Source organism: Polypterus senegalus, chromosome 14 (assembly GCF_016835505.1).
Source record: "Polypterus senegalus isolate Bchr_013 chromosome 14, ASM1683550v1, whole genome shotgun sequence".
NCBI lineage: Eukaryota > Metazoa > Chordata > Cladistia > Polypteriformes > Polypteridae > Polypterus > Polypterus senegalus.
In genome coordinates this window covers 144,800,150-144,854,263 of record NC_053167.1, presented here as the reverse complement: position 1 = coordinate 144,854,263, position 54,114 = coordinate 144,800,150, and the positions used below count along the sequence as shown (strand labels likewise).

The 54,114-nt window shown below is 40.7% G+C and overlaps 1 protein-coding gene across 1 annotated transcript; it reads right to left on the bottom strand.

The window, feature by feature from the left end:
- Nucleotides 1–9,166: 9,166 nt before the first annotated feature.
- LOC120514878 (interferon-induced protein 44-like) lies at nt 9,167–52,513 on the bottom strand. The gene is made up of 8 exons (XM_039735506.1): nt 52,407–52,513; nt 47,172–47,221; nt 43,402–43,429; nt 36,247–36,442; nt 24,252–24,404; nt 20,542–20,716; nt 12,778–12,878; nt 9,167–9,474 (listed from the first exon to the last, which is right to left on the bottom strand). Exons 2-8 carry the CDS (start codon nt 47,191–47,193, stop codon nt 9,292–9,294), a joined length of 858 nt encoding a protein of 285 aa, XP_039591440.1. The 5' UTR covers nt 47,194–47,221; nt 52,407–52,513; the 3' UTR covers nt 9,167–9,291.
- Between the last annotated feature and the right edge of the window lie 1,601 nt (nt 52,514–54,114).

Below are 54,114 nucleotides of genomic sequence, written 5' to 3'. Positions count from 1 at the left end.
GAACTCAAGGACACCGAACAAACAAACAATAAATAAATAAATAAAAAGACACATTATAAACAACTTATAACATCAGAAAATACAGAAGATATAAAAATTAAAACCAAACAAAGCCACTGTAATCATAAAGAGAAAGCCATTTTAAACAGATGGGTTTTAAGTTTACATTTGAAGGTTGAAAATGATTTGATATTTCTAAGCTCTGTAGGTAATGAGGTCCAGAGCTTGGGAGCAGAACAGCTGAATGCTCTCCTCCCCATGGAGGTTAGACGGGCGAGAGGGACAGTCAGATGGATGGAAGAAGAGGATCTAAGATTACGGGAGGGAATGGCAACATGAAGAAGGTTGGACAGATATGGAGGGGTGAGGTTACGAATGGCCTTAAATGTTAATAGAAGCATTTTAAAATCAATTCAAAACTTAATCGGGAGCCAATGAAGCTGCTGCAAGACCAGAGTAATATGATGAATAGATGAGGTTCGAGTAATGATGCGATATGCAGAATTCTGGACTAGCTGAAGCTTATGGAGGGATTTATTAGAGAGACCAAAGAGGAGTCCAGACGAGAAGTAACAAGACTGTGAACAAGAATGGCAGTGTTATGGCGAGTGAGGGAAGGGCAGATGCGATTAATATTACGTAGGTGGAAATAAGCAGACCGGGTGATGTTATTAATGTGAGATTGGAAAGATAGAGGACTGTCAAGGATGACACCCAGACTCTTGACCTGAGGTGATGGGGAAACAACGGAGTTATCAATCACAACAGAAAGATTATCGGCTTTGGATAATGATGATTTTGAGCCAATGAGGAGAACCTCAGTTTTGTCACCGTTTAATATAAAAAAGAAAGAACCAAGATTTAATTTCAGCAATGCAGTCAATAAGTGAAGATGGTGGAAAAGAAGAGGTGGGTTTACTAGCAAGGTAGAGCTGGGTGGCCTCAGCATAACAGTGAAAATTAATGTTATATTTACGAAAGATATTGCCAAGGGGAAGAAGGTAAATAATAAAAAGAAGAGGCCCAGGACAGAGCCCACCTGAAGTAACATTGGTGGGTTGGGATGTGAAAGTTTTAAGCTGAATGAACGGAGAGGTAGGATCTGAACCAATCTAGTGGAATGTGGGTAATGCCAATCAAAGTGGTGTGACAAATAATATCAAAGGCCGCACTCAGATCAAGGAGGATGAGAATAGGAATTAAACCAGAGTCAGCAGCCATAAAGAAGGTCATTGGTTATTTTAACAAGTGCCATTTCTGTACTGTGAAGGGGGCGAAAACCAGACTGGAACTGTTCATACAGATTATTATGAAATAAGTGGGAATGAAGTTGGATAGCCACTATTTTTTCAAGAATTTTGGAGATAAAAGGCAAATTAGAAATAGGGCGAAAATTATTGAAGTTAGTAGGACCAGCACCAGTTTTTTTTCAGTATTGGGGTTATTGCAGCAGATTTAAAAGATGAAGGAACATGACTAGTAGTGAGAGAAGAGTGAATTATGGCAGAAATGAGAAGGACCAGAGAGGGGAGTCAGACTTTAACCAGAACTGTAGGGAGAGGGTCCAGCTGACAAGTAGATGACTTAGATTTACAGATGAGATCTGAGATTTCTGAGAAGTGGGAAGCTGGAAAGAAGAAAATGAGTGAATAGGCACGTGTAGTTCAAAAGAAATACAGAGAGAATCTGGACTGAGGTGCTGATGTATCCTCTGGATTTTCTCATTAAAAAATGACATAAGAGAATTACAAAAAGCAGTCAAGTAAAGGTGAGAAGGTAAAGAGTCTGGAGGTTGTGTGACATTATTAAGTAATGAAAACAAAGACTTGGTGTTACCAGTATTACGAGTGTAATAGTTAGATTTGGTTTTGGCTATATAGTCCATGTAATAAAGTACATCATTTTTATGCATCTGTTTGTGGACAAACCGTCCAGTTTTTTTATATAACCGTTCAAGTTGCCTGCCCTTAGCTTTCAGAAACCAAAGTTCAGGCGTAAACCAGGGGAAGAAAAAGAAAAAGAAACAGATTGTAGATAAATGGGTAAGAAAGGTAGCAAGATCGTTTTAAAAAAAAAAATTGTTTGATTTAGAGGGCGGTAGACAGTTGCAATGATGGTAGGGTTAGGCCCAGACAATTGACACACAGTTGATTCAAATGAGCTAATAGCAGGAGCAGGCAACGGCAGGACTTTCCACTTCTCGCAATGAATTATCATGACACCTTCTCCACAGCCAGAGGCACGGGGTTGACAAATGTGGATTCATTAAGTTGAGAAAAGTCTTGAGGTTGCTGCCAATTCTTGGTTAGACAGAAAAAGTCAAACTTACGATCAGTGAGGAGATCTTGGATGAGATGCCCCTTGCTCGTGAGCGAGCGAATGTTCAGTAGACCGAAACTGACAAGGTTGCTGTTGCATTTGGCTTTGTTTCCTCTAGGGGTCACTAGCTCCCTAGTTGGAATAAGTTGGAATAAGTTCTTTTTAATTGCGGCATTTTAAGTAACCCGAAACTATATAGATATAATGTAATAAGGCGATATCCCTCCTATAGTGATACGGCGGTATAAATCACATAAGAGAAAATAACTTAGCTTTCTTTAATGACTATTTATGCGGCATAACAGACAAAAGGAAGCCATGACAACACTTTGTATATAATTTGTCATTTTTCGTCGCTGCGCTGAAAGGATTTTTACATTTTGACGTTATCACCCATCCGTCCATCGGCTTCAAAGTGTTTGGCTGCCGTTCAAGACTTTTATACTGGTTTCTCCACGTGCAGGCCCTTACTTAGGTTCCTAACAAGGGAAGGAGAAGATTCAATTTCATCTCTAACATACAGAAATAGTACAATGCCCATTTTGTAGTTGTACCTTTCTTTCTTCAAATGCTTGCCTAGCAGTTCTAAATGCTGAGAGCCCCTATGTGCTAACTTTGGCCTGGCCTGTACATGTGAGTGGATTTCTAAAATAATTTTTGTACAGAGCACAGTGACATTAAACTTTATATTCTTATTACAATTGTACAATGTGTCAACACTTTAATATAGGAAAAGGATTGCAGGTAGGCCCGACAGTAACACCTATGCCAGAAGGGCCCTTTGAACATCTGCAGATGGATTTTATTGAATTAACACCATCCCATTGGTATAAATATTGCTTAGTAATCGTCAATGTATTCTCTCGTTGGATCAAAGTTTTTCCTCGTAAATATGCAAATGCCAAGTCATTAGTCATAGAAATCATTCGACACTGGGGGATGCCCAGAAAGATACAGACTGATAATGGCTTTCATTTTGTGAATGCCTTGTTACATGACCAGGGGCCTCATGTATAAACGGTGCGTACGCACAGAAATGTTGTGTAAGAACTTTTCCACGTTCAAATCGCGATGTATAAAACCTACACTTGGCGTAAAGCCACGCACTTTTCCACGGTACCTCATACCTTGTCGTACACAAGTTCTCAAGTCAGTTTTGCAAACTGGCGGCACCCAGCGTCAAAGCAATGGTACTGTTCTTGTGTGATTACTCATTATTTTCATGACGCGGCTTTATAAATACACAGAAACTAACCGCATATTGTTTATTAGTGTAATGCATCTGATTGTAAGTAACAATATAATAGTCCAGGGAACAGCCATAGTATTCCAAATACCATAACTGCTTTAGCGTTGTTACTCTCACTTCTTCTTCTTCTTCTTTCAGCTCCTCCCGTTAGGAGTTGCCACAGCGGATCATCTTTTTCCATATTACTCTCACTGCAGCACTCGGAGTATTTATATCACTGTATCTGAGTGTGAATCACAGCAGCAGCTGATCGGAAAGAGAATTATCGGTATACAGCTTTAAGGACACGCTGTCTCTGCCACGGCAAAACGTTTTAAAGCCTTTCCTGTACGGACCTCGCGGTTCAGAAACAGTTTCATCCCAAGAACTATAAACGCACTCAATCAATTGCTCCTTGTAGAACGGTTTGTACTTATAAGTACAATCACCTCACTGTAAACTTGCACTACAGTTATAATATCGCACAACCTGAGCCGCTTTATAAAGCGCGTATTTACATATGATGACGATATCATTTTTAAGGTGAAATGCAGCAAAATATGTTTGTTAAATTATACAGATAAAACTTTAACTTCATTTAAATAATCTATATTCTTCACTGGGAGTGTCGTGAAGGATAGAATAATTAAACATGTACTACGAAGATATTTCAATGTTCTTGAACGTTTAGAAGAATCGCCGCTAAGCTTACAGATGGCTTAACTTCCATTACAGAGCTGATTGTGTGGCGATCGGTTACTTGGGGAAAGAAAAGCAAGGACTGCAGTGACGGCTACGCCAATATATATCTATCTATACTAATAAAAAGCAAAGCCCTCACTCACTGACTCATCACTAATTCTCCAACTTCCCGTGTGGGTGGAAGGCTGAAATTTGGCAGGTTCATTCCTTACAGCTTCCTTACAAAAGTTGGGCAGGTTTTATATCGAAATTCTACGCGTAATGGTCATAACTGGAAGCTGTTTTTCTCCATTTACTGTAATGGAGATGAGCTTGAACGCCGTGGGGGCGGAGTTTCGTGTGACATCATCACGCCTCCCACGTAATCACGCAGTACATAGAAAACCAGGAAGACCTCCAAAAAGCGCTGAAGAAAACATGCATTATATAATTGAGAAGGCAGCTAAACAATAAGAAGCGAAAGTGACATATACAACCATATTCATGAGTTCTGCTACTTGGAAACAAAGCACATGTAAACCTACACTTTAAATTAAGTTCATAGACAGGCTGCCGCTGGCGTTTGTAATTTAGTGCCTGCCCATATAAGGCCGTCCGTCCGCGGCAATCCAATAGCAAACTCCCACTAAATATTCACGGGTGAAGGACTGTGCTTATGGAGAGGAAGATGAGATGGTCAGGGTGGTGTTTGGTACAAACTCAGCAAAACTGCGAGAGAAAGTTTTAAGTGCCAGGACTAAGGTAACATTAAATACAGCCATGGACATAGCACGAGATGGCACCAGCACAGCTGGGAACCTTCGATGCATGTACACCGAGTGGCTCACGTGAACTGATGCAGTGCACAGATAAAAGCAACAGTTCCAAAGAGCTGAACAAAACCGAATTACACAATTGAAAAGGCAGCAAAAATATGAAGCGCCTGATACATACAAGCATATTCATAAATCCAGCTACTGCGGAAACAAAGCACACGTGGAAAAAGTCAATGTCCCGCTAAAGGAAGACAGTGTAAAAAACCGTGCATGCAGTGTGTCAGGTCTCAGATAAAGAAGAAGACGAGCTGTTTATTGATGCAGTAAGAAACGAATCGATGAATGAAACCTGTCATCTTTACAACGATTGACAAACACGGAATGTAACTTGAACACAACACATCCTACAAATACGAACCTGATTGAAAGAAATAATGATAATCAAATCCTTGATGACAGCAACACTCAGTAACACTCACAAAACAAATACTGTATATTGACAGTCATGTTACGTTATTTTTAAAATGTTCCCTTTTCTTTTCTAGCTTTTTAACACACTACTTCTCCTGCGATACGGGTATATATATATGTATATATATATATCCCGATCTACATACTCGAATAATGGATACTTTATTCGCCATCAATGATTGTTTTGGTAAAGCCATACTCAGTGTATTCATTAGATGAACGGTAAAAAGTAAGAGCGAGGGGAGGATGACTTATTGAGGCATGCAGGCTGTAGTGCGCGTCAACTCTATCTGAATTGCGCGATCACATTTGAAAAAATATATCTTTTCAAGTTCTATTTAGTCCATATGTGTCAAACTCAAGGGCACGGGCCACATCCGCCCGGCGTAATTATATCCGCCCGAGATCATTTTATATACTGTATTATTGTTATTAATGGCCCAGGTATATGAAGCGCTGGTAACACAATAAACTACAGATCCCATAATGCAGCGCTTCAGCTGCCTTGCCAACACTTACGCGTTAATCAAGTCTACCTTATGATGCTGCAAGTTATTGCGAAGCTAGCTCACACGATGCTGAAGAGAAAAGTTGATTCTGAAAATAGAGCCTTTAAAAACCGATGGGAGGCTGAGTATATGTTTACTGAACCCGTGTGTCTCATTTGTGGAGCTAATGTGGCTGTAATTACAGAATTTAATCTAAGACGGCACTATGAGACAAAACATCAGGGTAACCTGAAAGACCTGAATGCAATGCAGAAGATACAGAAAGCAGAAGAATTAAATAAGAATCTGACACTTCAGCGGACGTTTTACCGTGCACAATCACAAAGTGATTTCAAGTGAAGCTGCTTTTATGGGAGACACAAATGCACCAGTTCACCTTGCCCCACTTTCCCTGTTGCCAAGTAATGTTAAACCAAGTCGCACTACGGTGTTCCCAAATACGCACTTTGCTGATAAACTGAGCGCACTGAGTTTGCACGGCGCTTTGGTGACTTTGAAGAACAAAAAAAGTCCGTCTACATGCGGCTCGAACCTTGTGCATGTTTGGTAGCACATATCTGTGTGAGAAGCTCTTCTCAGTGATAAAGACTAACAAAACAGCACACAGGAGTCGCCTCACTGATGAGCACCTGCAATCCATCCTGAGAATCTCCACAACACAGAACCTCACAGCAAACAGAAACAAACCTGTGGCCAAAAAAAGATGCCAGGCGTCCAGCTCTAAAATGACATATGAGCAAAGACAACTGAATGATTTGATTTGTTATTGCTGAAAGGAACACATTTTATTTATATTTCCAGGTTTTGTTATGCAGCATGTTCATATTTGAATTTGTATAATAATACATAATAATATTATAAGTTGTTTAAGGTTTGAGTTGATTTATTCACAAATAATATTCCTGTCTGTTTTTACCATTCCTACCAAAGATATTTCTGTCGACTAAATAAAAATTCCTTCTATTTAAAATTTAAATAGAACTTGAACAAATACGATAGTTCATAATATCCACGCAGACTTGCACGTAAGAGCGGGAGTTATCCGTTTTAACAAGCAGCGTATTGCACTGATACGAAATAGCTGTGTGTGTATATATGTAGATATGTATGTATATGTATATATATGTTTATATATGTGTGTGTGTATGTATATATATATATATGTATTTGTGTGTATATATGTGTGTTTATGTATGTATGTGTGTATGTATATGTATGTGTATATATGTAGATATATATGTATGTATATATGTGTGTGTGTATATATATATATATATATATATATATATATATATATATATATATATATATATATGACAGCAACACATCACTCACAACAGTGACAAAACAATTACATTGACAATCATGTTACGTTATTTTCAAAATGTTTCCTTTTCTTTTTCATTGCTTCTTTAACACACTACTTCTCCGCTGCGAAGCGCGGGTATTTTGCTAGTTGAATATAAAACAGAAAGAGAAAATAACAACACAGCTAAAAACGCAGCGACAAATTTCACAAAAGATAAATGCTTGTCATGAGCACGAGGCTCATGAAACACATGTTTAATAATGTGCTTTAGCTCCTGTCATCATGAAAATGACATCACATATACATCTCAGTATTTGAGTTATTCAGAGAGCTGTAATATCACAAATGTAATGGACTCTGTGTCCAGTTGGAGGAAGAGAGCCAGTTTATGTAAGAAGCAAGTAGTGATTCACACACATTGATCACATACGAGTAGAAGATCAAATACAAAACAAAGCATTTAACGTGCTACTTTAATTACGATGTAATTTTGAGAAACTGGTTAATTAAACGATTTTAAGATGAAGTTTATAATGTTCTACTAAATGACAAAATAAACTACGTGATTAAAGTGGAAAATTCGAGATTGAAGTTGACATTTCGTGCTTTTTCCTCACTGTGTGCCTTTTTTCTCTGTACCCTAATAAACTTTCATATGACACTCAGACAGTGGGCTTACAACTCTTCTTTTCACGGCAACTTTGATATGTGACTTCTTTTTTATTTCCGGCACTGTGCGATTTTGTGAATGTGAGCTTTCAAGTTTCTCCAACACGCTACGTCACTCGATCAACTTCATTTTGTTAATTATTCCACGGTTTATTTGAACACATAGTATGTTTTTCCTTTGCCTCCACTTGGTATTCGCTGAAATTCTTATATTTTCCCCGTGCTTTTCCCATTGTCTTTTCACAGAAGGCTGCGCTTAAGGGCGATTTATATTGATTTGCATATTCAAAGAGGCGTAATTCTGGGAGGATTTGGGGCGTTACAAAATGCGCGCACGGCGTTAGTTTTCACGCTGATCGGGATTTATGTAACGGAAGAACGTGGAAGTTGGAGTACGCACAGATTCCTGCATCTGGATTTTTCTGTGCGTAAGCACATTTCGGCTTTTGTGCTTACGCCATGTTATAGTGCGAGTTCTACGCACGGCATTATACATGAGGCCCCTGGTCCAGTGGCTGCAGGTGGATGTCCATCATTATTATACATATCACCCACAAAGTGATGGAATGGTGGAAAGAGCAAATTCAACCTTAAAGCAAACATTGGCAAAGATCTGTGAGCAAACTGACTGATCCTGGCCTGAAGCATTTCCTTTGGCCCTGCCTTGCATGAGTGGGAAGAACCCATCGGCAGATAGAATTGTCGCCGTTCAAAATCCTGACCACCCAACCAATCCCGAAAAACCCTCAAACCTTAAAATTCAGCTAAATTTCATTACAAATTGGCCCATTCTGGGCAATAAAAAGAAAAGATAAAAAGTGCCAACAGTCAATGCAGATTTGTTCAGCACAAATGACATAGAAAATATTTTATAAATTATACAATTGTGTAAAATTGTTCATATTCAGTATTTTTTTTTATTATGCTTGTTTGATTCAGACAAAAACAAAACCAGATGTGGTGTAGTAAGCTTCCACAAACATTAAATTAATATTATATCCAAATCTGTTAAGTGAACAGTTCTGTCTAATTGTGACACAAAACTAAACTTCTTTGGAGCTCCAAGTCATAATTTCTGAAACTAAAACTGAAATAATAAAAATAAAAACTAAAAAAAAAAACTAAAAATACACAATGAAGGAAAACTAAAACTAAACTGAATTTCCAAGTAAGGTCAGAAAAAATACAAAAATAAAAACTAATATAAAAAGACAAAACTATAATAACCTTGTTTCTTCCCTACATTTCCCATACATTTTCCAAATTTACAATCACACAGTTATAGTATAGCTATAATCTGATGTTCTCCATTTACTGTACATAAGAGATTTAAGAGTTGATGCCTCTTTGCCTCATTTCGTCAAAGTATTCATCTGTCGCCCTCAGTATCTGTCGCAGAGCTGTCAGAATCAGGATGTCCTTGTCCAAAGCGAGCTCAAATTCAGAACTGTAGTTCTGAACAAGTAAGAATCGAGATTTGGCAAAGCCCAGAATCTGGGAGAGCTTATCCACCTGTAGAAAAGAAAATGGCAGAAAGATTGAGATAAAGAGAATAAAGAGAAAGATAGAAAGAGATGGACAAAAAAATGGCAATGTGTAAGGAACTGGCCAGTCAGGATAGATGGCTGTTTAGTGAACAAAGCTAAACTGAAAGTGAAGTTCTTAACTAATGAGCTCACAGCAGATACCTCTAGGCAGGAGTGTTCATGACCCACAACAGGTACACTCTGCTATTTCTGAATAGCCTGGAAAGGATAAGAGATGTAACTTGAAATGAACTACTTCCAAAACACGGGGCCAATCAATAATGGAGAAATATCTTATTTAATTAGAACATTATAACAGTCTAGACAGGAACAGGCCATACAGCCCAATAAAGCTCACTGGTCCTGTCCACTTAATTCTTCCAAAATAGCATTATGTCAAGTTTTGAAGGTTCCTATTTCCTTATTTATTTATGTTGAGAGGTTTACTTACCTTGGCAGTGACATTCACGTCTCTGGTGACTCTTCCTATGAAGTCAGTAGAGAGATTGGGAGAGCATGGAGGGGTCATGAGGTCGCTGGAAAGGAGTGTGTGGTGCTCCCAATATCTATGCAAAAGGATGAAGGTCCAAGTCTTTAAAGTCCTGGTGCTTCCTCTCTTGCTATATGGTTGTGAGACATGGACACTATCCAGTGACCTGAGACAAAGACTGGACTCCTTTGGTACTGTGTCTCTCTGGAAAATCCTTGGTACCGCTGGTTTGACTTTGTGTTGCTCATAAAGTCCTAAATGAGACACAGTACCTGCATTGTGAGGGAGCGTCATTTACAGCACTACGGCCATGTGGCACGTTTCCCCAAGGGTGATCCAGGTCGTAGGATCCTCATTGTTGGGGACCTGAGTGGCTGGACCAGGGCAAGGGGTCGCCCACAGAACACCTGGCTGCAGCAGATAGATTTCATTTCTGGAGGGTGGGACTGGAATGGTGTCTGTCTGGGGGGTTGCCAACCGGACTCCTGTTTCATTGTGTGGTGGGTGCGGCAACACACTGTACCAGTGCATGCTCCCCAACTTGACTTGACTTGACTTATTTCCTCCTGACTACCACATTACTTGGTCACTTATTCCATCTGTCTGTGACTCTCTGTGTGAAGAAAAACTTCCTAATGTTTATTTACCCTTAACAAGTTTATACCTATGTCCCTGTGTTCTTGATGAACTTATTTTAAAGTCACAGTCTTGATCCACTGGACTAATTCCTTTCATAATTTTAAAAACTTCAATCATGTCACCTCTTAACCATCTTAAACTGAACAGACTTAGCTCTTTTAATCTCTCATGATAACTGAAACCCTGTACCCCTGGAATCAGCCTAGCCACTGTTCTCTGGACTCTTCCCAGCGCATCTTTGTCCTTTTTGTAGCCTGGAGACCAGAACTACACAAAGAACTTCAGATGAGCTCAAAACAATTTCCCCCTGGTAAAGATGTGTCTGTCTGTCTGTCTGTCTATTTATCTATCTATCTTATAAAGCTTCAGCATGACCTCCTTGGATTTGTATCTTCCCATCTTAAACCACCTTGCAGTGCTTTACAACTGCAGTATGGTTTTTCCATATTTGAATCCAGACAGGACAAGTGTTTATATTTAGGGGAAACCACAAAGTCAACTGGAGAACTAAATCTGTACCCTGATACTTTAAAACTTAACATATTAATTTCTGGGACATTTGCTAGTGAGCTCCATAGCCGACTAAAGAAGAAGAAGATAACATTCTTTCCAAAGAATAAATATATAAGTGCACTACCTTCACCAATGAGCCAATCAGTCAGGGGAAACATATCTTAGTAAAAAAGACAACTTGTAGAGTTATGGGAAAACTCATTTTTCCCTAACTCAAGAAGATGTGATTATTTCTCTAGCACCTCAAGGTCACAAAATACCATTTTGTTGATGACTCCAGACCAGGCAGGAAAGTAGAAACTAATCTTCAGTTATGGATGCTGTCATTAGATAGATAGACAGAGGAGAGAGTTTAGGAGCATGCACTGATACCGTACATTACTGCACCCACCACATGACAAACCACCTCAGGATCACAGATTAGGACTCAATTTCAGCCATGCAATGCAATGATGGTGCGAGGAACCTCATCAGACTTGATGTTTTCTTGGAGGAAACAAGTGGATAGGACTGGCGAGCTTTGTTGGGCTGAATGGCCTGTTCTCGTCTAGATTGTTATAATTCTAATTCTAATCAGAATTGCCGGATGATAAGAGTGGTGACCAGCAGGGGACATTGCTGGGGCTGCTGCTGTTCTTAATATCTATAAATGATTTAGATAGGAATATAAGGAACAAGCTATTGAAGTCTGCAGATGATACCAAGATAGGTGGATTAGCAGATAATTTGGAATCCATTATATCATCACAGTAGGACTTGGACAGCAGACATGCTTGGGCAGATTTGTGGCAGATGAAATTTAATGTCAGTAAATGTAAAGAATTACACATAGGAAGTAATCGAGAGTCCACCTTATGAGAAGGATTTAGGAGTCATAGTGGACCCTAAGCTATCGACTTCCCGACAGTGTTCAGAAGTCATTAAGAAGGCTAACAGACTGTCAGGTTATATAGCGCCTTGATGTGTTGAGTACAAGTAACAGGAGGTTCTGCTCAACCTTTATAACACACTGGTGAGGCCTCATCTGGAGTACTGTGTGCAGTTTTGGGCTACAGGCTTCAAAAAGGACTAGAAAAGGTCCAGGAAGAGCGACTAGGCTGATTCCAGGGCTACAGGTTATGAGGAAAGATTAAAAGAGCTGAGCCTTTACAGTTTAAGCAAAAGAAGATTAAGAGGTGACCTGACTGAAGGGTTTAAAATGATGAAGGGAATTAGTACAGTGGATCGAGACGGTGACTTTAAAATGAGTTCATCAAGAACACAGTTGGAAACTTGTTAAAGATAAATCTCCTAGTTCACGATGCTCCTGATGCTAACAACGTGCATTTAAGAAGAACTTGAAGACTTTCTTATTCTGTGAATATCTGTCTAATTGATAATGGCTTTGATGAGAATTTATTAGTAGATAAGAAAAGAGTAACTAATCTTATGTTGTTCTGTTTGGTTTAAAGCTTTTCACTTCTGTGGGTCAGTTTTATAACATGGTCATGTAGCCCTTGTTTCAAAATAGTTACTTGGTTATGTCAACCACTTTTGTAAGTCACCTTGGATAAAAGGCTTCTGCTGAGTGAATTGATGTAAAAGTCCACATAAATTCAGGTCCTATGACAGAGACAAACAAAATGGCCAGTGAAAGGGGCAGGTTACCTGTTCTTCAATGTACTTGCTGTTGTATACTTTTTTCAAATTCCTCTTCACTGTCATAGAGGCCTCATCTATCTTGGTCATCAGAACGAGCAAGGGGACACCTGTGGGTGAAGAGGTGACACAGAGAGTCAGGAGAATATTTGCCCTCACTTATTTTGTTACTTTATCACATTTCTTTATATAAGGAATAGAGAAATCAGAAGATGAACAGATGATTGACAATGCTGTTAATATTTATTACAATATCAAAGAACAATTTTCATTTGCTCTGTACTCTTGGTGTTAGGATTTCTTAATTTGCTTTAAAGTGACTATAATTCAAGCTCAACCAAAAAAACTCAAACACAGCAATTTGTTCATAATTGTTTGCATATGTATGTAGGAAGGCAAATTTTTGTTTTAAAGGCAAACTTTGAAAAAAAAAATCACTAAATAAAAAAGTCACAAATTACATACAATTCAGTGGCTGAAACTCCAGCTCACACCTGTACACCCACAGTGGCATTCGGGTGTAATACAACAGACACACCCTGTATATTCACAAATTTAGAGAAAGTAATAAAAAGGTCACTAGTGGAACAGAAAGCATTAAAAAAACAAACAAAATCCATCATCTGCTTAACATGATTGGGTTACTTTTGTCCACCTAAAATCAATTCCCTCTCTCTACCTCTGTCCATATATGTCCTTCTAGCTGTTCAGCATCACAATATTAGATTTTAATATCCTATTTTTAATATTGCCAAAAAGATAAGCATTGAAATAACTGTGTGTATTGGGCAGTCTGTAACACACTCCTAAAATAAGGCCTCTTTCTCAAATGCTTTCCAGATGAAGCCACACGTCCTCACTAAGATGGGACTCATTATCAAACTGAAGAGGACTTGCATTTAAATTCTCTTTGACATAAACAGTATCCCTACCTCCTTTTCTATTCTCTCTATCCTTCCTAATAAATGTGTATCCCTCTATGTTATAGTCACCCCCATCTTTGTTATTTAGCCCGGTGTCTGTTATTGCTATAATATCATAATTATTCTCTGCTACATACAACTCCAACTCATTTATTTAATTTTTGATACTTCTAGCATTAAGGCAAGCTACTTTTAATGTGATACTCATTTTACATTTAAACGTTGGGTTAGAATTTACGTTACTATGCAATTTTATTTCTACACTGTTGTTTGTTTCTCCATGTATAGATCTAAACCTGGCCTGTCCTAAACTCCTTGCCCCCCCTCCCATTCCCTAGTTTAACAATCCTCAACTAGCCTACTCATACACCTTACCAATGCATAGAAACTCTCCCTGGTTTAATGAAAATACTCGCGCTCTTAAATTAGAGTGTCGAAAACTGGAGCACAGATGGAGAACAACAAAGCTACATGTCTTTCAAATTGCATGGACAGAGAGTGTTAAAAATATAAAAAAGCCCTCTTTAAAGCTCGCTCAGAATACTATTCTACATTAATAAATAGCAATAATAATAATCCTCGGGTACTGTTTAGAACAGTGGCTAAATTAACAAATGGCAATTCAGATCAACAGTGCAAAATACCATCAGATATTAGCAGTACAGACTTTATGAACTTCTTCAATGAGAAAATTAAAAATATAAGATCCAAGATCTCAGCATCACAGTACAAACCAAATACTAGCTTAGCAGACCCTGCCGCACATTGCATTCAGCACTTTAGTAATTTTAATCCTGTAACTCACCAGGAAGTCTTAACTTTAATTACTAAAATGAAGCCCACTACTTGTTCCCTAGATCCAGTGCCAACAAAACTAGTAAAAGTGCAATGGATGTTCTTGCAGCGCCTATTCTAACCATTATCAATAGTTCATTACTGCATGGCACCGTACCTGATGCACTAAAAGTGTCAGTCATTAAACCTTTACTTAAAAAGTCAGACCTAGACCCACACATACTTAATAATTATAGGCCTATTTCAAATTTACCATTTCTCTCTAAAATACTAGAAAAAGTAGTCGCCAGTCAGCTTCAGTCACACCTTACACATTACAATTTATTTGAGAAATTCCAGTCTGGCTTTCGCACTGGTCATAGTACAGAAACGGCACTAACACGGGTTGTAAATGACATTCTGATATCCTCTGATGAAGGAAACTCCACTGTAATTATGTTGTTGGACTTAAGTGCAGCATTTGACACCATTGACCATTCTATTTTACTGCACAGGCTAGAAAACGATGTTGGGCTTACAGGCCCCGTGCTCGCTTGGTTCAGTTCTTATTTATCAAATCAATTCCAGTATGTACAGAAATGTACTGACAGGACTCCATCATTATACACAGAAGTTCAATATGGTGTCCTGCAGGGCTCAGTACTGGGACCTTTACTGTTTTCACTTTACATGCTTCCACTGGGATCTCTCATTAGGAAACATAATGTTAATTTTCACTCGTATGCAGATGACACCCAGTTATACCTTTTATTTAAATCAAATGAAGTTTCTCCGATGTTGTCTTTAATTAGTTGTGTTAGTGAATTAAAGGAATGGATGAATGAGAACTACTTGTCTTTAAATACAGATAAAACAGAGATGTTAATTGTTGGAGGGAATGACGCTGATCACAGCAATATTTTGTCGTCATTTAACTCAGTTGGAATCCCAATTAATTTTACTGAATCAGCCCGCAATCTCAGAGTTATCTTTGATTCTAGCATGTCATTTAAAGCACATATTACAAAGTCGTCCAAAACATGTTTCTTCCATCTTAAAAATGTTAGGAAATTAAGGCACTTTCTAAATAAACAGGATTCTGAGAAATTAATTCATGCATTTATCTCTAGTAGGATTGACTACTGCAATGCGGTGTTCACTGGCTGTTCAAACTGTTCTTTATTCAGCCTCCAGTTAATCCAAAATGCGGCTGCAAGAATTATTACAAGAACAAGAAAATACAAACACATAACCCCAGTTCTTAAATCTTTACACTGGCTCCCAGTTAAGTTTAGGGCAGATTTCAAAATCCTCCTTTTAACATATAAAGCATTAAATGGCAGAGGTCCAGCTTACTTGTCTGAACTTATCATGACTTACAAACCTGAGCGCACATTAAGATCTCAAGATGCCGGTCTGCTTAGGATTCCAAGGATTAATAAAATAACAGTGGGAGGTCGAGCTTTTAGTTACAGGGCCCCTAAACTGTGGAATGGTCTGCCTGCTTCTATAAGAGATGCCCTTCAGTCTCAGCCTTTAAATCCCGGCTGAAGACTCACTACTTCAGTTTAGCATATCCTGACTAGAGCTGCTGATTAACTGTACATACTGCATCTCTGTTGTTAGTCATTAGCACTATAACATAAGTAACATGATAATTATATTTGAATACTAACCCTCACCTATTCTGTTTCTTTTCTCGGTACTCAAATGTGGCAATTGGTGCCACGGCCCACCTGCCAAGTTGTTTGCCTGCCTATGGTAAAGTCATCCCTGATGGAGGATCACAGGAATCATGGGAAAGAGGGGTCCTTTCATCGGAGCAACGTTTCAAACCTAATTATGTCATATCATCTACTGTTAAACCGTACTTCTAAAATTTTTATTATTATGCTGTATTAAGGAATTGTTCTGTTCTGTGTATTGTATTGTATTGACCCCCTACTTTTGACACCCACTGCACGCCCAACCTACCTGGAAAGGGGTCTCTCTTTGAACTGCCTTTCCCGAGGTTTCTTCCATTTTTCCCTACAAGGTTTTTATTGGGAATTTTTCCTTGTCTTCTCAGAGATTCAAGGCTGGGGGGCTGTCAAAAGGCAGGGCCTGTTAAAGCCCATTGCGGCACTTCCTGTGTGATTTTGGGCTATACAAAAATAAACTGTATTGTATTGGTGCCCCTCTGGTTCAGATGTAACCCGTCGTGGCGGAAGAGGTCCCATCTGTTCCAAAAGGAGTCCCAATTCCCCACAAACCTATACCCTTCTGCCCTTCACCCAGATCTGAGCCATGTGTTAAGTCTTCTAATCTTCTCAGTCTTACCTGGACTGGCGTGTAGCACGGGCAGAACTTCAGAGAAGACTACCTTGTCAGTTCTGCTCTTCAGCCTGGCACCTAACTGTTTGAATTTGGATTGCAATACTGACAGACTATCCTTATGTATGTCATTTGTACCCACATGGAAAATGACAACTGGATTTTCCCCCTCTCTGGCCAACAGCCTTTCCACCTTTCCCAGGAGGTCTCCCAACTGTGCACAGGGAAGGTAAAACATCATAAGAGACTATGTGTCTCTAGAGCAAATCTGCACTTCAATCCCTCTTAATGACTGAGTCCCCAGCTTTCACTAACTATTTCTGGGAACTGTTTTTGAGGTGGTCCATTGGGGCTCCTCATGCCTGCTTACCACCACAGAATCTGCAGAGATACCATTCAGCTCTGCAAGGACCAGACAATGGTTTGACACTTGCAATTCCTGAGTCTGAATCCCCATAGGCAGTGTGCCCCCTATGCCTTGTGCCTTGCAACTGACTGTGACTCACCTTCCTCTACCTCTGTGTTTTTGGGACTCCTTTGGCACCACATTAGGGGTGCACACTCTCTCTCTCTCAAAGGCACCTGGGCCAGATCCACCAATTCTCTGCTATAACACAGACCAGCCAACTCCTCCTTCAGTTCAGCTGGATCAGCTGGCATCTCCTGCAGATGTAGCCCTCATAGACAACTGGCTCCTCCAAGCCATCATCTAAAAAGTCCAACAGGACTTGCAGTGCACTCGCTTCATTATTACATTATGACAGTTTTACTAAAACTTTCTTAACGTTTTTTATTTTATTGAAATTAAATGATTTAACTTAAATGGTAAAATAAAAAAATAAGCCAAAGAAATTTGATTAAAGAGCTGCTATAGTTATTTTACACCCCTGTTATTTTTACGGGCCCCATAAGTTCCTCTAATCATCTCCCTCTCAACTGCCTATGGTTCTTCTATTAAGTTAACTTAACTCTTCTCTGTATGTTCTTTTATCTTTGCACCTCTCTTATTCTTTACTTAACAATAGAATTACTAGAGCCTATGAAAAAATGTGTAGATCCATCCCACCATAAAATGCTTCGCACCTCTTCGTCAGCATCTTTTGTCCTTTAAATGTGTTGATAAGCAGCAAACACCAAGCAATCTGCCATCACATCCCCCACCGGTGCACAGTTTTCTCACCTCAAGTCTGTTTACCTGCCTGTCAGTTGCTTAGAGTTGTATAGAATGAGAAGTCAAGTAAAATAACACCTTTTATAAATACTATATCATTATTTGGAACACATGCATTTCATGTGTGTTCCATGTCTACAATGATCTATGTAAACACATCATTAAAAAATAAACGTTTTTCTTGTTTTAGTAATAATTGACAAAATGTAGACATGAAGTGTATAACGTGTGAAGCCTGAATTCCAAATATCAAAGAAACACAGCAATGGTAAAAGTGCATTTTTGATCCGATGTAGAACCGTCATCATGATTTGAGTTTACCTCTGTTATAGCGCGTCTATGTGAAAACAGCAGTGTCAAATGTGGGGCACAAGTTGGGACCATGAATGTGGATGAGAGAATAAAACTAAATACAAATAAACAAAGCTAACCTTTACAAGTATCATAAATTACACTGGCTGTTACAGACTGGAATCAGATGTATGTTTTTATTCTAAAATAGTAAGAATACGAGAAGCTCACTTCTCAAAACGGACTTGTTCGGGAACCCGTAATGCTTTGATTACCAGTCAACAGTTGATACCGTTGCACCACCGAAGCAGTCGTAGCAAAGGCGTGTCGATGTTGTACCCTAACCCAGGTTGTTTTTCTGCAGTTATATTTTTGAATGGAAGCGCATTCATTCTGTTATATTTGTACCTTTTGTGAAAGTGTTTCTTTGATATTTGGAATTCAGGCTTCACACATTATAAACTTCATGTCTACATTTTGTCAATTATTACTAAACAATTTGTTTACATAGATCGTTGTAGACACGGAACACACATGAAATGCAAGTGTTACAAATAACAATATAGTATTTTTTAAAGGTGTCATTTTGCTTGACTTCTCATTCTATACAACTCTAAGCAACTGACATGCAAGTAAACAGACCTGAGCTGAGGAAACTGTGTGGGGTGTGGGATGTGATAGCAGGCTGCTTGCTGTTTGCTGTTTATCAACACGTTTAAAGGACAAAAGACGCTGATGGAGAGGTGCGAAGTGTTTTAAGGTGGGACGGATCTACAAGTTTTTTCGTAGGCTCTGGTAATTCTAGTGTTAAAAGCTCTCCACTCGCACTGTTTGTAGTTCTTCATATAAATGAACCCTTACACTGTCACTCTCTTAACTGCTCTGCTTTCCTGACAGCTAAGAACAGTACAATCTAGAAGAACATGCTTAGTGAATATTCTCTACCAGTTCCCTTCTTTCTGTCTTGTCTGCTCTTACATCTACTAGTGCCTGATCAGCGTCTTAATGCTAACCACCAGACTACGTAAGAGCTGATTCTTTCTCTATTCCTCTTTGAAGTCAACCGCTGCTTTTTTTTTTTTTTACCCCACTAAGGAATCGTTGTTTCTGTTATTTTTAATTATTAATTACTATGATGCCGGTTATGTACTTAAAGAGATGCCGCTGTCAGCTACTGCTACTTACTGCCGTCTCTCTTATTACCAGTTTGAGTACAAATAGTTTGAATACAAATAACAAGAACAAGTACAAATAACAAGTAACTTTTCCAAATGCTCTCCCAAGCACTCAGTTGCGTTTGCTCCTGTGTGGGTGAAAAAAAAAAGAAAAGAAACCCTTCTAAAGGGAAACAAAAGCTTTAAAAATTCCTCCTTAGCACCAACCAAAACACAAACGTACTTTTTAATTAACTCTCACACCTCAGGACACAAAACTGTCTCTTCTTCAACTCACAAGATGATATCAGCATGTCAGTATACCACAGTCTGCAGTCAGCCAACATAAGAACATTAAAATAATATGGACAAGAACAGGCCATTCAGAACAAAAAAAGCTCACCAGTCCTATCCACTTAATTCTTCGAAAATAACAGCAAGTTGTGTTTTGAAGGTCCATAAATTCCTATTGGTCACCATACCACTTGATCGCTTATTCCAAAAGTCTATGGCTCTCTGGGTGAAGAAAAGCTTTTTAATGTTTATGTGAAATTTACCCTTAACAACTTTTCGACTGTGTCCCCATGTTGTTGATGAACTCATTTTAAAGTCACCATCTCGGTAAACTGGGCTAATTCCCATTATAATTGGAAACACTTCAGTCATGTCTCCAATTAATCTTCTTTTGCTTAAACTGCAAAGGCAGTTTTAATCTTTCTTCATAACTTCTCCTTTGCAGTCCTGAAATCAGCCTAGTCGCTATTCTTTGAACTTTTTCTAGTGCTCCTATGTCCTTTTTGTAGTCTGGAGACCAAAACTGCAGACAGTACACCAGTGCATTATAAACCTTCACCATAGACTACTTAGACTTGTACTCCACACGTCAAGGTGCTATATAACCTGACATTCTTTAGGCCTTCTTAATGGCTTCTGAACATTGTCTGGCAGTTAACAGTGTCGAGTCCACTGAGATTCTCAAATCCTTCTCATAAGGCATACTTTCAAAATGATAGACATATAATAGAAAACGCAAATTAAACCTAAACAACTTCCAAAAGCTGTGAATAAGGTAAAGAATATCTGAATGCCCTTAAAACGTAAAATAGTTTCAGTTTCCCTGACAGACTATGGAGTCAGATTGGCTCACCTAGTTCAACGGCTTCTGGTCGGATGTCTTTTGTTATCTTCTTAACCACTTCCTCACTAAGGGAGGAGGCCTTTGCTGTATCTACCACAAAGACGATGCAGTGCACCTTCTCAGGCAGACTTGGTGCAGCATTGAAGCGAGGGTCGTGTTCTTCTAAAGGCGCCATAGGATTAAACTAATGCACAAAAGAACAAAGAAAGATTACTGGTAAGAGGATGCTACTCAATCTGTGGGGATCTGCATCAGGTGCCTTGACTCAAGATACCAATTATGGATGAGGCAGCCTAAGGAAAGTACCATCTGTTGACAAAGGTTATCAAGTGAGTACTGGAAGCAACCATGTCAGCAAGCCGTATCACACTAGACACCTTCAAATACTGTATTGCCAGTATTAAAGGAAAGATTCAATATTTTTCAAGCTATAGTTATTTTTTCACAATTTTGGAAAATTAGATTAGATTAGGATCATTTGAAGTTATGATTCTCAGCCAGAAAAGGGTGGAATGCTCTCTCCAGGTTGGGAACACATTACTGCCTCGAGTGGAGAAGTTCAAGTTCCCCGGGGTCTTGTTCATGAGTGAGGGAAGAATGGAGCAGGAGGTTGACAGACGGATCAGTGCAGGCTCTGCAACGGTCTGTCGTGGTGAAGAGAGAGCTGAGCCAAAAGGTGAGGCTGTCGATTTACCAGTCGATCTACATTCCTACTCTCACCTATGGCCACGAGCTTTGGGTAGTGACCGAAAGAGCAAGATTGCGGATACAAGCGGTCGAAATGAGTTTTCTCCGCAGGGTGGATGGACTTTCCCTCAGAGATAGGGTGAGGAGTTCAGTTATCTGGGAGAAACTCGGAGTAGAGTCGCTGCTCCTCCGCATTGAGAGGAGTCAGTTGAGGTGATTTGGGCATCTGGTCACATGCCCCCTGGACACCTCTCGGGGGGGGGTGTTCCAGGCATGTCCCACTGAGAGAAGGGAAACGGGGCAGACCCAGGACACGCTGGAGGGATTATATATCCAGCTAGCCTGGGAAAGCCTTGAGGTCCTCCTGGAGGAGGTGGAGGAGGTGGCTGGTGAGAGGGAGGTCTGGGCTTCCCTGCTTAGGCTGCTGCCCCTGCAACCTGATCTCGGATAAGCGGTGGATAATGGATGGATGGATGGATAGACATTAGAGATATTAATTGGCATTTATACTGTAGTGAAATTCTTGAGCCCCAGTTGTGAGGGAGGGAGAGTGGGGTGTGTAGGACAGGAAAGTTTGTACAGGTGATAAGAAAATAAGGAGATGATGTAAAATAAATAGAGTAAATAAATAAGAGTGGAAGAATATAAATAAGAAGACTAAGTATTAAAATGTAGATGACAGTCCAAATGCAATGTAAAGTAGAATTACACATAAACCAGGAGGTATATGCAGTACTGAGCAGGTAGGATCAGGTAACTGGGAGTTCAGTGACCTTATGGCCTGGGAGAAGAAGCTGTCCCTGAAGTGAGAGGGGTGAGTGGTGAGGCTTTCCGAAAGGCAGAAGTAAAAACAGGGGATGAACTGGGTGGCTGTTGTTAGAGATGATGGATTCAGGTTTCTTCAGACGTCTGTTTGAGTGGATGCTATGAAGTTGTGGAAGGTCAGCCAGAATGATTTTAAAAGCTGTGCGGTCAGCTTACAGCGGGGCCATGGGTTTGGAAGCTCAACCCTGCTGAGGTCCATGGCCATTGTTAGGGGGCGCCTGGACGTTTACTGTGCCCTGTTTGGCAGCACTTCCACCACACCTGGAAGTGATGCCAGAAGAAGGTCATTGGACACCTAAGCAATGTGTAGAAGTTGTTAAAAGGCAAATAAAATGTTACCTCATAAAAACTCAAATATGGATCAAGAGATGTTATGCTCAGACTGTATAACACACTAGTCTTATGTACAATTATGTACAATTCTATTATTATTACATTATTTTGTATTATGTACAATTCTGCTCACCACACTTGAAGTCGTGCAGAGGAGAGAATCCAGGTGCATCATGGGAAAAAAGGGCATGATCTACTGTAACAGACTCAGAGAGTTAAACTTATTTAGTGCTGAGCGGAGGTCTTCAAAATCCACAAGACATCAATGAAACGGATCCAGCAGAATTCTTCCAACTTAACAGTGAATAGAAGACACCAGTGGAAATTAGGGGGACGTACACTTAGGACTGAAGCCGGGAAGCACTTCTTTATATGGAAAGACTTGTAGGAATTTGGAACAAACTTGCATGGCATGGAGTTGAAGCAGAAACCATAGAAACCTTTAAGATGGATCTGGAGCATCTGGAGATGTTAGGACAGCTTAGCTATTAGCTAAACAAATGGGCTTGATGGTCTGAATGGTCTCATTTGTCAAATTTCTAATGTTCTGCATTCTGTTGCTTCTGTTTTCAATCCATATTGATATTTAGTATTGATTTGCTTCTTGAGGTTGAAGAAATATCAGAAAACAGCATAATCAGGTCATTTTTTGGGAAACATAACATTCTTCTGAGACTCAACCATTTTGAAAGAAGACAACTGCTTGTCTCCCTCCTTGGCAACCTTTCACCACCCAGGAGATGTTTCTTTTAGCTCATTTTGGGAATGCTACACATGCCATTTTTGTTTGGGAATGATTCAACTGCTTAAGGGTACAATTCTTTATTTATAAAGCAATTTAAAAAAAAACATCAAGGCTGACCAAAGTGCTGTACAATAAAAAAAAGAAAACCCGACATATCCGACACACAAAACCAAAGGGTAAATGAAACAGAAACACGAGATTTTTCTTTTCTTCATTATGTAAAGCACTTTGAGCTACTTTTTGTATGAAAATGTGCTATATAAATACATGTTGTTCTTGTTGTATTTAGTGTGTTTAAGGTTTTTGTTTTCATGTTTGGACTGGTGCCCCTTGAACCCCATTTTAAACTGCAAGAACAGTTGTTTGCTTTGCATTCTAAATTACTCCTCCCATCATGGGGTTTGCATATTCTCAAGTGTCTGCCAGGGCTTCCTCTTGGTTCTCTGGTTTCCTGACACAGGTTAGGAGCATTGATGTTACTAAACTGCCCATGATGTGTTTGCGTTTGTGTGTGTTCACTCTGTGTTGGCCTGGCATCCTGTCCAGGAGTTGTTCCTGCCTTCATACACTATGCTTACTGGGTTAGGCTTCAGCTCCCCTGCTCAGGACTAAACAGGCTTAAAAAATGGTTTGGTGTGATAAAAGTTTAATCCGTGAGAGAGTCTGAGAATCATGGGAACGCATTGCCTTACAGAAAGGGGGAAGCCCATCTTGAAACGACCAGTAACGAGTTTTAGACAGAAATTGCCAAAATCTCACCATTCCTCGGTTCACTGGTGTCCGGCTTTAACCAGCGTTTTTATCCCTGACTCACATTTGGTTTGTATTTTGTCTTTTTGTTGTTTTTTAAATGTAGTATCATTTGGTGTTTTGTATTATTCATTACGATGTTGTTTTAATTATTTCCGAATTTTCTTTTCCCCAAGAATTCATTACACAACAAAGCACTGCACACAGCTGAACAATAAAGAAGCTGTAAGAAAACATCAGCCTCACATCAAAAAGAAAACATCTCCTGCTGTGCATGTGAGCTGTTTGTTCTCATTTGGAGACTGTTCTCCTACTCATTCACAATATGTCTGTCGCACATCACCTTCACTCAACAAATAGACAGTAGAATGGCCGTTACCTTATAGCGCTGAGGGATGTGCCCTTTGATCAAATTGATGAGCTCTTTCACTTGAATGCCTTTGTCTGCTTCAGTCTCCATTCCCATGGTGTCACAGAATATGAAGGGCAATTCCCTCCCACTTTTTCCATCCGTCACTGGGTAGACCCGGTACTGTGAGCAGAAACGGAAAGAGACATCTGCTTAGTCCTGCTAGAATAATTCACATCATTTTCAATACACCATTTCATCCTCTATACTTCCTTATCTGGTTCTTGGTCATGGAGTAACCCAGTCTGTTCCACCAGTGCTGGATACAACAAAAAGGCCAAGTAGAGGAGAGAAATGCTGTTCACCAAAAGACAAACCCACACACGCATTAACATTACCATTGAATTTAAAGCAAAATGAGAATTAAAGGAGACATGATTGAAGTGTTTAAAATTATGAAGGGAATTAGTCCAGTGGATCAAGACTTGTATTTTAAAATGAGCTCATCAAGAACACGAGGACACAGTTGGAAACTTGCGAAGGGTAAATTTCACACAAACATTAAGAAGAGAATCACAGACACATGTAATAAGTGACCAAGTAGTGTGGTTGACAGTACGACTATAGGGACTTTCAAAATTCGCCTGTTCTCGTCTAGATTGTTCAAATGATCTAATATTCTAATTACATTTTCTGGTCTCATCATGAACAACGTTGAGACTGCATACCATCAGAAGCTCAATAATCTGGCTAACTGGTGTCACATCAACAACCTCACCTTGAACATAAACACAACTAATGATATGATTCCTGGACTTCAGGAGGGGGCCGGTGAATCACTCACCAGTCTGCACTGAGAGGTCAGTGGTGGAGAGAGTTTCAGATCTCTCTGTCTCCACATCTTAGAGAAACTAAAATGGTCACAAAACGCTGCTGCCATCATTAGAAAAGCACGGGAGCCCCTTCACTTCCTCAGATACTTCAGGAGGGATCACAGCCTTATACTGGAACATCACGGCCTACAGAAGAGATCCCTATAAAGGGTGGTCAAGCAGGGACAGCACATCGCGGGCTGTGTTCTTCCTACTGTAACGGTTGCTACATATTGTATGTGCTGTGTCTGTTTCTGCTCACTTGTTCCCTTTGGAATATATGTCCTAGGTATTGAGTATTTTAAGGATATCTCTTTAAGGGGAGAAGGGGGCCAAACCACGCCTGTGAGTCCTACCATAAACACGCTGGTGTATGTTGTAAGGGGATGGCCTGGCTTCATAAAAATAAGAATAAAGGAGGAGAAGGAGCTGGGAGAGAGCACATAAAAACAAGGGCTGGCTGATCAGTGGAGGGCATTTGTGTGCACAGCACTGCCTACTATTTGTGATGCTAGTGTCTTCTACTTGAGGGACACCGGGTAAGGTGGACTTTTGCATCCCGGAAAGGACTTATCTCCAAAATGGTGAGAACGCTCCTTTATATTGTAGAGGGGAAACATACCAGTATTACATTTTAGCAGTACACTAGATTTAACAGAAAAATACCCAGGCCAGTTGGATCCAAACCCAAAAAGTATGATTAAAAAGGGACCAGGGAATGCGATGCGTGTGTGACTTATACTTTTATATATGTACTATATATATATATATATATATGTATGTACTGTGTATATTCATGTGCTGTCTGTAAGTAGTCATGTTTCTTTGGTCTCATTTACTTTTTCTGCTTTAATGTTTTTCTGCCCAGTTCATTATAAAGGGGTGATTTACGAGTAGGGTCATATACATTAGTATTTATTTACTTGTTCAGTTCAATTTCGTGTTTGATTTGCTAAAGGGGAGTATGTATATACTGTAGTTCTGTTTGGGGTTTTCATAATATATACTGTCTGTTTAATTGGCTTAATTTTGTCTGGTGGTTTTATTTATGGTTCATAAAAGACACCTCCATCAAAGAATCAGAGAATTAGTCTCTTACTAAGTCTATATACAGCAAGTGCTACATGATATAGGTGATATTGTTGAAGAAGCTATTTTCAGTTCAACATCTGCGTTGTGCTCTGCATACACTGTAGCCAGCAATAAGAGATGGGTTGAGAGATCATCACACAGCTACTCTTTATGGTAAGTTGAGACAAGCAGTCATTGCAGCCTAAAATACATGCCATTCTGTAGAGGCGTGCTGGAAACTGAGCCATTTTGGATCAAGCAACATGCTGGAGAAGCACTTATTTGATGATCAAGCGTTTGCTTAAACTCAAAATCTTTGTTGAAGATCTGGATAATGGAGATGTTTCACTAATTGATAGCCAGTGGCCGCAAGTTACACAATTAGAAAATCTGCCTTCTCACCCTTTTGCCATAAAGACATTGCAATCTGAAGATTTAACACCTGGTAGATTTTTGTTGGAGTGTAGTGGAATCCTGTTCGCTGCTATTTACGTTGATCCTATGAACCGAATTTGTTGAACACTGACCTGATTGCTAAAGAAAAGGAGGAAAGATTCATGGGTAAAGCCCAAGGTAATTACAATTAACGAAAAATAAAACTGAAACTGAAACCGTCATTAAAAAACATTTACGTAAACTGAAAAAAAATAATTAACAAAACCGAAATGAAAAAGTAAAACTAAACAAAGCTATTAAAGTAGCTGCAAAGACTAACTGAAATAACATAATAATTTACTAAAAATATTTTTAGTTTTCGTTTTTGAATGAATATTCTTAGCGTTAGTCTTTAACTCTTGTAACTTTTAACACTAAAACAGAAAGTCACCCACAACGTGTCGCCCGCATATATTCATCCAGTGAATGGTGGCTGGTGACGGAGGTGTTCACACAGCATTTGTAGTGACAGAGCGAGCTGAATATGGGCATGTAAATCATGTGAAATAGAAAGCAATTTACATGCTGCCTTTCTTTGTGCTTGTTGTTTATCAAGATGGACAGAAAAATCACAAGTGAGTAACGTTTCAGTTTATTTCTCATGTCCCTGCTTTTTGTTGATAGTAATTCACCTGCCACTTTGCACAGGAGAAAACTTTTTTACTTTCTCGTGTACAAAGAATAGAGAAAGTATAGTAATCAATAAAAAATTCTACATCGAAATTCTGAAGAATCTTTACGTTTTAGATTTCCCTGAATACAGTTTTTTGGAATTATGTCTGTGTGTGTGTAAACATGATAACTCGAAAACTCAATGAGATAGATGGATGAAATTTGGCATGTGGTTGTTACACCAAAACTGTAGATCTGTATTAACTTTTGGGCCAAATCCATCAACCGGAAGTGGTACTTTACCTGAACACGTGCTTGATTTTATTTTATTCATGCAGCTGCAGATTTATCCAACTTTACTTTTATAATAATTGCTGAATATATTTTAATTTGAATGGTTGTTGATAGTTCTTAAATGTACATAATATAAAAATATAATCATTGTCTTGCAGTTTACTCTTCAAATATCCACCCCTATATCTGAGTATACGAGAATGTCTAAGGAAAACCACTCATGAATTTTGAAAATAAAATGCCACTTATCGAGAGACTGACTAGTTCATATAAGAGCAGCAAATTGTTACTGACCAATCACTTTTGCTTTAAAAATGTTGTTTTATTCTATATTTATTAATTTATCTTTTTTTAGCTCATATTCACAGCTCAAAATAACTTATATTGTGAAAATAATCCAATAGCAGAATTATATTTTAAAATATTTGTTCCCCTTTTTTCAATGTTTCTTTCTCTTTCAAAATAGATAGTTGAAATATATTCTTTTTGTTCTTAACATCAGCCATAACATACATATTGTATACTAGGGATTTTTCCTGCCTTGCATCCAAACCTGCTGGGGTAGGCTCCAGGTTTCCTGCGATCCTACTCTAGTTAAACATGTTTAGATAATGTATATGTTGTTCTTAATCTCAGATGCTGTCTCTGTCATTTTGTTCCCGTCCAAATACCTATTAACTGCTCTTGCTCTGTTCATTAAGGGTTTACCAGTGTTTTATACTGGCTATTCAAGTCTCACCACCCCTAACCTTCACACTACATGCTTGTTTTTCTTTATTTCCCCGAATACAGCAAGGTGGGGTCTGTAAACTGATTCAAGTCATGTTCTTGCTCAGGCCCCATGATTTTCATGCTCACACCTGTCTGAACACAGTAGAATCTGTTTTCTGATTTTTGATATGTTTTTAGGCCTGCAGTTGGCAAAATTCTGTCTAGAAATTGTATGTGCCTGAGATGGAATCTGAGATCAATATGGCTGGTAGAAAATAACAAAGCCCAGAATGTGAGATTTTTGAATGCAATATTAAAGGCATTCATTATAAGCACATTGTCTTGGAGTGGGATATGTTGTTGCATAGACAGTTTGAGTATAAAACCATTAAACCTTAAAGTTCACCTAAATTTCATTACAGATTGGCCCACTCTGGGTAATAAAAGAATAAAAGTGCCAACAGTCAGTGCACATTTGTTCAGCAGAAATAACATAGAAAATATTTAAAAAATTATAAAATTGTGCAAAATTGTTCATATTCAGTATCTGCTTTTGATTATGCTTGTTTTTAATCAGACAAAAACAAAACCAGATAGTAAACCATGTAGTGTAGTCAGCCTCAACTAACATTAAACTAATACTATTCTCAAATCCATTAAGTGTACAGTTCTGTCTGACTGTGACACAAAAGTAAATTCCATAGTAGCTCTTTAACCAGACCATAATTACTAAAACTAAAACTGAAACTAAGAGATATAAAAATAAAATAGAAATGTGTTTATGAAATAAAAACTAAATTAAAAATACACAATGAAGGAAAACTATAACTAAACTGGATTTCCAAGTAAGGTCAGAAAAAATCTAGAAATAAAAACTAATATAAAAAGGCAAAACTACAGTATAATAACCTTGGTACTACCTGAAACTCCTGAACCACAGGACCAAGGAACCTTGGTAGCTCAGAGTCATCCTTTGCAGAGTGATGCCGCTTAAACAAAACAACCAGTAAATGTCCAAAATACAGACATTTCAGCAAGATTATTTAAACAAATTTAAAGAAGTAGAAAAGTATGACTGTTCATTGAAACTGACTATAGAAGAAGTCATCCCTGCTTACCCAGGATTTATTAGTGATGTCGTTTGACCTGTAACAGCAGTGCTGCCCACACAGATTTAGTGTTGGAAGACTGTGCTCTGCACTGAAGTAAATCAAATTAGATTTAAGAATTTGTACTGTATAAAGGAGGACCTGACAGAAGAAATTCTATTTCTAAGAACAAGCTGTTGGATTTTTTGGTTTACTCTTGAGAGACTGAGAGAGGGGTCTGAGTGTCTGAGCTTGTGAGTGTTCTGATAAAAACCAAGATCCAGTCCTTTAATGACCTCTTAGGCACAGCGATTGGTAGGGTGTCTGTCTGCGGAGAGAGTGTCGAACTTGTCACATCGGCAGTGACATTCGTGGAAGGCAGTGGACAGATTGGGACAGCATGGGGGGTCATGAGGTCACTGGAAAGGGGTGTGTGGCACTCCTAATATCTTTGCAAAAGGGTGAAGGCCCAAGTCTTTAGAGTCCTGGTGCTTCCAGTCTTGCTATATGGTTGTGAGACATGAACGCTATCCAGTGACCTAAAATGAACATTAGACTCCTTCAGTACTGCGCCTTTTCAGAGAATCCTTGGGTACCACTGGTTTGACTTTGTGTCGAATGAGTGGTTGTTCACAGAGTCCCAAATGAGGCACATTACCTGCATTGCAAGGGAGTGTCAGTTACAGCACTATGGCCATGTTGTGCAATTCCTTGAGGGTGGCTGGACCAGGCCAAGGGGACGCTCACGCAACACCTGGCTGCAACAGAGAGATGGTCATTTCCTGAGGGTGGGACTGGACTGCTTGTCTGCCTCGGGGTGACAACCGGGATCCTGAGCTGTTACATCATGTGGTGTGTGTGGTAAGAAACTGTACCAGTGCAAGCTTCCCAACCTCTATAGATACAGTGTTTCTTTAACAAATGTACAGATAAAAGTTTTTTAATCTCCTACCTTCATTTAATGTAATCTTTCTTGTTACATCACCTTACATTTTACATTCAAATGATACCTGAGTCTCGAAAAGGTATGGTTATGTACAAAATGAAGATTATTTCTTTTAAATTGATTATTTGTTAAATTGTCTTAAATCAAGCAGCACTGGAGTTGGTGGTAACATAAATCGAAAAGATAGAGTTGGAGTCCAAGGTTTTGTGTACCAACTCCACAACACTGCTTGCTTATGCATATTTTCATTTGTGAGATACCTGCTCAAATCTTATGTTGTACCAAATAATGATGCTATGCACGCAGCATGTTGTGGACACACTTAACACTAGAATACCAAAGTCTACGGAAAAACTTGTAATCCCGGCCCATCTTAAATCCCTTCTCACCTCTCCATCAGCGTCTTTTGTGTTGTAAATGTGTTGATCAAAACAAGCTGCAAGCAGCCTGTTATCCCATCCAACCACCAACGCAGAAAGGGCAGAAAGTTCTCTCAGCTCAAGTCTGTTTACCTGCGTGTGAGTTGCCGGGAGTTGTATAGGGTAAATAATATATCGTTATTTGGAATACATACATTTCCCGTGTGTTCCGTGTCTACAAAGATCTGTGTAAGCACATTGTTAAAACATAAACATTTTTCAAGTTTTAGTAATAATTGACAAAATGTAGACATGAAGTGTATAATGTGTGAAGCCTGAAGTCCAAATATCAAATAAACACTTTCAGAAAAGGTACAAGTATAACAAAACAAGTGCGCTTTTATTCAAGAATATAACTGCAGAAAAAGAACTCACGTTAAGGTGCACCTTTGGCACGCCCTTAACACTAGAATTACCAGAGCCTACGAAAATACTTGTAGATCCAGCCCAATTTAAATCCATTTGCACATCTCTGCCAGTGTCTTTTGTCCTCTAAATGTGCCAATAAAGACAAGCAGCAAGCAGCCGGCTATTCCATCCCCCCACCAACTTAGAACGTTCACAAACTTCTCCCAGCTCATGCCTTGATTGATTATCTGGAAGTGAAGTGGAGTTTTAGAATGGAAATAATAGATCATTATTTGGAACACACGCATTTCACGTTTGTTTTCTGTTTCTACAGTGATCTGTGTAAACACATTTTTAAATCAGAAACGTTTTTCATATTTTAGTAGTAAATGACAAAATGTAGGCATAAACTGAATAATGTATGAAGCCTGAAGTCCAAAGATCCAATAAACAGCCAGGAGGTGCTGCAGGGAGACCGGGGGATTTTTACTTTTTGTTTAGCCCGGAAGTACTCCCAAGTCATAGAGATGGAAGCCCGGAAATACTTCCGGACTAAAGAAAATGCAAGTCCTCCGTTTGACCCGGAAGTGCTAGCAAGTCACATGGAGGAAGAACAGAAGCACTTCCGGATCAAGGACTATATAAAGGACTGTTGGGAACCCAGCAAGCAAGCTGGAGTTGGGAGGTAGATGAAAGAGCTTGCTGGTAGGTGTGGAGGAGAGAATTATTATTATTATTATTGTTGTTATTTTTATTGAGAATTATTAGTATTACCTGCCTGTGTATGGTGGTTAGGGTGCTTGAGGCACTATTACAGAAAAGGAAAGAATTAAAAAAACTTTTTTGTGCTTTTACCAGGTGTCCTGGACATTTGTCTGTTGGGTTAGAGGAGCGACAGCACCCTCTTGTGTCACAGTGGCGTAGTCGGCAGGAATTCTGGCCATCTGTTTCGCAGAATCCTGCATTATTTTATGGACACAACCCGACAAGACAGTGTCGCAACATGTGGGAATTCACCAAAGCCCATTCACCAATCCGTCATGGGAAAGAAGAAAGTAAAGTAAACTGACAATACCAGGAGAAGTCAAGAGCTTGACCTCAAACGCATCAAAGATGAGATATGGAGTGGCTACATATATCGGGAGGAAAAAATTCAAGGTGATGATGTGCAAAATGAGGTATGTGCCGGGGAAGGGATTGTGAGGTTTCTCAAATTTGTACACTTTGTCCCATACTCATATCTCATAGAAGGAGATCATCCAGAGATTTCATGAGAGGCAGAAAATACTCCCAATGACAGTAGTGCGCTTCCCAAAGATCGTTCGAGTGCTGAAGACTTCTACCTGCAGCTTGCCAGAAAGGGACACATGACCTGCCCTGAGGAATGCTGGGATAGAGAAGGTCAGCATCGGCCTTGACTGCTGCTTTGATGATATCCCGACATACATGGACTCCCCAAAGGGGGAGGGGGAGGCGAACAAAGCAGTGCCCCCAATAATGAAAGGTAAGGAGGTTCAGGGAGTGACTAATTGGTCCGCCGATAAAACGAAACATGTGGATCACAGTTGGCACGAAGCCATATTCCGAAACTCCAAATCCCAAGAGTCAGTGCAAATCCCGACAGTGTATGCGCAGGGTATGCTTGACGACTCACGGCTGGGGGACGGGGCTTATGGAGGTCAGAGTCTGTCACCAGCTAATTGTTTGACTGACTTTGATGTGTGGGAGCTGGAAAGGTTGCTCCAGCCCATACACTCATTTTTACAGGTTGTTACAAATATGAAAAAAATACTCGAGGAGTTGGGAACAATGGCTGAGGTGCCTTTAAGATGGGTGATGGAGTACCTGTGGCTGCTTGATTGGCAGTTACCCCAGCTAATGGATTTGGCGGTACAGGTGAGTCCCACAAGTACCATACAAAATAGGGGGACACAGAGTGAAGGGGCAGCCAGATTATATGATATCAGTTGTCAAGTAGCCTCGTGTCCTACAAGTGGGAAAGAGGTGATGAACGAGTGTCTGGAGGAAGGGTCAGATGAGTCAGAACAGTGGGGTCATGCTAACTTCCGGGTGGTCACTACCCTTAAGATATCGGCACCAGTCTCACCTAAATCTAAAGGGGCTCAGACAGTAAATGGTCTTTCTCTTATTCATAGAGAAACCCAAACTGTGATCAAACCCCAGAGAGAATAGGAGGTCCAGGGCAGAAAGCAGGGATCTCCTAACAAGGCAGAGCATGGAGTGGTGAGGTCCCGTGCAATGGAAGGACGCTCTCTGAGGGGGCAAGGAGACGATCCACCCTCAGCTAGTCAAAGGGCAGAACAGCCATTTCCAGGATGCTTCCAAATATGCAGGGCAAGAATGGCAGGAGGGAGGCAGTCGTGCTACGAATGCCGTTGGCCAGGCCGTATGTGGAGGAATTGTCCTTTTAGAGCCAGAGAGGACATCAGAAGACGAACAAGGAACACTAGCTTTCCCCAGTTCTCTTGCTCTTGTTTTCTAGGACAAAACCACAGTCTGGCCACAGTAGACAGCCCCTCCTGGAGAAGGACAACCCTTGTGGGACTGGACGCTTCGACCCAATGTGCTCAGCTGAGGGAGGGAAATGTGATGGATGGCCAGCAGTTCAACCCACCCGGCACGCCCAAAGAATGGAAGGATGTGGGAAGGCAGCTACTTTGGGACACTGCCTCCCCCAGGATGCTAGATGGTGATTTTCCTGCAGCATAGCACTGCCCCAGATTCCCGCAGGGCACCATGGGATTTGGAGTTCAGTTTCACAGCCCTGCTGGGTACTGTGGGTGCTGCTTTTTACTTTCTGTATAGCCTGAAAGTACTTCCTAGTCATGGGGACAGAAGCCCTGAAATACTTCCAGGCTGAAGAAAACTCAAGCCCTCCATTTGACCTGGAAGTGCTGGTAAGTCACATGGGAGGAGGAACGGAAGAAATTCTGGGTCAAGGATTTTATAAAGGACTGTTGGGAACCCAGCAAGTGAGCCGGAGTTGGGAAGTAGATGACAGAGCTGGCGGGGAGTGTGGCGGACAGAATTATTATTGTTGTTCAGAAAGCATTTGATGAGGTGCCATTGAGAGGTTGGGCATTAAGTTAAAAGAAGTGGAAGTTCTGGGTGATGTTTTTAGATTGGCTCAGACACAGGAAGCAGAGGGTGATGGTGTGAGGAACCTCATCAGAATTGGCCAATGTTAAGAGTGGTGACCAGCAGGGGTCAGTGCTGGGGACGCTGCTATTTTTAATATATATAAATGATTTAGATTGGAATATAAGTAACAAGTTTGCAGATGATACTAAGATAGGTGGATTAGCAGATAATTTGGAATCCGTTATATCATTACAGATGGACTTGGCTAGCAGACAGACTTGGGCAGATTTGTGGCAGATGAAATTTAATGTCAGTAAATGTGAAGAATTACACATAGGAAGTAAAAATGTGAGGTTTGAATACACAATGGGCGGTCGGAAAATCGAGAGCACACCTTATGAGAAGGATTTAGGGTTAAGCTATTGACAGTGTTCAGACGCCATTAAGAAGGCTAACAGAATGCCAGGTTTATATAGCGCCTTGATGTGTGCAGTTCAAGTCACAGGAGGTTCTGTTGAAGCTTTATAACACACTGGTGAGGCCTCATCTGGAGTATTGTGTGCAGTTTTGATCTCCAGGCTACCAAAAGGACATAGCAGTGCTAGAAAAGGTCCAGAGTAGAGTGACTGGGGTGATTCCAGGGCTTCAGGGGTTGAATTATGAGGAAAGATTAAAAGAGCTGAGCCTTTACAGTTTAAGGAACAGAAGATTAAGAGGTGACATGATTGAAGTGCTCAAAATGATGAGGGGAATTAGTCCAGTGGATCAAGACTTGTATTTTAAAATGAGTTCATCGAGAATACGGGGACACAGTTGGAAACTTGTTAAGCGTAAATTTTGCACTAACATTAGGACGTTTTTCTTTACACAAAAAACGATAGACACTTGGAATAAGAGACCAGTTACAGACCTGTTACAGACTCAAATCAAATGTATGTTTTTATTCTATAATAGTAAGAATAAGAGCAGTTCACTTTTCAAAACAGAGGTGTCCGGCATTGATCCGACAACCTTTTGATTACCAATCAGCAATTCTTACCACTGTGCCACCAAAGCGGTTGTATTAAGGGTGTGTCAATGTCGCACCCTAACGCAGGTTCTTTTTCTGCAGTTATATTCTTGAATAAGAGCGCACTTGTTTTGTTTAACTTGTACCTTTCATTAAAGTGTTTATTTGATATTTGGATTTCAGGCTTCACACATTATACACTTCATGTCTACATTTTGTCAATTATTACTAAAACATAAGAAGCGTTTCTCTTTTAACGATGTGTTTACATAGACCAGTAGTTCTCAAACTGTGGGGCGGGCCCCCCTAGTGGAGCGCGAAGTAATCAAAAGAGGGGGCATGAAGATGTGAATAAAAGAAAACAAGAATCGAAAATATGAAAAATACATCTATTGAAACCAAAACAAATTAACTAAAACTGCATTCTGATACTAGAAAAATAAATATAGAGTTAGATAAATGTTGATAAAAGTTAAGTAGGTATAATAAAATATGCATTTATGATATATCATTAATTAAAAAAGAACAAATTGGTATCAGTGGGCTCCTTTCAAAAAAGGGTAAGGGGGGCGCGATTAAAACTTATCCAAACTCGTTTCGCAAATACATAAAGGTTGAGAAACGCTGACATAGACTGTTGTAGACACGGAACACACATGAAATGTATGTATTCCAAATAACGATATAGTATTTACCCTATAAAATTCCCGGCAAGTCACACGCAGGAAAACAGACTTGACCTGAGAGAACTTTCTGCCGTTTCTGCATTGGTTGGGGGATGGGATAGTAGGCTACTTCCTGTTTGTGTTGATCGGCACATTTACAACACAAAAGATGCTGGTGGAGAGGTGCGAAGGGATTTAAGGTGGGCTGGGATTACAAGCTTTTTCATAGGCTTTGGTATTTGTAGTGTTAATGCAAGTCAACTGACCGCAGACACAGATAAAGGCCAGGAGGCTACATATTTTAGTTGAGCAATTCTGACCATCATCTCTACCTTCCAACATTACTTGTTCTCATAGTATAACCCATTGCCATCACTTCTGTGCCACAACCGACTGCCCATAAATTAAGTGAAGCAGGAGAATTTGATCTCTTACAAAGCAGTGGATTCTTACATGCTTGGTGACACTGGTGCTACTTGGTCCCACATCAGCCTGAAAGATGGTGTTTCCTCTGTAAGCAGAATTCACTGAGTTGAAGTAGCTCGACTTTCCAGCTCCAACCTGTCCTACCAGTAAGATCCTTGGCTTTTCCACAGAGGAGAAACCAGTCTTATAATTCCTGATTTCAGAGAGGAGCTTGTTCCTGGTGCTGTTATGGAAGCAAAAAGCAAAGTTGGTGAAAAATGTTCACTGACAGTTGCAAGAAAGCCCAAGAAGTACCAACACTAGAATCCCTGAAGCCTATGAAAAAATTTGTCTTGTATTGTAAATATGTTCATTTGCGCAAGCAGCCTGCTATCCCACCACCCACCACCCCCGATGGAGATGAAGTCACTCGAAAAATTCTCAGAGCTCGTGTGTTTATCTGGGTGTGAGGTGCCTGGAATTGTAGAGGGTAATAATTTATCATTATTTAGAATACATACATCTCATGTGTTTCGTGTCTACAACATTCTGTGTAAGTGTAGGATGACAGGATATGGGAGGCCAATAATGCTAAACACATACTTAAAACATATATTCAAATGACAACTCATGTTCAAATGCCATAGCGTTTTCAAATAGTGACATTTTCATGTGTGACTGTTGTGTGTGTGTGCATGCGCAAGAGAGGCAGAGACAGATTTGATCTCATTCAAGTGGCTTCTGGAATATAAAATTAAACACTGTTGCAAAAGTATAATGAAACAACTGTGCTTTTATTTAAGAATATAACTGAATAACAAAAAATTCAAGTGAAAACAAGATACCAAGAAGACTTGATTCACCAGCGTTTGTGTGTCTGGTTATATCCCTTCAGCGATATCTTTTACAGGTAGCAATACTTTACACCGAGCGCTACAGAATTGAATCAAATGCTTCTTCATTTAGGGCATATACACCGCCAGCATGGCACTGCCAGGTCTAAACACTAGCGTGGCAAGGTGTTTGCGTACTAAAGTGACTTTAGCTGCAGGTGGAAGTTCCAAAATCATTTTACTTTATGGTGCCAAGCAGAGTTGTGCTATGGCACAGCAGTCTGTTAGCCAGAGAAAGCAACATGAAGAGGTTGTCTGTTGTTACGGTTCTGCCTTTGTCCAGAAACGCCTCCATAAGTTTTATGATCACAGCCTCTGAAAGTCTTTGCCCTGGGTTGTAACTCAAAACACAGCTTTCAACAAAACCTGGCCAGATGTCTGAAACTGCAGCATATCTGTTGTTTTTCACACATTCTGCATGGGTGTATTTGTTGTCAAAGCGTAAATGCTGCATGATAGTCTGATAGCGGTCATGGGACATCATATCTTTGATTGCCGGTACAACAGATAGTTCTGAGCAGGCATCAGCCGCAGCACCAACTGTGGTCATTGCTGCTCTTGTGAAAAGAATGGAGATAAACGTCATCAACTCAGAGAAGGAGAGGCAAGTTTGTTGTACCACATGAACGTCACTGAGAGAATAAAATTGAATAATACAGAAAAAGCGCTAACTTTTACTAGTAGCCAAGATGTACACCAGCTGTTACAGACTCAAATCAAATGTATATTTTTATTATATTATAGTAATAATAACAGCAGCTGACTTCTTACCTCTGCACCATCCAAGAATACATATCAACGTTCTGTCGATCTGAGCTTTTTTAACTCATTGACAGCAACATGTAAATCGAATGATTTTTTTTTTGTTATATTCTTGAATAAAAGTGCACGTGTTTATTTGATATTTGGACTAAAGTCTTCACACTTTATCCACTTCACATAATTAATAGTATACTATGGAATAACTCCAGCTAACTCACACCCAGATAAACACATTTTAGCTCTGAGAATTTTGTGACTGACTTCAGCTCCATCGGGGCGAGGAGTGAGTAGGTGGTTCTAGCAGGCTGCTTGTTGCTTATGCTGATCGACACATTTGCAAAAAATAGACGTTGATGGAGAGGTGTGAAGGAATTTAAGGTGGGCCGGGATTACAAGTTTTTTTGTAGGCTTCAGAGATTCTAGTGTTAACCACAATTAAACTTGTTTGTTTCTACAAAGTCTCAAAAACCTTAATGCCTCCAAGCTGTTCATAAATCAGCAGAATAACAGCAAAGCTAGTAATGGGGACATTAAATGGACATTTAGAAGAGACCATACATTGCTCAAAATCTCTAGCCCTACTATTACCCTAGGGTCAGTACTGACCCGTTTTCAAGTTTTAAATGCATAAAAGTACCACATACATTTTGTTTACTGCATCAAGGCTTTTTCCATTTTTCGGAAACTTCCATTTAAACAAACAAAAAAAAAAAGTAAATTATTTCTCTAATCAGAAATTCACTGCCTGTGGTCTTACCGGGTCGGCCACGACCCAGGGTACAATAAGAGATCATAAAACAATAAATACTGGCCAAACTTAAGTTCCAGTATAAACACACTCTCAGCTCACTCTGGCCCCCCCCACACCCCCACACAACTCTGTCAGGTAGCAGGCCTCTCCCATCCCCCGAGCTGTAGTCAGGGGCTTATCTCTTCACACCTCCCCCGAGTAAAAAAACAGAGACAGCCCATACAAAACAGACCCAGACCAGTTCAGTTTGGTGATTGTGACTGGAGAGAAAGCATCTAATTTGCAGAGGTAAAAATGGCCAGATTCACAGCACTCCAAGCTCTGGATCATATCCTAGCTGAAGGACAAGTTACAGAGTGGCACAGCGACACTGATGAGGTGGACTCAGAGGAGGAAGACATTGTGGAGTGTCAGTCAGAAGACACAGACACAGAGTCTGAGGAGGAGATCACCTCTGAAGCAGTTTCCCCACCAGCTGAAGTACTACAGTCCAAGAATGGCAGCATCTCCTGGAGGTTAGTACCACCTGACGAGACTCGCAGGACAACTGGCAGGGCAGCTGCTGAAAATATCATCAGAATGACTCCTGGGGTCACAAGGTTTGCCATAACAAGGATAAGTGACATCAAAACAAGTTTTGAACAGTTCATACCATCATTGCTGAAAAAAATAATACTTGACATGACAAACCTAGAAGGACAAAAAGTCTACGGAGACACATGGATTGACTTTGATGAAGAATTCCTGGATGCTTATATTGGAATTCTTCTTCTTGCTGGAGTATACCGATCCAGCAATGAGGCCACAGCCAGTCTCTGGGACACAGCAACAGGCAGAAATATTTTTCGGGCCACAATGTCACTGAAGAGCTTCCACATGATCTCGAGAGTCCTCAGGTTTGACAACCAAGACATGAGAGCAAGACGTGACAAGCTTGCTCCCATAAGGGATGTCTGGGAGAGATGGGTGCAGCGCCTGCCTTTGATGTTCAATCCAGGGCCAGAGGTTACCGTAGACGAGCGTCTTGTGCCTTTCCGGGGAAGATGCCCTTTCTGGCAATACATGCCCAATAAGCCAGCCAAATACGGGATAAAAATCTGGGCAGCCTGTGATGCAAGAACAAGCTATGCTTGGAACATGCAAATTTACACAGGAAAACCTGAAAGTGGCATCCCTGAGAGGAACCAGGGAAGACGTGTAGTCCTCGACTTGACAACTGGACTGCATGGACACAATATTACATGTGACAATTTTTTTACAAGTTTTGATCTTGGACAGGAACTTCTGAGGCGAAAGCTCACCATGGTGGGCACTATCAAAAAAAATAAACCTGAGCTGCCCGCTGAAATTGTGAATTTGAAGAACAGGGCACCACTGTCTTCAAAATTTGCCTTTACAGACACAACCACTATTGTGTCATATTGTCCAAAAAAAAAACGGAGTGTGATACTCATGTCCACACTCCACAAGGACACTGCTGTGTCATCAGCAAAAGAGAAAAAGCCCATCATTATTTTGGATTACAATAAAAACAAAGGAGGGGTGGACAACCTGGACAAGCTGACTGCCACCTATACATGCCAGCGCATGACCAGGAGATGGCCAGTGGTTTGTTCTACAATATGCTGGATGTGTCAGCCTACAACGGATTTGTGTTGTGGACCCAAATCCACCAAGGGTGGAATGCAGGGAAGAATCAAAAGCGAAGAATGTTTCTCCAAGAACTAGGGGATTCTCTTATAAAGGGACACATTGAAAAAAGGGAACGGGTCCCCCGAGACCCAGCCGCTGCAGCTGTGGTCAGAGAGCTGCAGACCACGGCAAGCACTCCGTCCCACGTCAGCAGGAAGACGAAGAGCTTCAGCACCAGCATCCTTCCCTTTAGCCAGCCCTGCCACAGCCACAGACCCCGACCCAGAGAGGCTGCCGGATTCCAAAAGAAAGCGCTGTCAGGTCTGCCCAAGCAGCAAGGACAGAAAAACCAATTCCATGTGTGCCAAATGCAAGAAATATATTTGCAAAGAGCACACTAAAAATGTCACTTACTGTCCTACTTGCACATAGTGTAAACATACAGTAGCAATCCTACCACCCTACCACCGTACTACTAATTCTATTGGTTTGATTGTTTGTTTGATCTACATTTTGTAATTTATTTTGTATTTTATTTTGTCTTACTTGTTTGGCTTTGTCTTTGTAATTGAATTAAAGTTCAACTTTTGGAAAAAAAATACTTTTTTTTGCCTTCTTCTTGAAGTAAATATATATGGGTCAAAACCGACCCTAACACCACAGATGTTACTAATATTAATAATATTGATATTGATAGTAATATTATTAAAATAAAAAATTGTAATTTTTTTTTTTTTACAGTTGTGTTCTAATACCCCTCAGTAATAGTCAGGTAACATATAAACCTTTGATTTATTTGTATAATTCTCCTGAGGTTTATTTTACCAATTTTTTTGGACTGGGCCGTTTTATTGACATCATACGTCTCATCTTCAGAGGGCCACACCAAAAATTTTAAAACCAAATTTTAAAATCTTTTCATGGATAAGGAAGCCTAACAAGGTAACCAAGAGGTAAGGAAACAAACTGGATGATAAAAAAATGTTTGAGGGTTGAGGGAGGCTGATTTAGGACACGGGTCGGCACCGACCCGACTGGCCACACCCAAGATAACAGATGGATGCTAGGATAATAGTAGGGCTAGCAGAGACAGACAGACATACATGCTCATCCATGATGGAACTACATGGAGTAACACATCCACCTCATTCAGTTAATGGTTGCACGGAGTCAGAGCCCAATCTTGGCAACATCAGGCCAGTTTCAGTTTAGAGTCATCAATTGACCTAACCTGCAGATCTGTGGAGTTGTGGGTGGAAAACCGGGGTAGTTGGAGAGAAACTCTTACAGACGTATGAAGAACTCTATATAGAAATTTATCAAGAATGGAATCGCCACCATAAGACCAAAGGAAGTTAAATTTAAATGAATTTTCTAATAAAACTGACAGTCTAAGAAACTCTGACTGGCATCGTGGAACCTCTCCAAAAAATGAATAAATGAGCATCATTACAATTCAGTTAAAAGACTGCAAGTGTGCCAGTGGGGAAGATCTAAACAGGCAAGTGCTTGAGAAATGCCATCTTAAACCAAAGGCCAAAGGTCACAGCCATTACTGGCTATGAAATAATACAATGGGCCGATACAGAATGAGATGGATCCTGCTGCTAGGTACTGTAAGAGGTCCCTCATAGGTTAGAAGCCAACTGGCTGAAAGGGCTGTTCTGTAATCCAAAGGCCCAGAGTTTAAATTCAACACTGCTATCTTGTGAAGGACGAGCAGTTAAGGGAAGGGGTTCCACCATAAGTGGATTCAAAACAGAGATACCCTTTTAATAAAAGGGCAGGCAACAGGAGCCCTGGGTACAAAATAGAGTCAGACTGAAAACCCCTTCGTTATTTATTGAAACCTGTGGAGCAGACAAAAACGGTGAAGGTTTGTACAGATGGTGCATGAACGTTGGTTTTTATACTGACACACTTTTACTTTGCTTATCTAGAGATCATTTTCCACACATGTCTGTAGCATCTGTCATTCAGAACCACTCGTAACTAACATTGGCAGTTCAACTCTCCTGATGGATGTGTGGTAGATTGAGATGGAAAACGAGATGTTGAGATAAGCCACAGAGTGCAGTGTGGATGGAACAATTGGAGGAAGGTATCAAGGCAAATGTGAAAGGTCAGGTTTGTTTTTAAGACAGTGCTAAGACCAGCAATGATGCTTGGAGGTGAGACATGGGCAGTAAAGGCAGCACAGAGAAGAAGTTGGATGTGGTCGAAATGAGAATGTGGAGTTACCACATAGGACAGAATAAGAAATGAGAAGATCAGATGTACAACAAAAGTGGGAGAGACAACTGTGAAAGTACAGGAATGTAGATTGAAGTGGTATGGACATATGTGTGGGCAAAAGGGTAATGGCAGTGGAAGTCCAGGGGAAAAGAAAGAAAGGGAGACCAAAGTGGAGGTGGATGGATAAAGTAAAAGACGATCTGAAGGAAAAGAGATTGACTGGTGAACAGGTATAGGACTGAGCTCTACGGAGATAGATGATCATGCATATCAACCTAATTGAGAAGTTTGAAAAGATGAAGAGAAAGAAGAAGAGGACAACCCTCCAGTGCCAGCAGACGGTTAACTTTGACGTGGCAGGCTGCAGCAAAAGGGCAAACCCTCACAACATAAAGAAATCACCCATATTAAGAGCCAGGGCGTTCCTGTCCTTTTGGAGGTGAGACATTCAGTTTAACTGTTAGTTCTAAAGTATTAACTACTGTAGTACTGAAAGCAGGCAGTGTGGTGCACCTGTTAAGGCTTTGGACTTGAAATCTTGAGGTTCTTGGTTCAAATCCCAACACTATGTGACCCTGAGCAAGTCACTTCACCTGCCTGTGCTCTAAATGGATATAGAAATGTAACCAAGTTTACGTCAAATGTTGTAAGTTGCTTTGGATAAAGGCATTGGACAAATAAATAAATGCAAATGTTCTGTCCTACTCTGGTCATTTACAGGTGCTTAACGCTTTCTGTTTATTTACCTCCACAGTCTTAAAACGGAAGGAACTCTAAATCTGTGCAGCCATCCACCGAGCACCATGGCGGAGAGACTGCAGCCTCATCCTGCCCCAGGGTGCACCTCTCATTCTTGACTAGTGGGCAGCCCTCTGGTGTCCATCTGTTCCTTCACAAATGCCCCTTCCCACCAGTCCCGCAGACACTTGCCTTTCACTCCAGTCCACTTCTCTCCAGCCTTCATGCAGCACAGGTGAGCCACATAGGCAGATTTCATGTTTAAGAAAGACAAAAGAGAAATTTGCATTAGTAATACAATAGATCTCAATATTTTGGGTTCTACTAGGTCAGTGCTTCAGCCATGGCCAATTAGGGGACCCCAGTAAACGTTCTCGGTGGCCATAAGGTCACTGAAAGTAATTATAAAATACCAGTAAAATACCTAAATATCCAAGTACAGCAGGGCTGTCAAACTAATTTTCTTCTTCATCAATTTTCAAAACATGTTAGAGTACATACGGCACACAATGTCTGTCAGTTTTCTCAAAGACCTTCTTTAAAGTGCACCCCATTCATCCAATTTTGCTATACTTGTGCAATGACAATAAAGATATTCAATTCAATATTGTTACCCTTGATTACAATACCACGCCTGCCATGTACAGTATATGGTCAAAGCAGTACACCACAGAGATGAGACTTGGGGATTACTGGGTGTTGTGACGGTGCGGGTTAGCACCTTGCTCCCTCTTCATATTTGGGAGCCTCTTTGAACCCGAGACTGTTAATAGTCATGACCAGGATGAGCTGAACAAATGAGGACAAACACACACTAAGCAAGGGGATTATGGTGTAAAAGTGATAGACTGATTTTATTATATAGTGCTCCTTAAAACACAGTCAAAAAGTGCAGTGTTTCTTACCTCTTCGATAAACAAACAATCCACTAAAAGAGTGGAAATCCACGTGATTAAAAATAAGACTTAAAATGAGAATACGAAAATCATCAGTCATTGCGTCAGTGTTGCTTCCACTCCTAAGCGAGCCGAACACAACTCCCCCCTCGTCATCCATTGCTCGCTCAGTTTTCTACATCCCGACCCCTGTCTTAGCCGCCCTGAGCTGCGTCAGCAAGACTCCTCAGAGTCATCTTCCTTCTTGCTCACTCCGGCATACCTTGGAAACGTGAAGAGGATGCCACATCAATCGCACCCACTCCTCTGCACAATCAGTGGGGACGATCTGTCCCTAGAGCGCCAATCCTTTACTCCATCATGGGACCAATGACCGTGCTGCCTTTTCCCACACTAGAAGGCGGGCGGGCTGGCTGACTCATTCGTTTTCTTTCTTTTTCTCTCTTTCTCTCTCCCGATGTTGCGCTTTTTTTCTCTACCTCAGTTTCTATTCTCTTTTTTCCTCTCTTCTTGAACATGTGCTCCCCTTTTATATGCTGGGGAGCAGCTGCAGGTGCGATGGCCTGATTGCTGCTCTAGGCTGGCAATGAAATAATCGGACCATCTGCATGTGCCGCCCTGCAACCCGGAGACAGCTGCCTTAGCAAACAATCACTTGCACCTGCGCATCCAAATGATTTATTTCTAAACCGCAGACCTGCTATACCACAGGGCTGCAAGTAAAGACACCAGCAGAAGGTGTGTGTAGATCAGCAGTAACTAATGGTATGGACAGACAAGTAAAGGGAGGTGGTCTTCCAGACAGAAAAAGGAAGGGCATCAGGTGTGGTGAATGACTAAGCTGTGGACTGGAGGGAGAAAAGGACATACGATCAGAAGAAAAACAGTGGTGAGGTGTGACTGTGGTTACCTGGCAGAGGTAAATGGCATTTCTCTTTTGTTAAGTATAGAGAATGCCTCACAGCTTTAGAAGATCATTCAGCAGGTTGTAGTTATTTGTGTTTCTATTGTTTTTATATCTCCTAGTCTACAGTGGATTTATAAAGTACCCAGGCCTCTTCAATTTTTTCACATTTTTTATGTTGCAACCTTCTGCTAAAATCATTTAAATTCATTTTTCTCTCATCAAGCAACACTACACAGTACCCCATAATGACAAAGCAAAAACTGGATTTTAGAAAGTTTTTCAAATTTATTAAAAAATAAAAACTGAAATATCACTTTGACCCAAGCATTAAGAGCCTTTTCTGTGACACTCAAAATCTGGCTCAGGTGCATCCCATTCCAGGGCCCGTCATTGAGATGTTTCTACACCTTGTTTGAAGTCCATCTGTGGTCAGTTCAATTGATTGGTGATGATTAGGAAAGGCAGATAGAGAAGGACCACAGGTGACAAACACTGGTGGCTGAAGGAAGAGCCTATAGTGCTTAGAGACAGAACAGTGTCAAGGCAGAAGGCAGAGATCTGGGGAAGGATACAAAACTGTCTGCAGCATTGAAGGTCCCCAAGAACCCAGTGGCCTCCACAATTCTTCAATGGAACAACCAAGACTCTATGTTGAGCTGAACATGCAACCAGAATGAGCAACTGGGAGAGAAGGGCCTTGATAAAAGAGGTGAGCAAGAACAAGATGGTCACACTGGCTGAGCCTCAGAGAACCTGTGCGGAAATGGTAAAAACCATTTAGAAGGATGAGCATCACAGCTACACTCCACTAATCTTGGCTTTATGACAGAGTGGGCAGACAGTAAAGGACACATGGAATCACACTTGGAGTTTGCAAAGAAAGCACCTAAAAGACTCTCAGACTGTGAGAAAGAAGATTCTCTGGTCTGATGAAACCGAGATGAGCATCATGTTTGGAGAACACCAGGCACTGCTCTTCACCTGTGCAATACCATTCCAATGGTGAAGAATGGTGGTGGCAGCATTATGTTGTGGGGTTGTTTTTCAGCAGCAGGGACTGGCAGACTTGACAGGGTTGAAGCAAAGGTGAGCAGAACAAAGTATAGAGACATCTTTAATGAAAACCGGCTCCAGAGCGCACTGAACCTTGGACTAGGGTTAGGGTTAGGGTTAGGGTTAGGGTTTACCTTCTAACAGGACAAATCAAACACAGCACAAGAGTGGCTTTGGGACAACTCTGTGAATGTCCTTGAGTGGCCCTCGACTTGAACCCAATTAAACATCTCTGGAGAGACCTTTAAAGGGCTGTCCACTGAAGGTCAACAAGCAGCCTGAAGAGTTTGAGATGATCTGCAGAGAAGAATGGCAGAAAGCCCCCAAAACATAAGGTCCACAAAGCTTGTCATGTAATACCAAGAAGATTCCAAGCTGTAACCCCCCAAAGGGTCTTCAACAAAATACTGAGGAACGGTCTGAATCCTTGCATCAGTATGATATTTCTGATTTATTTTTATTATAATTTTGCAACAATTTCTGAAATCCTTGTCATTCTTGGTTATTGAGTGTTGCTTGATGTGGGAGACAAAATGAATTAAAATTAAGGATTTACATGATTTTAATACAAGGCTGGAACAGAAGAAAATGTGAAAAAGGGAAAGGGTCTGAGGACTTTCTGGATCCACTGCATATTCGTTTTTGGCTTAGGTTAGGTAGACTTAGGGGGAAATTTGTATGCAGGAAAAAAGAAATGAAGAAAGAAGAAAAAGAAAAGAAAAGAAAAGAAAACACAGGACAGATACCAACATCTGACAGCCATTGTTCAAACCAGCACATGATTTCTTCAAATAAGAATCATTACCTTTGACAGTTCACAATAATACTTTCAGAATTCAGCAGGATCCCTACATCTAATGGAATTCAAAATGCTTGTAGTTTTGGGAATTAAAGACTACTTGAATCTTGACTCTCAGGAACAGCATGATGACAAGAAAAAATGAAGCTTAGGAAAAACATGCCTTCTGTGCTATTGTTTGAGTCCAGCCGTGGAGTTGTGTTGGCCGCCCATCTTTCCTGTTACGTTTACTGCTGCTGTGGTGGTGGTTGTCGATTATTTCTGTGTCTTTCATTTATTTACTCTAACACACAATCATTTTTCTTACCTTTAGATCCAAAGATGCCCATCTTCACTTACTGACAGCTGAAGGCACTTCTGTGAACAAAGAACATGTCAGTTCATGAGTTCCATGTACTTCTGTACAAATTAAACACAATAGATTGGTAAGAACACAAAAGAAATGTAAATCTGGAGCCGTTCTGAAACAGACACTCCTAGAAGGCTGCCAGCCTGTGGCACAGCTATGGTTATATGGGCTTGAAGAGACCTTCACTTTGTTCATTCATACTAAGAAGATCACCACATCTTATTCATTAGTTGACCGATGGTCAGTCTTGGACAGCAGATTGGTGAACAAGGGCAGGTCAGCAGGAGGATTTTAAGATTGTTTTGCCACTCACAAATGGACACAAGTGAGTTGACACACTGCTGTCCTCATAACAAATGTCCTCAAGGTCACCTAACATGAAATGGATTTGTCTCAGATGTCAGAAGTCAGGATCGCCTCCAGAAGGTGGACAGATGGCAGCAGCTGGTGTACTGGTAAAGGAACTCAAAGGCAGTGATGGCACTTTGTAGTCTGGAGGACTAAACTGGACAACTCTGACTGCTGCACCTGCCACTGTGGCATCAGGCACAAGCAACACATGATGTGATTGTGGACGTGAGGGTGGGAGGTGATCTTCTATTAATAAGGACATTAATCACTTGGACTGTCATAAAGTAAGCAACCTCAGAAAAGGATTTATGGGTTTATGCTGAACTAACATTTTCATCAGGTAAGCAATGCACAGACGCAATTGAAAAGGCAATGTTAAGAGGTTAGGATAAATCATAAAAGTTGTTGAATACAAATCAAGGGACGTTATGCTTAAAATATATAACGCACTAGTAACACCATACCTGTGTCCAATTAAGACATTTTATATGCAGATAGTGACCGCCTGCATTGATGTTTTTTTGTTATTTTACATTTTTTATTGTTAGGTTCTCAAACTCAGGGATGTTAAGTTCTTACAAAGACAAATATCACCGTAAACTTAGGCAAAGATGACCGATAAACTAGTGACACACTTCATTTTAAATCAACAGCCATTTGCTTTGACATGTGGGATAGCAGCACAATGGTTACCCTTTCTGCCTCGTGTCTCTACTGTCTGCTCAGGTTTACACTCTTTCCTCAAGTCCACATGACTTCCTCATACATCCAAAAAAAAAAAATGGAGTCTTCAGATTAGCCCTGTAAGACTGTGAGTGTGTGAGTGTGTGCGGGTGTGTGTGTGAGTGTGTGTGTGCTGTGCCAGACTGTGCTCATGTCTTAGGCCTGGCTCTGTCCCACACTGTACTAGAAAAAGCAGAATCATGAAGGAGACTGGAAAAGTAACCTTTGACTGGAAATATTAATTACAAAGAAAATATACTGTATTGTAACAGTAACATCCATCCATCCATCCTCTAACCCGCTGAATCTGAACACAGGATCACGGGGGTCTGCTGGAGCCAATCCCAGCCAACAAAGGGCACAAGGCAGGAACCAATCATGGGCAGGGTGCCAACCCACCACAGGACACACACAAACACACCCAGCACACACTAGGGCCAATTTAGAATCGCCAATCCACCTAACCTGCATGTCTTTGGGAGGAAACCGGAGCGCCCGGAGGAAACCCACACAGACAGAACATGCAAACTCCACACAGGGAGGACCCGGGAAGCGAACCCAGACGGGTCTCCTAACTGCGAGGCAGCAGCACTACCACTGCGCCACCGTGCCGTCAAACAGTAACATAAGAACGACAAATAAACTTAGTGCTAAGTGGGTTATAATATAAGGAACAATTAATAATAACAAGAAAAACAAACAAAATAATGAACAAACTTGGCATCAGTATGTCTAAACTCTGTACAGTACTATATATACAGCACTGACATTTTCACATTTCATTGTTATACAACTTACAATCCAAGTGGATTAAATTTAGTTTATAACACTGAACAGCAGAAAAAAAGACTCTTTAATGTCAAAGTGGAAACAAATGTGAAATGACCAATATAAAACAAATAATAATGAAGGTCATGTAATCTAGGATATCAACAGGGGGTCTGAAAGTCGAGAGTCCACCTTATGAGAAGGATTTAGAAGTCATAGTGGACTTGTCACTATCAACTCCAGACAGAGTTCAGAAGCCATTCGGAAGGCTAGCAGAATGTCAGGTTATATAGCGCCTTGATCTGTGGAGTACAAGTCACAGGAGGATCTGCTCAACCTTTATAACCCACTGGTGAGGCCTCATCTGGAGTCCTGTGTGCAGTTTGGGTCTCCATAAAGACACAGCAGCACAAGAGAAGGTCCAGAGAAGAGCGACTAGGCTGATTATGGGGCTACAGGGGTTGAATTATGAGGAAAGATTAAAAGAGCTGAGCCTTTACAGTTTAAATAAAAGAAGATGAAGAGGAGACCTGAGTGAAGTGTTTAAAATGATGAAGGTTATCAGCCCAGTGGATCAAGACGGTGACTTTAAAATGAGTTCATCAAGAACACGGGGACACAGCTGGAAACTTGTTAAGGGTAAATTTCGCACAAGGAAGTTTGTCTTCAACACAAGAACCACAGACAAATGGTAATAAGTGACCGAGCAGTTTGGTGGCAGCAGGACTTTCAAAACTCAATGTGATGTTATTTTAGAAGAATTAAGTGGACAGGACTGGGAAACTTTTTGTCGAGTCCACTGTGACTCCTAAATCCTTCTCATAAAGTGGACTGTCGATTTTCAGACCTCTCATTCTGTATTCAAACCTAATATTTTTACTTCCTATGTGTGATTCTTTACATTTACTGACATTAAATTTCATTGTCCACAAATCTGCCCAAGCCTGTCTGCTGCCCAAGTCCCTCTGTGATGATTCAATGGATTCTCAACTACCTGCCAATCCACCTTTCTTGGTATCATCTGCCAACTTAACCAGCTTCTTTTTTGCTTGCTTTGCTTTGTTCTTCTGTGTGGCGTGTGTGCCACTTTACCCATTAACTGTTTTTTTCCATCTGTTATTTTTTGAATTGCTGTCTCAGATAGGGTGCGATGGTGTTTTCATATTTGTTCTTATAGCCCAAAAATCACTTATTATTTCTTTTGTGCCATTCCTTTTTCATTTTATCAATAAAAATTCGATCACTAAAAAAAAAAAAAAATTGGAGTGTAATCACTCTGAGCGTGTAAAGTCGTCACCAACACACGGCAAAGGTTCTTGAATTAGAGGTCTTAAATAATGCTGTCTGCATTTGGGTTGCACCAAGTTGTGATTCACAACAGATCTTAAAAGGAAAGTGTCACGTAAAGTTTATGGAATATTTTCTGATTTTTTGAGATGTTGGAAGATTCATCGGTGATTCATCAAGGGGTGTACTGTTATTTCTATAAAACACAACTTCATTTTACTATGGTGTTTATTGGGCACTATACAGGGGTAGAATGACAAAGGGCCACCATAGTTTTTACAGTTTTAAAGAAGACACAGATTTCTTTGTTAAACTTCAGCTGACTTTTTACCCAACTCAAGATGGGTACCTGGGCCAAATTGACTGGCAAAGTTGGCACACTCTGCTATCCATCAATCCATCCATCCATCTATTATCCAACCTTCTATATCCTAACTACAGGGTCACGGGGGTCTGCTGGAGCCAATCCCTGCCAACACAGGGTGCAAGGTAGGAAACCCACTGCAGGGCACTCTGCTATCTAATAAATTACATTTTTTGTGATGTTTAATGGGCACTGTAAAGTGTTAAATGTTGTTGGCCTGCCATAATTTCCACACCTTTATAGAAAGACAGACACCTTTGTTAAGATGCCGTTATGTGTTTCCCTGCCCAGGGCCATTTGTATCCTTTAATCTGCTAATTAAACATCACAGTAAATGCCACTCATTAGATATGGGAGTGTGCCAACTTTGCCAGTCCAGTTCACTCCGGTACCTGCGTTGGGCCTGGCAAAGCTCTCCTACATTTTAACGAAGGCAGATTTCTTTCTGTTAACACTGAATAAGCGGCTGGGTGCAATCAGATATGGAGCTGCAAACAAGCAGGTAACTTCAGCCTTGTCAATAAAACTTCCTTAGATGGCAGCTTGTTAAAACTGGCACATATTGTTATATTTAAGTTATTTTTCAGGTCAATGGCACGCACAGTCAAACTGGGACATCTGGTCACCCTGGGCAGTATGAATTTTAGGCTTTGATGCCAATGCAGAGTCAGATTTCTAGCAGTTTTTAGTTTGAAATCACCTTCATAACATCACATACTGAACATCGGTGTCTGTGATGTCCTGGAGTCCTGTGGCCATCTCTTTCACATCACCCTCATAGATGCTTTTCATGATCCATGATCATCATATCAGTTCCGTCCTAATGTCACGGCCTACTTACGTATGTCTGAATCACATCATCACAAATGATCACACACAGCACTTTCCTTCCATAAAAATTAATAACGTTTTATTGCTTAGTAATCAGTTAAGTAACTGGCAGCCTATGATGTTAGTAGAGGGGCTGCCCTCCGCCATGACTGGATCGGCTCTTCTTCAGTGCAGTTAAAAAACAGTTTCCTGATCTACATGATTAGGTTGTCAGTAGCAAATATCCACGCCTCGTCCCTTCTGGTTACGTGCCTTTGATTTATTCAAATAGCACTGGGTGTGCTACTAGTAAAATAGCTCTGAGCTCCATAATCTTAAAAAAATGTAAACATTTGATTTGTATCTGCGCTGAGTAACGGCTGAAAAGGCTGGAAAGGAGATCATTTAGAGTGCGGCATTCTCGGCTGACGGAGAGAGAAGTTTCCGCCGCTGTCTCCTTCAAATCCACCGTTTCCACTCACTTTTTTCCACGCGACACATACCGTGAGTAAAAAGCAGAACAGCCGGCTGCACGACGTGAACATTGGCGACTGGCGTAAGGGCGATTGGCACGGAGCATACGTGGAATAGAAAGCGAGCACGAATACATTAGTACCAATTATGCGTAACTGCGCATGCGCTACACCATACTATACACTGAATTCCACAGGGAAGCTTATTTCAATAACGGGACAAAAGAATCAAACCTCGGACCGAATTCCGTTCGATTCCAGGACAGAAAATTTAACCGCCCAGTAAAATCTAATAACGAGCACAAACAGAGAGGCTGTCGAATCCCGTTCTCCTGCAGCTGTAAGGAAACTGCAGCGCTAATCACTGCGCCGCGTCTCCCGTGAAATAAACGCAATAATCCTAGAAGACAGACTCACCTGTGCGAATGTCCTGGGGCACCACCAGCTCCCCGCTTTGACTGGCACCACTGCAGACGGAAAGTGAAACTGCTGTTCTGCTCGAGGTGGACTTGCCCGCTGGTTTCCCGACACTTTCACTTTCGGGTCTGCAGTAAATTCCCTATTCGCCCACGACAGCTCGCCCCGCTTCTCTCCATCACGTTCATCTGTTTTTGCGTGGCGAGACATATATAACAACATCAAGTTCAGGACCTACAGATGACAGTAGTGGCGCCCTGGTTTACCTGCTGTGCCTGGGGGGTTTGGGGGGGGCACTTTTCCATTACATACAGGCTGCCCAAAGTTCGGCTTCGTTCATTCATTCGTTCGAACAATTCGGTCACTTCACAGGCCCAGGAAGCTGCAGCTTCTCTTTGGTGCAACGCAGGAGCAAGTCCAGGATGGGCGGCTGGTTCCTTAGAAAGCACAAGATGTCTGTCTGTGTCTGATCATCTTGTCTGCTTTCACGTCCTGACGAGCGCTCCTTCAATGAAATAACACAAAAGGTAAATGCTAAGATGGTAAACAAATCAGAAAACTGTTTCTCCCTGTCCATATTTGTGTCCAACCTTTTTATATTTTTTTAATCCTTAATGGAAGCAGCCAAAAGAAGAAGAAGAAGTTATGCTTATCCTATTCTTTTATTTTCCAGTTGCTCTGAATGCCCCCCACCACCTGAACCTGTGCAGCTGCCTGTGATGTTTGAAAGTCTGAATGAAAGCAGATAACCTGCCATGAGACCCACTGCATCAAATCTTCCAAGTCAAAACCTTAAGAAAAAAAAAAAACACACGACTTTAGCACTTTAATGTTAGGCAGAAGGCCTATTGGGGGCTGGCTAGTCTTTAGTGCCCCCTTGAACCCATGCAAATTTTTTCTTCCACCCTTTGCCAACTGACCTTCTCATCAGACTGTCATTTATCCATCCATCCATCCATTATCCAACCCGCTATATCCTAACTACAGGGTCACGGGGGTCTGCTGGAGCCAATCCCAGCCAAAAGAGGGCGCAAAGCAGGAAACAAACCCAGGGCAGGGTGCCAGCCCACCGCAGGACTGTCATTTAGAGACTTAAAAATAAATAAATAAATAAATAAATAAATATCTATATGTAAGGACTCTGTTTCTCTTTAATCTGTTTCTGTCTTATGTATCTGTGCGTTATTTATTCTTGTATACTATTTCTGCATTACTTTTCATATCTAATTTTAATTTGTTTTTTTCTTTTCTTGTAATTTTGCCTTTGACGTCTTGTAAAGCACTTTGAGCTGCAGCCTGTGTATGAAATAAAGTGTCGTGTGATCGAGCTGATTCTATATGATGTGTCAGTCATGGGGTGGTGCTGTGCGCTGTTACCCTGTAACAAGGAGACTGGAGTTCACACCCCACATATTCTATTTGTGGAGTCTGCATGTTCTCCTCGTGTCCAGGTGGGTTTCATCTGGGTGCTCTGGTACCCTCTCAGAGTCCAATGACACACAGGATAGGAGGACTGGCATTGCTAAAATGGTCCATGATGAGCGTGTGTGTCTTTTCACCCTGTGATGGACTGGCACCCTGCCCAAGGATTGCTCCTGCCTTGTGCCTGATGCTTTCTAGGATAGGCCCCAGCTTCTCTACAACCCTGCAACAGATAAGCCGGTTTGGAAAATGGATGGGATAGATGGATGTCAGATATATCCTGGGT

What these genes read in the sequence shown, in the direction of transcription:
- LOC120514878 (XM_039735506.1), bottom strand. Translation starts at nt 47,193, where the DNA reads ATGGGCATCTTTGGATCTAAAG. An exon ending in GAAGTGGACTGGAGTGAAAG is followed by an intron (nt 36,443 to 43,401) that starts GCAAGTGTCTGC and finishes CTTCCATAACAG; the next exon opens with CACCAGGAACAAGCTCCTCT. An exon ending in ACCAGAAGCCGTTGAACTAG is followed by an intron (nt 12,879 to 20,541) that starts GTGAGCCAATCT and finishes CTTCACCCACAG; the next exon opens with GTGTCCCCTTGCTCGTTCTG.